Below are 71,813 nucleotides of genomic sequence, written 5' to 3'. Positions count from 1 at the left end.
CCCAGTGAGAGACTTGTCGTGCCCCTCACTTAGGATCACTGAGGCAAAGAACTCGTTGAGGAGTTCAGCCTTGTCCCCCCTATCTGTCACCAATTGTTTCTGCCCATTTAGCAGTGGTCCTATTACTCCCTGGGCCTTCCTTTTACTCCCAATATATCTAAAAAACAATTTCTTGTTGTCTTTTACTTGGGTTGCCATCCTCAGCTTCACATGCCTTGCAGCTCCCCAATCCTGCTCTGAGAGCCGGCCTGTGCCCTGAGCTCCCAGGGACCCTCGTCCAGGCGCTTTGCTGCTCCTCAGGATCCCAGTGCCTTGCCTGCTGCTGTCCCGCTTCCCCAGCGAAGGTGAGGGGTTTCCTCAACTCACCAGCCCTGCTCCCTGCTCCGGATAAGGATGCCGTCTGCACTCCTGGATGCTGCCTCTTCTCCGTGGTGGAGTGGGGACCCGACTGCCACCCATACCCTCTGGGACAACCGGCACATCCAGCACACTGTGATGAGGCCTTGGGGCACCAGCTCTCTGCCCCAAGCCCTGGCCGCAGCTCCCTCTCTGCTGCAGGGCTGGAGGCACGGCCGACTGCCACTGCCACCTTATCCCACGCCCGTCGAGGCTCTTCAGAGGGGTCTCTATGCTCCCTCCGCTGGGTCAGCTCATCCCAGCTCTTCTTGGGCCCCCTGCGTCGTTCCCTGGAGTCACTGTCAGCAGCCCCCATGCCAGTTCGGCTGCTGCTTTTACCCCCTCCAGCAGTCCCTCCCTGGCTTGCAAGCTGGCCAAACAGGGCTCAGGGTGGCGGGCCCCCAACCCCAGCCATCCCCCTTCCCTGCAAATGAGGGGACTGAAAACCACTTCTTTTGACTGGCTTCCCCTTCTCCACAGGGCTGGACTCCCCTGCTCCACCCTTGGGGTTGCTCTGACTTCACCGGCACTGTTTCTAGCCCAGGGTAAGTATCTCGAGCCGATGTGGTGAGCCCGCACTGGCAGTCTGTTACAAGATTTAATAGAATTCTTTGAGCTTTGCTCTGCCCTTCCCTGGCCTGGTTTGTGACTGCAGAGCCAAAACTGCTTATCAAATGCATTCATCTGAGCTTGTTGGCTGCTTTTTATGTCTTATGATGAATAGCGCTAAGCCATCATTGCTTCTGACCACCTTTCCCACCATGGGTCTGTTGTCAGAGCATTTTCTCATGAAGTGGGAAGCCTGACCCCTTGGCACATGTCAGAATAAGCTAGGACTCACACATGTGAGGTATGTGATTCACAAACATACTGAAGCCATCAATACATCCCAGATCATTTTCAAGCAGAAATTGTCCTTGTTTTATGTCACCTCTTGATATGTAATACACCAAGAACGGAATGAAATGAGTGGCCTGGAGGCAGATATTCAAACTAGAGCTTTTTTGAGTATCCTCCAGCACTAGAATATTTTTCAGAGATTCATTTCCATATTTGTTAACATTCAGCAGAAATTAAGTTGAAGAGATTTAACTCCACCACAGGCAACCAGAGGAACTCCACTTCAGGTCCTAGCACTAGGCAGGAAACATCTATTGGAAACACAAATCAAGACCTCCCCATAGCAGATGCTGCACACAGATACGCAGCTCCTATTCCAAAGAGCTCGCTGTCTCAACTGACATGATAAGTCATAGCATGAGCAGGGAAAGAAACGCACCATATCTCATAACATATCATATATGGTGAGAGATGTCCAATCTGTCAACTCCGCATATCACTGGAGTTTGCAGCTCATGGTGGAGTTGTTCCCCTGGCCATAATATGTGAGGAGTGCCATCCACCTGGTTTCCCACAGCCAGCCCTAACAGAAGGGACATAAGGAAGCATCGATCAAAAATGACAACCGTGCTTTCATTCCATCTTTGTTTCTGGATAAGTAGCTAATGATCAGAAAAATGAAAATACTCATCAGCTGAAGGAAAAAAATCACAGGGGAAATAAAAACCAAGGAATCTTTAAGACTGACGTCCAGCTCATATTATTTCTGCACTGATAAAGCTACATCTGAAGAGATCCTCAACAAATGGATTTCTTCTGTTATTCCTCCATAGCCCTGGATTCCTGGACTTCAAGCTTGCTGGTATCAAATGAGCAGAACACTGGAAGTGAATTTCCTCCATGAGATCGTGTCTGAGGTGGGGGTTATTCCATGAGAAAATGAAAATAACCAGTTTATAGTTAAGGAGGAAGCAGAGACATAGGGACCAAATCAGAGTGGCACATATTCAGGCACTTTAAGATAGCTTTCCTTGTGCCATCCTACCACATGGTCCTCAACAAAGTTCCTGGGTAACTTATTGTGCAATGCTTGCTGGTGCACAGGACACACCTGAGGATTAGATGGCTCAAGCTCATCTCAGATACAAGAGAAATCATTTTGGAAAGCTGGGGGAAGCGCTATGAAGTCAACCTTCTGTCTCGACCCAAAATTGATTGTGGTTGGCCATCATTTGAATCAGAGTTTAGGGGCTTGGTTAGATCTAAGTTTGCCGTACATCTCCTCCTGGGATAGTTCCCAGGCTAGTAGCCTTAGTTCTAAGTGTTGCAAAGTGAAGGCATTAAAAAAATGTTTAATTGATCCTACTATGAGAAAAAGCTCAATATTGCCAAAGATGGTCTAGGGCAACAGTATGTTTCAAGGGGGTGGTGATCTCTGTGGCTGGAGTAAGTGGACTCAGCGCATCCTAACTTCTGAACAATTCTGGTGGCTAGGTCATGATATTAAGGGATGTCAAAGAAAAGCCAGGAAGTGAGTACTCACTTGAAATATCCGTATAGCTTATTTTTTACAGAAGAAACAATTCTGAAACTGGAAAAAAAATTTGTAGAGGTTTAGGAGCTTCATGAGAAAGAAGAACGTAAAGAAACCTTACAATGTTTTTTACAGAACAAAACCTTCTCCCTCCTACATGTGTATGCCACAAGATCACGAGGGGAAAGGCTGTGTCATCCCCTTTGCTTTGAACACTGCGGAAGAAATCAAACTTCGCGTTGTGGTTGTATCAGAATTGGCAGAGCCACCTAGGTTTATTTAAAACTATACAAGTGATCACAGGGAGAGCTCTTAAAGGAACTCAACCTCTACAAGTTTACAAGAGTATTTATACTTTAGACAGCGAGAAAAGATTCAGGGTTCAGACAAAGCAACCTTGAGAGAAACAGAAAGATGTTCATCATTAATTTGTCACATGCAAGCAGTTTACTTATTTAGAAATAAACACTATGTTTTGGGAACAGTTATCAGCTTCTGGTTCAGTGGAAAGGAGAAGGTTAACATCTGCACACGGACAAAACAAGGCATGAAGGTTTTTCCTTATCTTAGAACATTTTAAAACACAAAGCATCAGTATCTTTTTCTCTTCTCTTTCTCTCTCTTTTTAGTCAAGTAAGAGGCCTGGTTAAACCTATTTCCACTTTCCCCCCTTTGGGCCTTTTTGGCCCAACATATTAGATATTTATAGCCATGAGCCTTTTAACTTCTAATTTTTCTTTCTTTTTACCTTTTCACTATTTTAACATACATATCACAAAAGTCATCCATTTAAGGGATAAAGCAATCATGGGTACCCCTGTCATTGTACTAGGAGGCAAGTGGGAACATATCCAACACTTGGAAACATTTAAATCCTTTGCATATTGATAAGACAGTTGAAGAAAAGCATTTTGGTGAGCATACCAGTGTGGGAGTGATCTTTTTGACCTGGTTTGAAGTCTAGTCTGATTTACAAAGTTTCTTTTAGCTGCTGAGTCTTCAAGTTCATATAAGATGATCCAAAAGGAAAGACTGAGAAGTACCCAAGTCACGACTAACCAACCCCACCTTGGGAACCAGGAACTAGGTAGAGGCCTTTTTCTTTTTCCAAAGGGCATAGTGGTGTCGTTGGGGTACATTTTCTTCGTTCTGTAGTGGCAAATCCTCTTCACCAGTAGGCACTTGGCTCACTACTGGTCTTGAGCTCTCCTGTTGGCAAGCAGTAGGTTCACTACCAGTCTGTGGAGGCTGATTACAAGGTTGATATGGAGAAGATGCTGGTTTTAATGGGGCTGGTGTTTTTTACTTTGTGAAACGTGGATTCACGGTTGGAGTCCTTGACACTTTATTGCAGTGTTGGTTGTCAAGAGTACCTGGAATGGGCCTTTCCAGAGGGGCTCCAGCGATGACTTCCATTGATGGACTTTTACATGGACCCAGTCACCAGGCAGGATGGACTGGCATGGCTCATCTTGTTCCTTGGGGAGAGTTGCTTGTACTTGTGAATGAAAAGCCTTAACACACTTCATTAGTGCCGTACAGTAGTCTAAAACAGTATCGTCAATTAAATGTATATCACAAAAGTGGGAGGCAACAGGTGGTGAGTCAGGGAGCCTCATGGGTCTTCACATCAGGATTTTATGTGGGCTAAGTGCGGTCTTTCGATTGACAGTAGATCTCATACTCATAATGGCTATAGGAAGTGCATCTGGCCATTCAAATGAGTCTCAGCACAAATTCTGGCCAGTTTATTTTTTAAAATGCCATTTTGGCGTTCCAATTGGCCCGAGGTCTATGGATGGTACGGGCAATGAAAGTTCATAGATTTCATAGATTTCATAGACATTAGGGCTGGAAGGGACCTCAGAAGATCATCGAGTCCATCCCCCTGCTCAAAGGGCAGGAAGTCAGCTGGGGTCATAGGATCGCAGCAAGATAAGTATCCAGTTTGTCTTGAAGGTGTTCAATGTAGGCGCTTGAACCACCTCCGGTGGCAGGCTGTTCCAGACCTTGGGGGCTCGGACAGTAAAGAAATTCTTCATTATGTCCAGCCTGAAACGGTCTTGTCGTAGTTTATGACCATTCGACCTAGTCGTCATCCCTTGGGGCGCTATGGTGAACAAACATTCCCCCAGATACTGGTGGTCACCCCGATAAACTTATAGGTGGCCATCAGATCACCCCTGAGCCTGCGCTTTTCCAGGCTAAAGAGACCCAGGGCTCTCAGCCTGTCATCATAGAGTCTGCTTCCCTGACCTCTGATCATGCGCGTGGCTCTTCTCTGGACTCTCTCAAGCTTCTCCACATCCTTTTTGAATTGTGGAGCCCTAAACTGGACACAGTACTCCAGCTGCGGCCTCACTAAGGCCAAATACAAGGGGAAAATGACGTCCCGGGATTTGCTTGAGAAGCATCTATGAATGCAAGCCAGTGTTTTGGTCACTTTACTAGCCGCAGCATCGCACTGCAGGCTCATGTTCATCCTGTGGTCAATGATGACCCCCAAGTCTCTTTCTTGCATAGTGCTAGCCAACATAGCACTGCCAAGCCTATAAGGATGCTACGGGTTTTTCTTCCCAAGGTGGAGAACCTTGTATTTATCGGTGTTGAACACCATCAGATTCTCGTCCGGTCTTGTCGTTCTGCTGGATTTGCAGGACTTTGCGGATTTCTCTCATAATCTGCCCAGTAAAATGAGTTCCTCTATCGGAGTTTATGGATAAAGGAATACCAAACCTTGGAATAAAGTCTCTGACCAACTTCTTGTTCACATTGATGGTATCAACTTTTGCACATGGGTAGTTTTCTACCCATCCAGAAAACATACATACAATAACAAGAACATATTCATAAGAACAACATTTCTGCATTTGAATAAAATCTATTTGTAAATTTACAAATGGCCCCCAAGGTAGGGGATGTGCTGCCTTTTTTGTTTTTACAGGTTTTCCCACTTTATGGGCTTGACAAATAGGGCAGGTATAACAGTATTGTTGAGCTACAGATGAAAAAGTTGGAGCAAACCAATCAAGCTTAACAGCTTCTATCATCCTCCCTTTGCTCACGTGTGCTATGCCGTGGTGTATGCGAGCAAGATAGGGAAGAACGACCGTTGGGGCAACCAGGCGGCCGTCCAGGAAGCGCCACAAATGGTCAGGGTGTACCAAACACCCAGCCAGTCTCCACGTATATTTTTCTGATTCTGGAGCCTGATCTTGGAGGAGGGGAACATCGTGAAGACTTGCCAATGGAGACTGGTTAGTTGAGATAGACAAAAACACAGGTGTAGCCTGAGGAGTGGAAATAGCCGCAGCTTTGGCAGTGAAGTCTGCCAGAGCATTTTTACATGTAACATTATCATAAGGTTTCTGGTGAGCTTGGCATTCAATAATAGCAACAGCAGCAGGTAACTGTAAAGCATTTAACAAAGCATTTACATATGGACCATTACTAATTTTGGCACTTCTTGACATGAGGAAGACTCTTTGCTTCCAAAGTTGACCATAATCGTGTACAATACCAAAGGCATAGCGAGAATCAGGGTAAATATTAACAGAGGTACCAGAGGCTAGGGTGCAAGCCCTGGTAAGGGCCACAAGCTCAGCAACTTGAGCTGAATACACATTGGGCTAGTGATGGCTTTCTATAACATCATATTGGGAACATACTGCATATACTGCAACAAGAGAACCTTTTGAGTTTCTTTGACATGGCCCATCAACATAAAATACTAGATTTGGGTTTTGCAAGGGAGTGTCCTTTAAATCAGTGCGGGGCATTGTTAGGTGGGCAGTAACAGCAATACAATCGTGAGGTTCACCACCTAAAGGAGTAGGCAACAGGGAGGCAAGGTTTAAAACAGGGCATCTAGTTAACGTAATATTTCCAGCAGAAAGAAGCAAAATTTCATACGTAGTCAATCTAGCATTTAAAAGGTGTTTAGTTTTAGTTTTTAGTAAAAGGGCTGCTACAGCGTGTGGAACAGCAACAGTACGGGGAGAACCTAATACAAGGGTACAGGACAGTTCAACAGTAATAGCAGCTGCAGCTACAGCACAAAGACATGGAGAAACTCTGGCTGCAACTGGGTCAAGAGCAGAGCTATAATAAACAATGGGACAGTGCTTGTCTCCATGTGCACAGCAAGTGCAAATCCATCTTTTTCATGACAAAAAAGAATAAATGGTTTAGTATAATCAGGAAGGCCTAGGGCAGGAGCTTGCGACAGAGCTTATTTAATAGAAGCAAAAGCGGCTTTGGCTTCTGAAGTCCAGGGCAAAGGCTTAGGGGTATTAACAAGAGTCAGGTTTTGCAGTGGTTTGACTATAGAGGCATAGCGGAAATATCATGACCCAAATAGTGGACATGAGGGAGACAAAGTTGTAGCTTTTCTTTAGATGCCTTATGGCCTTTTAGGGCAAGAGAGGTGAGAAGAGTTAAAGAATCAGCTTTACAGGCTTTAAGGGAGGTAGATGCTAAGAGCAGATCATCAATGTACTGCACAAGCACAGAATTGTCTTTAAATATTATGTCATCTAAATCCTTCTTCAGAATTTGAGGAAAAAGAGAAGGGGATTCAGTATAGCCTTGGGGCAATTGAGTTCAGGTATACTGAAGTCTCTGATAGGTAAATGCATAGAGAAACTGGCTATCAGGGTGTATAGGGATAGAGAAAAATGCAGAACACAAGTCAACAACAGTAAAATAAGAGGCATTAGGAAGAATACAGGACAAGATAGTGGCTGGATTTGGTACAACAGGAAAAGTAGGTAAAACTGCAGAATTTACTGCACAGAGGTCTTGTACAAAGCGATAGGTATTCTTTCCAGGTTTCTTTACAGGAAAAATAGGTGTATTACAAGGACTCTTAGTCGGGACAATGATACCTTGCTTCAAAAGAGCTGTATAACAGGACGTATCCCTTCTTCGGCTTTTGGGCATAAAGGGTATTGAGCAACTTTAGGTAATGGCCTAGCTGGGTTTAATCTAATTTTTACAAGCTGGGCAGTATGAATTTGCCCTACTTCATTAGCATGTCGGGACCAAAGAAACGGAGGGACAGCCTTTATGATTTCCTCTTGTAACACAGTAAGATTAGGGGACTCAGGCTCAGGAGGTGAGCTAGCGAGGGTAGCAAGTACAGCCATTTCATTAACACAGGGAACATCCAAATCAACACCATTAGGAGAACAATAAATAGTACGACCAAGTTTACAAAGCAAATCTCTGCCTAACAAATTAACAGGAGAACAAGGACTGAGGAGAAAAGCATGTTGATCAGAAACAGGGGTGAGAAAAACATGTAAGGGTTTGGGAAACAGGATGAGGAACTATCTGACTTGAAATTCCTACAGCGTTTACAACAGCAGAGGAGAGGGGGCTGTAGAAAATTCTTCAGCTCGGAGAGTAGAGCGACTTGCGCCGGTATCTACTAAACATTTTGTAGGAGTACCACTTATTAAACAGGAAACAAAGGGATCCTCTTGATTAAGTGAGAGAAGTGGGGCTGTGATGATGTTATCATTCCTCAGGCTGTTCTAACAGGAGGCTTCTTGGTTCAGGACAGAAAATTGAGTGAGAGGAGGTGGTGGCTGGTTAAATGTCATCCCCGGCTGGCCAGGCCGGTGAGGACATTGAGCCTTCCAGTGTCCTGGTTGGCCACAATAATAACAACTGTCATCATTGTGGGACTGCAACTCTCCTCGTCCCATCCCACGACCACGTCCCCTGCCTCTGAATTGTCCTCGATAGAAACCGTGGCTTTTACCTCTGCTAAAAGTTTGTATTTGTAAAGAAATTAGCTTAGTTTCTGTGGATTCCTTTTTCTTTTCTTGGCTGGCTGTATAGTGATTAGCAATGGTGACTAATTCTGTAAGCGCCTTAGTTTGCCAACCTACAGCAATTACATGCAGCTGTTCCTGGACTTTAGAAAGAAGTCTTTGGACAAAAGCGGCAACTGCTTCTGGGGCAGTTTCAGCTGCATCTTCAATGCTAGAATGTCTTTTAATTATACGTTTCAAGTGATCCACATAGTCTGCTGAGCATTCTCCTTTGTTTTGCTTACAGTTATTTATTTTGGCCCAGTCAGTTTTCCTGGGGCAGATTTTAAGCACGGCCTCAAGAAAGCGTTCTCAGGCACCTACTATGCGACCTCCCATTTCGGGGTCTTGAGCAGGTCAATTAGCCTGTGCAATGAGGTGGTTACGGACTTCGGAGGGCAGAACACTTCTCATTAATTGGTTTAAATCCACCTATGTTGGCTCATAACAATTGATTACAGTTTCCAATTCCTCTCTAAACTTCTGGGGTTCTTTCCTGATCTTGGGGAATTGCTTAACAGGGTTTAGGCGATCTCCTGGGGTTGGTATGAGGGTGGCACACTAAAAAAAATCAATTATGTCTTCTACAGATTCATTCTCAGTCAATTGTGGATAAAGTTGTATTAATGCTGATAATGTTGTTGATGGAGGATCCCCTTTTGGTGCACTTTTCTGTTTTAATTCTTTTATCTGAGATTTTAGTTTTTCTTGGCTCTGAACTTGAGATTCTTGACATCTTTTGGAAACTTCTGCATACCAATCAAAAAATGTGTCCCACTGAGTCTGTGGTGTTTTACTGCCTCTTGACTCAAGGGCTCCGCAGAGATGAAGGATTTTACTTAAATCAAATGTTCCCTCCTGGGGAAACTGCGAGCTAGCATCATCTCTGGCATACCAATTCCATTTGCCTAGAAACTTACACCTCTGATGGCCATAGTGTGTGTACATGTACAATGCTGGAGTCCCTTCTGGTGGAGCCGGTACATCCTTAGACCCTTCACTCCCCATGTCCTTAACCTCAATTCACACAGGTCTTTCACACAGGAGAGGCTTATTGAGGGTGTCCAGTCAGGTCGTGAGATTTGCTAGCGGCACAGAAATGCTGTGGCTAATGTCTAAAGCACCGGCACACATGCAGTTGCTCACTGTTAGACACAGCTCATTCATGAGAGTGGGGGTAGGGAAAATTTGTCACACAACCCTGATCTCCTTCAGTCTAAGAGTTTCCACCTTGCACCCTTGCTTTCGAAGAGCTCACAGTCTGGTGTCCTCAGGGCGGCTGCACAAGGTTTCCACTCCTATCTTCAGAAAGACCTCATAGTTCTTTGCAGAACTTAACTCAATTCACACGGGGAAATACATTCACTGACAACAGCAACACAGTTTCTTTACTCTTTTCTTTAACCTTAATGCACAGTTCCTACTTGCACAGTGGTTCTGACAGTTCTGGCAGCTAAAGGGTCGGATAGGGTACGCCTCAAGCAGCGAACAGAAAGACACACAGGCAGCCTCTCACTGAAAAGCCCCAATAGAGATTTCAAAAGGTCTCTTACTGGCAGAGCCATCTGAGTTTATTTAAAACTATACAAATGATCACAGGGAGAGCTCTTAAAGGAACTCGACCTCTACAACTTTACAAGTGTATTTATACTTTAGACAGCAAGAAAAGATGCAGGGTTCAGACAAAGCAACCTTGAGAGAAACAGAAAGATGTTGATCATACATTTGTCACATGTAAGCAGTTTACTTATTTAGAAAAAAACACTATGTTTTGGGAACAGTTATCAGCTTCTGGTTCGACGGAAAGGAGGAGGTTAACATCTGCACACGGACAAAACAAGGCATGAGGAATTTTCCTTATCTTAGAACATTTTAAAACACATAGCATCAGCATCTTTTTCTTTTCTCTTTCTCTCTCTTCTTAGTCAAGTAAGAGGCCTGGTTAAACTTATTTCCACAACACCCAGAACAACAAGATCTATAAAGCTCAAATCAGACATTGCTGAATTATGCAGATCATCTCTGCTGCAGTGTCACAGAACAGCTGATCCACTTCATTGGCAGAAACACACGTCGCCCCTTGTCATGCCTGCTAATGGTGTGGGACAACGGGGTGACGCATTCTCCAAAGGCTTGAGGGACCCCGTCCTGCAATCTCCAGAAATTCCCAGGCAGGATTAGGCCCCTCCAGCCTGGAGAGTGCCTGCCCACTTACTTACCCAGACCCATCCCAGGGATTTCCAGGGGCAGATCTGGGTAAATGAGTCCTGGCATAGAGGCATGGTGTGCCAGGCACTCCCCAGGTCCCATGGCTCCAAGGCCAGACCTGAATGGGACTTCTAGTCTGGACACATGCCTCTGGAGATCAAACGGTGGAGCTCTGTTAGCAGGGATCCCCAACTTTCCCACTTTAACTGAGTCACCTCTTCAGGGTGGCTGGAGAGTGCACCCACCACAGAGCTAACAGACATCTCCTGCAATAAAACGACAGAATTTATTACTAACTTTTGTCATGCCACTGATTTCCCCCTGGTCTGGTGCACGGGGCATCTATTTGGTGACCAATGGTGCCATCATTAACATTTTCCTGCAGCAAATGTGATATCAGGCAATGCCTGTTTCTCCCTCAAGTGTTACAGTGACGCAGATACTACACAGGAGTTGGGCTTATGCCTTTCACAAAGAGCTCTTTTCCGAAGGGGAAAACCAAGCAACAGAATCCTAGTTCACTATATGCACCAAAATGACAGCTAATCAGCCTCCTAACTTCCATTTTGGGGTCTTAGGCACTGTCTGCAATCCTACGCCATGTCCAGCGGGCACATGCAAGCACCCACATGGCTACTGAGTACAGCCATTGTGCTGCATGCTGGCCGGGCAGGTACGCAGCTCCTTGCATGAGGACCCTGGGCAAGCACAAGACCAACACTGTAGCAGGCTACAAAGATCCCTGGCTGACTGGTGCTAGGTGCCAGTGGGCAACCTCCCGTGTTTCAGTGGCTGGGCACTCAGCCAGCAACTAAGTGGCCCAGGTATCATGTCTCTCAGTGCAGAGCTGCTGTGTTAGTCTCAGCAAGGCCAGAGAGCCCTAGGAAAGCGGCTTCCCCGGCATCTCCCTGATCTCGCTGCCGCTGCCACCACAGTAGGCCTGCTTGCTGCCCGGCAGGACCAGCGAGCCAGTCGTGCTGCACCTGCTGGCCCTGCTCACCAAACCTCTCATGGCAAATTACAGCTGTGCGGCTGAAGGGCAGGCAGGGCAGGTTTTTTGCTGCACTGAGCCAAAAAACACTAAGATGATTAACATGAGTTCGGCTCACAACATAAGGTCTAACAAGGACTTAGTGTCACAAGGAGGGCTGAAAGAAAGTAACTGATAGCTGTATCAACCCCTATTCACCCTCTTGCCACCAATCGTTATGCCCACCAAAGGCCGAGGGCCCCGGATTCTGCAGCGCGCCACTCCCCTTGGGCCAGGCCCCCACCACAACTCCTGCCATGCACCAGTACCTGGGCAGGCCAGATGGAGTGGTGTTGAAGGCCAGATCCAGTTCAACAGCTCTATGTTTGATAGCCCTCATTAAAGTGTCATCCACTGAAATGCTCATCCCTCCCTATACCAGTTTTTCACAGACACATCATTTGGAGAAGGCATATGAAAAATTAACAAAGACCAAAGCACTGAATATGCAATGCAACCAACACTGGAATTAAATATGTAAGAAACCAATTTTCTGTGATTTCCCTTTTTTATGTTGTGAAAAGAAAAGGAGTTAATCTCCTGGTCTTTCTATTGCAGCAGCTTTATGGGAGCATATGGGAGCATATGTGCCACAGCCTTATGGGAGCATATGTGCACAACTTGGAATTTACATTTCCTGATCTATTAAACATTTTGGTATTTCTTGTATTTTCCTTTACTTTGAGCTTGCTAGATTGCAAATATTATCCATGCACAAGCACCAATGATGAAGTTCAGACTACATTCCAAACTTGTGCGATGTTACTTAATAGATTCCTTTATGAGATTAAGAAACTTTTATTTCCATCTAAGGTTTTGGATATGCATTTATTTTCCCATCATTACTGCTTTTAAATGTCTGCAAAAAGGAGGAAAAGTAAGACGTGAAAGAAAGCAGTTACAAAATATTACCGTACCTTTCACAATACCTAGTACATTCTGAAAAAAAATCACCTGGCAAGCATAGATTCATGAAATTCTCCTTCCTGTTTTTAATAGCCCAAGGAAATGCATAATCCTCATCTGCATTAAATCTGCAGTGAATAAAAATATCAATGTTGCCTTTCACATAATTCATGAGTATTCATAGCTGCAACATCACTGTAAAACGACCAAGTATTTGCGGGATTTTTAGCAACTGTCTCAGAAACCAATCAGAATAAACTGAACTGAAATATATGAATGGACACTTCTCTTTTCATGTCTTTCAACTCCATGAGTGAAATTTACTTCTCAAGAATATGAAAAAGTGTACACACCACACTTCTCCTGTTCTGAGAAGTCATGCCTGAACAAATACGGAACCAAGAAATGCAGACAGTTGCACCACTCAGGTTACACATTTAGTAAAAGTGGTTGACTCTGTGCATGGGCACCACTGTATTAGCCTTAAACTGCCTTGTGTCCATGCAGCAATTTGCTCCTATTATAAAACAAGATGAGTTCTGGGTAGACAAAACCCTGTCAATGGATTACATGTCTTGTTGGGTTCTTAGCAGTGCAGTGAACATCAGCCTTTGGGAAACAAAGAAGGTCCTGTGCTGCGTCCAACACCAACTCAGGCTCTCTCAGGGTTTTCCTACAATACAGTAGCTGTATATGCCCAGTCATATGGTGCTATGATGGGTGCGTGTACAGCTCAATCTCGGCACTGCCAGGGGCGCTCACCTTGATCATGTCGTCCCACCCATCAACTCCCAGTCCCATGAGACAAACCCAGCAATGAAGAGATGAAGCTACTGTGACAGCGCCCTACTGGTTTCCCCACAAACACATCAGAGAGAGACACCTTGAAAGTGGCTGAGGTAGGCTTGTGAGGACAGAGCATAAGCTGACAGAAATGGCTTTATTCCCAGAGTACCTACACAAGGTCCTGAGCATTTTTCTGAAAATCTTCTACCACTTGACTAACAATTCAGGTCATTTCAGCTGAATGGGTGACGATTGAGGACTAATGTGCTTCAGCAGGGTAAGGAATCAGGACTCCTGGGTTTTGAATCTAGCCTTTTTTCTTTCTGAATGTCTTATTATGAATGTCACAAAGTTAGTCTGGCTCAGATCCAGGAGCTCTGATCCCCAGTCTCCACGACTCTAGCCTGAAAGACACCATTTCTCTCCCATTTGAAAGAAAACAATCCAGACATACAGACTCCCAGCCCCAGCCTGCCCGCATTCACAGACCTTTCCACGTTCTAGGAATGGGAAAAGGGCCAGACATCCTGACTTTCATTCTCCACTGGCTATCAGTCACTAAACCCCACTCCCCTCCCAGACTAGTATCCAGAACCGAGGAGCTGTGAGCCACCGGACCACTCCTCCTCCACCGTAACTCAGTGGTCCGTCTTGCCCATCATTTTGAGTACGGCGGCTTTGACCTCCTTGTTCCTCAGGCTGTAGATAAGAGGATTCAGGAGGGCAGACACCACATTGTACAAGAGGGAAAACATTTTGTCCCACTCGAGTGAGTAGCTGGAGGCTGGGCGCATGTACATGAACATGGCGGCACCATAAAAGAGAGTCACAACAGTGATATGTGAGGTGCAGGTGGAGAAGGTTTTGAACCTCCCCTCACCTGAGCTGATCCTCAGAATGGCTTCCAGGATGAATACATAGGAGATTAGGATCAAAGCCAGCAGGGTCAGGAGGACTATAACTGCCGACACAAAGACAACCAGCTCAGTGAGGCGTGTGTCTGCACAGGATAGCTTCAAGATGGCTGGCACTTCAGAAAAGAAGTGATTGATTTCATTTAAGTTGCAGTAGGGCAGCCTCATGGTGAAGCTTAGAATCAATGTGGTGAAGAAGAAGCCACATACCCAGATGCCAATGGCCATCTTGATGCAGACTGACCTGTTCATGATGACTGTGTAGTGCAGGGGATGACAAATGGCCACATACCGGTCATAGGCCATTACAGCATACAGGATGCACTCACTTATCCCCAGAGAAAGGAAGATGTACATCTGGGCAACACAGGCAACATAGGAAATGCTTCTCTTTGTGGAGAGGAGGTGGACCAGCATCTGGGGTACAGTGGTGGTGGTGTAGCTGATGTCTACAAAGGAAAGGTTGGCCAGGAAGAAGTACATGGGTGTTTGGAGACGGGAGTCAGTCTTGACAAGGGCAATGAGGAGGCTGTTCCCAAAGAGGGTCGCCAGGTAGATAGCTAGGAAGAGCACAAACAGCAGCAGCTGCATCTTGGGGTGGCTGGAGAACCCCAGCAGGATGAACTCCGACACTGAGGTGGTGTTTACCCAGTGAGACTCCTCATCTTTCTCCATCTAAGAAGAAAGCAAGTGGTGAGAGAAGCAATCGCTCCAAAGGATAAAATGCAAAAGGCTAAATTCTGTTGTGTTTTGGCAATTTCTCTAAATGGCAAATTCACAGCTGCATAACTGCATATTTTGGCACTTATGCACAGTTTAAAATTCACCTCTGGGCATACAAGTGTGTACATATCCTTTGATCACACTGACTATATACACGGACAGCAACATAAGCTTACCCAGGCATACACATAGCCTAGGAGGTCCATAAATAGTAGGCAGGAAAAAAGCTACGATCAGTGAATAATAGATTATGCCAAGTTCCTGAAAATATCAAGCTATTTATTGCTCAAGGAAAAAAAAAAGACTAACTGCTACTGGAAAATTTCTGACCTACTGTCAGCTTGCAGTCTTTCTACTCTCTTAAAAAGATTATTCCCTAAGGACATGTCTGCTTTGACAGTCTTAACTCCATTGCTGAGATGGTCAACAACAAGCCAAAGTGGAGCCACTTCCCTGTTCTCCTCAGGGGTCCAGGTCTGCATTGCTCCACTGACACAAACCAGTTGCAAACCTGCCTCGGACACAGCCAGCTCATGGCTCCCTTGGCACAGCAAAGTGCATCAATGTACTCATCACTTCTCAGTGATTCTCACTCCCCATATACTATTGCAATTGGGCAGAACAACATCAAAACACAAGAAATTGTTAAAGGGATGTTGAGTACAGCACCGCAATGGTCACGTGGAACCTCAGCGTTAACCAGACCAGCTGGGTGTTGAGTGAGAGGTGCCCTGATGCAGGACATCCACTCCCCAGGATTCAGGATGGAAACTCACTCCAGTGCCCCTTCACTCCTGCACTATCCATCTCCTCTAGTCCTTTCCTGCTGGACTACACCAGTGATCCATCTATTCCAGCTCCTCACTACTTATTTGCAAGGGCACAGGAATTCCCAAACTGTGTCCAGATACTGGTCTAGCATGCACGACTGCCTGCCTCCAGCTGTGGCCGGTATCAGCTGCATTAGGGAAGGTACAAAGGGACACTTATGGAGCAACAGCACCACAAAGAAAGCTAATACTTAATGCCAGTAGTTGCAGACAGGCTTCTATTCTGTCCCTCACCTTCACTAATACCAATTCTTTGTTTCTCCTTTTACCTTAATGTTCAGTGAATACACCCCTCATTCTGGTATTTTCATCCCAGCAAAGCACACAAGAAATTCAACTTACCTTCCTTCTCCTCTTCCACCCAAGAGAGCAGGATACTTCCTTTAGCTGCCAAAATCCACGGTCAAGATGTACCAAACAATGGATCACCATAAATTAATCCTTCAGGCCAAGGACACGGTGGTCCTCACACATTGCTAAAGCTTTACTTTTTTGTGGAAGTCTTTGTCTGGATGCCAATGGTATAAGGCAAATAAAGAAAAAAATAGATAAATTAAGCAGCTTGTTAGTAGACACCCCAGTACATAAAAGTTCAATGGCACGGCATTACTAAGTATACTGCTAATTTCTTTTTCAGGAGAATATGAAGTTAATTTATAACAGTGTTAAAGATTTTACTTTGATCAGACTGAAGCATAATGCAGAGCTAGTTCAATCACAGTTTTAATCCTCTGTATGTGAAGCTCGGATTCCTATGCTTCACTTGTTTTTCCTCAACTAAGTTCTGGTTATTTAATATAACTTCTCTTTTCCCAGTGCCTTGAATCTAATTCCAAGTACCACTAAAATTGAAGGGGCTGTTCACAGACAGCTGCTGAAATGACAAAAATATTCATATAATAAAATATTATAGGAAAAAAGTGAAACTACTCAAAGAGTGCAAGTGCAGAGAGATTCAGTCTCTTCTCCGTTGCACTGCTCTTCACATGAACTGAAAAGCTTATGAATTAATTCAAGAGCATTTTCAATTATTTCAAAGCTGGTTTTGAATCCCTAAGTCATTTCCTTCCAAAAAGTCAGTCACCAAAGGCAAAAGCTACTTACAACTTTCTAAATAAAACTCTCCAGGGCTTTATTCTCCAATTCAAGAGAAGTTCAATTCAAACAAAGTCAAAAGCACCTTCCAACTATCTTCTCTTCTCCAGGGTTTTCCTCTCCAATTGCTCAATTACAACAAACTCACTGGGTGAGGATATATGCAACGGAACAAAACATTTTCTTGCTTGCTGAGTTTATTGTCCTTCAGGAGAAAAAGAGTCAGAAAAGAGTGGGAAAAATAGCTAAAAGTAATGAGCCCTCAAAATATTTCGTTTGGTTGATTTCAACATTAAACATGGTCTTCCACACTTTTGGTTGGTTTTGCAAGACCAGCAAATTAAGGGACAATAAGGGGGAAGGGCCTGAAACCATTTCTGGCCACCATGTCTGGCCCAATATTACTCAGAAGACTGACCTCTGCTCCCTTCCTTCCAAAGCACATAGCCCCCGACCTGCAGCAGTGGGCTCTGGGCTGTAAAAGCCAAGAGGAGTGAGGGGCTCTCTCCACATTGAGAGATGTGAAGCGTACTCCACAACGGCCAGCACAATGACTTGGGAGCTGATGGGAGCTATCAGGAGGGCAGACTCAATGTATCGCTGCCTCTCAACCGCTCTTGTCAGTGCTGCCTGTTGTAGATTGTATTCAATGTCTCCTACCCCTCATTGGGTTTTGTACAAGGAGCCTCTGTTGCTAACCCACGATGTGGAACCTACTGCTGCTGCCAACTGACCAAAAGACGCCTGCCAGATGTTTGGGTTAAGGCACAATGGCATCTGATGCAAAGACACACAATCATGCTTCTTGCCTTGCCACACATGCGTGGCAGAAGGTATGACTGTGCGATGCAGCATCAGATCCCATCATGCCTAATTGCTGCTGCAGGGGGAGCCTGGTGTGTCCACTTGAAAACTCCTGCCACTAGGAGCCCTGTCAGCTGATCCAGTGCCTGTCTGCGCCAAGGTGATCTGCAGCATGGCATCTCCCTGCGACTGGGAGCCCAGACCAGCTGACTGGGCTCCCAGCTTTCGGGGTGCACCTGGCCACACGTTCAATAAACGGCAGGATAAGAAGCAGCCATTAAGTTTTTTACCCATTACACAGATGTGCAGTGGACTTAATCCAGTTGGAAAATGCCTGATACCAGTTTGAGATAAACCTGGTTGAATGCAGAATCACACTTAATGATTTGGGTCAAACAGTTTTATGCAATGTCCCTCCCAGACCCCTTTCTGGTTTGAGATAAACCAGACTTCCCCATCATCCCAGCATGCTCTCTGGGATGGGCAGGGCTCTCTGCTCCACAGCAGGGCTGACCCCTTCCCTCAGCTCCCTGGCTACAGCTCTGGCAGAGAAATGCAGGTACAGAGCGTCTCTCCGGCTTCTCCCTGCTAAGCAGGGATTATTCCCCACTACCTTCTGCCTTACATACACACCTCAGCATTAGCTAGCAGGCCACATGCTGCCTACAGTCCGTGCCGTGGGAGACAACAGGCAGACAGGCTTTTTGGAGCTAATCAACGGGTAGCTTAATGTATTTCCTTGGAAAACTGTTTTAAAGAGCTGTTTAAAAAGAGATCCATTACTTAATGGAGAGAGGCTTTTTTTTCTTAATTGGTTGATAAGCACTAATCTGGGGTGAAAACCTTTTCCTGCTGGTCTGTTTTGGTGGGGGGAAGGTGGAATAATCAGAGTGTCCTTCCAGGCCTGTCCATGCCCCCTTCAGCTCAGCCCTGTGTAAGCAAAGGGAGGGCTGCTCCAGCACCCCATGGCTTTTAGCCTGAGCCACTGCAAGCATGTGCCTGCATGTCTGGAATGAAAAGGGAATTTCTATAGTAGTATATAGGCTCACCACCCTTCAATGCAAATGTGACTAGTGGATGGGACCAGAAGTCTAGCACCCTTAGTCCCGCCCCCTTTCCCTTTGTATGGTGCATGGTGTCACCAGCCTCACCCCCTGACCCCGATCAAGTGAGCGTGACATCAGCAACTCTGCCCCCACCCCCAGTCACGTGGTGTGTGACATCAGCAACTCCACCCCCACATCCAGTCACGTTGTGTGTGATATCAGCAACTCCACCCCCACACCCAGTCACGTGGTGTGTGACACCAATATCACATAGTCCATGACATCAGAAGGACAGCCCATGAAGACCCCCAAAGCTGAACCACTCATGCTGCAAGAGCCGCCCCAGATCTCGTGGTGCAGTTATGACCTATCGCCCAGGCCCCCAAAGCAGATGTTCAGAATTTGGAAGATGGTTTCTTTGTGCCAGGGTTTAAATTTATCCTCAAGCATTTGAATGCACCACACGGGTGCTAGCATGGGGTGGGTGTGGGGGGGGAAGCGCTTACCAGACATGTCTATACAGGAGGCTATGTTAAAGGAAGTTTATTACTCTCCTGGTGAAGCTGGCAGTTTTGGCAGGGTGAACACATGTTTTGAAGCCACCAAAAGACACAATAAGGTTCTGAACAGAAGCAGGGTGGCTGCATGGCTTTCAGATCAGGATGCTTATACCCTACACAGACCAGCAAGAAAACATTTTAAAAGACACAAGACTGTTGTTTCAGATTCTGATGTGCAATGGCAGGCAGATTTGGTGGATATGCAGCAGTTTTCCAAGCACAACGGCGGGGTTAAGTTCATCTTAACAGCAATAGACATATTATCAAAGTATGCCTGGGCCATGGGTCTACAAGACAAGTCAGACGGTGAAATAGCTCGGGCCTTTAAAACCATTTTTACAGAGGGCCGTGCACCTCAAAAATTACAGACTGATCTGGGAAAATAATTTTTAAATAAGTCTTTAAGCAAGCTGTTAAAACCGGCTGACACAAACTCTGATGTGTTCATCTGGTGGATTTCACTGGTGAGCTCACCTAAATAATCACTTAGTGTGGGGTTCCAATCTCCCTCGCGGCTCACAGATATCACTAATCTGTCGTGGTACTGAAACCGGTCTTGCAAGCTGTCTAACAGCTCGTACAGCTCTAAGCATGCATAACCAGTAGTGAAACAAGCTATAAAGAGGTTTGTGTTACCAGAGACCGTGTAACACTCTTTGGCATGTTTTGAAGACACACAGGTTGACTCATCGTCAGTAAAGTCACAAGAGGAACTTTCATAGGTGGGAAAAAAGAGGTAGCCAAAGAGTTCTTCGCGGTCCCTAACGATGCTGGTGTTGGGCATGTTGGTTCTCTGACCGAATTTACCCCACAAAGAATTTAGAAACAATTTTGCTATTTGGCGCTTTGCAGGGTTGGGTTTGATATGCTCTGGGCGTAAGGTCACACCTTCTTTTTGCAAGAAATTGGCCATGTATCTATTTGTTTTTCTTGGTTGGTACACCAGGCGGGGTAGCCCCAGGCTTCCTGCTCCAGTCGGAGGTGCATTTTTATGTACCGTGAAAAAAGGGGACTTCTCAGCAAAATGCCAAACTTCATAGATTTGACCTACTCTGTACCCCTTTGTGATAGCTTTCTTCACTTCTGGTGTGCACCATGTGCCTAGGATGGCCCTCTCTTCATCAGTGTGGTAGCACTTTTGCTGTCTTGCTTGCGTGCAGAGACAGCACAGTGTGAACATAAGTTTCCTGTCCACCCTAGTGGGTAGCACGGGAAAAAAAGTCGCACGCTGGCTATTCCAAAACAGCTTGACAGAAGTTGGAAATTGTCATGAATGATTTCAGGGTGTCCTGTTGGGTATTCCTTCGTTTTGCTTATAAAGGGGTAAAGACTGGTAAAATCGTAATAGTGTATTTGTTCGCCGGGTTTAGTTTGGTAATATAGACAGATGGCATTAGTTCTCCCCCCAAAAAAGAGCTTCCTTAGGCAGCACAGGAGAAGGCAGCGGGGTTCTGCTTAAAAAATCTGCCAGCTCCGAATCCGTTTCTAACAGAGCCCTCCACTCGTGCTCCCAAATGGTCCTAACGGTAAACCCCTCTCTCTTCAGGTAATCAGTCTTGTGCAATGCCTGATAATTCAGAAACCCAAAGGTGGTCCCTGTCAACAGGTTCGGGTCTTTCTCATTGCAGGAAGTGACACAACTGTGGAAAAAGCATCCATTAAATTTGAATGCCATAGCTTCCCCATCAATGTTGCCATAGCCGTCTAAAAAATAGGGGCCTACCTGAAATTCCCCACCCTGTAAGGCATGTCAAATTTGAATATTTTCTTTCTCTGAAATGTACATTAGCCACTGAATAGATGGGGTTGAAAACCTCATTTTCTGTCTGTGATAGTTGTCTGGGGGGAGAAGCACTACGGTCTGCGGTTCCACAAACATAAACCTGTACATGGCCATGCAGACGGAGGCCAGCGTGATATATTGGAAAGGATCTATGCAGCATACTCCATCTTGGAGTTCACCATCTACTTTCACTCGGTCTACCCGTCGTGTCATATTCATAATCTCATCCCTGTAGAGGCAGCAGGACTCTTTCAAAAATTTTACGCCCTGCTGGCAATAATAGGCCAGCTCCTTTTGCATGTCAAAGGTCTTATGGCGGATATTCTGATACCATTGTAAATACTGTCCTTTCTTACCAGACATCATATTTTCAACGCCGTAGTACTCCATCTTTGGGAGAGGCCCCACATAATTTTGGTTTTCTGCCATGTTAAAAAAGTGTTGCAAATAACCTTTGCATCCTTCAAATCCCATCACCTGTGGAAGTCTGCTAAGTTTCTTTGGCAAAATTTTAAAGACTCTATGAAACGGATGCCTAGCCTGGTCACTTCAATGCACATGAGTTTACCGCCCCGAGTGATTAGTTTCACGCCCATTTTTTCCTTCAACTATTGGCTGACAATAAAGTAACCGTTGTAGCGTTTGGCGTTGTGAGCTATGAAGGTGTAGTCCTTGAACTTTTTATCCATAAAGACCTTAATAAAATCAGACAGACACTCTTCGCCCTTAACTCCCAAATGCTTTCCTGCTTTTTGGCCTTAGCTTTACAAGTCTTTTGGGGGTTTTGCCTGCGTCTTTCTGAGGGGTTTTCTCCCCTGTCTTTAGTTCCATTGCAAAAATGTAGTTGGGCACACGCATCCCCGTCTCCTGCACACATTCAAAATCATAAAAAATGTACCCCTCGCCTTCTTCAGGCTCTTTAATCTGACGCATAAAGCACCAGTGTTTGTTTACATCCATGATTTTCCCTTAACACTGTTTGCACTGCCGCCCTTTGCACTCGTGCTTTATGTCCACGTAAGATTTACACTCATCGCACAGAGTTTTAGTCAGACATTCAATCCGATTTTCAGAGGCCAGGGCCACGTGCCTTTCTAAGCACTCTTTGGGATAACAGAACAGCTTACAATTAGGGCACTGCTGCGTCCTGCCCACGTTTCAGCGCAGTTTGGGCTCAGGCAAACATGACATCAGGACCTGCACGTGTGACTATGGCTGTACAAGGTCTGACAAAAATAAGAATAATTTATCATGCCAATCACCTTTTTCACATCCAAAATACCATAATAATGTTCACCACGTAGCAGAAGAAAATAGGTGTCAGGATATCTGGCTTCATCCTGTGTTTTAAATAAACTTCACCCAATTTTTTCCTTATGCATCATGATGTGAATGTTAACCTGCTCAACATCTTCAAACAAAGGTACTTGATGGAGCATAACCTTTTGATATATAGACATTCCTAATTGCCGATGCAATTCCTTGGCACCATCTAGCAGTTCGACATCTCTGGCCCCACTACGTTTTGTAACAGCCAATAGACTGCCTGCAAAGCACAGGCTAGTATCACAGGTATTCAAGTCAATTAAATACTTCCTCTTTTTAGTAACGCTCTGGGTCTAGGGGATAGAGCTTATAACTCTATGGCTTCCAGCTCCCCGGCCTCTCGCAATGACCAAAACCAGCCAATATGTCGAATTGAGCAATATTTCTCTCTGACTTTGTAACAGATGACTGAACCACTCTAAAAACAGCTCTGGGGTTGTCTTGCTTAAATTAATAGCTCGAGAGTATAAACAGCTTGCCATGCTATCTGCCTGAATGTGTAACTGGGCATAGTCATTGCCTGTGAATCTCTGGCGGACTTCTGCTACAATTTCTTCCACCCCTCGGGTTATGGCTTCATATGCCACGTGTAACAGCACATGCTCCAGCTTCACAAAACAGAACTCCTCGTGTACCTCGTGCCTCCAAACCTGGCTACAAACCACTCGTACCTTCTCACCCGCACCATATCTACATCCGCTAAAACATCCTCTGCTGACTCAGGAGACCAGGGGGCAATTGAGGGCTCCTCTAAAATGTCTTCCACACCAGTTTCGTTATCCCAACCCTCTGACCCTTCAGGTCTTCGTGGTGGGGTAGGCCTGGGTGGTCTGGGAACATTTGAGGTACCCTTTAAGGGCTTCCTCAACCATAGTCACCATCTCCCCTCTCTGGCTCTGTGGGTCCTGGTGAAAGGTCGAGTATAGGTGGCTGGGGTACATTTGAGGGACCCTCTATGAGACTTCCTAAATCATATTCATCATTCCCTCTGTGACGGCGACGGGCCACCGTCATGGGTGCAGGCGGAGGATAGGCAGGATAGGGGGGCAACAACACCCCCTCAGGAAAGCCACGGGCCGGGCTACTCACCCCTGGGAGGGACAGCGACGTCAGAGCTGGGACCGCAGCAGCAGACGCGGCCGCCATTACAGCCGCGTGAGCCGGCGCTACGCCAGCTGTTTAAACAGCTGTTCCCGACAAGGGAAGCAGCTGAGCCAATCGCAGCAGCTGCTGCGGCTGCCGCGGGAAGTTTAAAAGCCCCGACAGACCCCACGGTAGGGGGGAAGCCAGGGAAGGAGGGAGGAGACGTGCAGCACATCGCTGGTGCTGCGGCTTCCCCGGTGCAGGAGCCTCAAACAGGCAGCTCTGTACTAGCTCTGCAGCTTGAACAAGAATTAGAAGCCCCGGCGGGGGCAAGAGGAGTGATACCTGGGGATTGCCAGGGTCAAGGCATTGATCCGGGAAACCTCCATAACCCAGAGGAATATTATTTCTGAACAAATCAGGGGAGGAAGGAAAGGAAACAATCCGAGCTAGCAGCCAGGTTAGCCGGGTTCCAAGACAGACGGACTGGAGTCGACCATTGGCTTAGATCCCTCTGGTCGGGAACTCCGGTCAGCAAGGAGGCCGGCGAATAGCAAGCAAGTGGCCATCTCACGCACAAGTGACCGGTTGGCAAGTGGATGGGGTGTAGGGGTAGCAGAGCCCCGTGGAACACCTGAGGACCCAATCGTGAGTACCCCCATGTCGGGTAAGCCCCTCGGGTAGAAGATCTCCACTGGACCCCTCCTTTGAATTATCAATAACATCAAAGTTGTGTCAGGCGGGACAAGGGGAGAGCAACTGGACGAAGGGTGGCACCGGACGTGAGACCCACGAACGTCACTGCCTCTCTCTGGCTCCGGGGGCCCTGGTGAAGGGTCAGGACTGGAAGGAGGAGAAGTGTTTGAGGGATCCCAAAGGGATCTCTTTTTCTTTTTCTTTTCTCAACCGGTGTTTAGCCTTCCCCACGTTTCTCTTTAACCAGGCCCTTACTTTTCACCCGGCAAGCCACTTGCTGGTTTGCCACCCATTCTTACCCCCTCATTTACCATGACACTCTCTCTTATGATACAGGCCACGACTGGGGTCCAAATTAACCAGAAAACCTCCTGAGTAAAATTTACCCTTTTGCTCTAGTAGTAATCATGGTCTTTCAAAGTGCTCTGCACACTCTTTCTGAGATGTATACGTCTGAAAGTATCACCCAAACCCCTATCTTTTTTTCACAGTAATCATGATCTTCAGAATACACAATGTTTAGAAGCTCTCTAACCTGAATTAAATGTTTCTTAGTAATTCTGAGACTGTTCCTGGCAAACGCAATGCTCATAACAGCATTGAAAATGTTATCAAGACATATTTCCTGACAAAGTTCCTGAATTATTTGATTTACGTTTTCATCTAACCAAGTAAGACAAGGTTCCTTGGGTGAATTTGATATCTTTTATTAGACCAACCCAAATGGTTGGAGAATAGTTATTAAGCAAGCTTTCGGGTTCAAAAACCCTTCGTCAGGCTAAGGAAGCTTCAGCAGTTGGTACGTGCTCTTCCTGGATAGGATGAAAAGTAAACAAGCCAGGGGCTGGGCTGAGCTGTGTCCTTAGACCAACACGGCTACAACCAAAACCCTCTAACCAAGTAATACATTCATGGGCTTCTTGACCCCCTAGGTCAAATGTGCACCCCCAGCATAGGTCAAAAAGTCTCTTCCTCAAGCAGTATTTCATTATGCCATAAAAGGAAAGGTGAACAAGAAACTTCATGAAAACTTTACGTTCATGACTTGTAACCGGATCTGTTGATTCAATGCCTAGCTGTCTTTTGCACTCTTCAGCCACATCCGGTCTTTGTTCTCTGCAGAAGCATACACTTCCTTCTTGTGTACTGGTGAGTAGGTTTTCTGGTGTCATTAAAAAGGCTTCATCTAGCTGCAAAGGAATTCAAATAAAGGACTAAATTAGTTAGCTGCTGTTTAATCAGTCCTTAGCTACTTTCAAACACGAACATGCCATGAAGTGAACCCACACCCCTTCCCTCAAAACCCAAGTGCCCCCACAACCATGCTCCAAGTCTCTTACCAGTCTCTCCGCTGTGATGACCTCTACTTCGCATGCCAGCTCTGGCACAAAGATACCATCTTCCAAATTCTCAACGTCTGCTTCGAGGGCTTGGGCCTCCTCCATTTGCCTGTTCATAGGGTCTTCCCAAACAAGGTCAGGTGTCTCAAAGAGTCTTTGGGCAAGGAGCCGGTCTCCTCCTCAGTACTATTTCTACAGTAACACTTCCTATAAGGTCGTCTTGGGGTTGTAGTGAGCAGGTCTACAGGCATTGTGAAAGAATCCTTACCTGCCCCTCTTGCCTTAGCACAGTCTCTGATAATCAGAGGGGTCATTTGGGAAAGCAGATAGACCTGGTGGGTTTTGCTGCCTAAATCCCACCTCCTGTACTCATTCCAATTGGTTCATCATTGTTCTTGGGAAGTCTGAGGCCTCTGAAACCCCCACCAATTGGTTGGGGGTGCTGGGGAGGGTTGTTAGAGGGGTCACACCACCAACCTGCCGCCCCATAGGACATGCCTGTGCTCTGGCAAAGGCTAGAGTGGTCTGGGACCTGATAGGCCATAAATGTACCATGTGATCTGAGGCAGTTCTTGAGCCATGAGGAGTTGGGCTTTGGGGTCTGCATGGGCAGACCATCCTTCTGATGACATGGACCATGTAGTATTGGTGTCACACACTACATGAGGTCGGGTGGGGGTGGAGTTGCTGATGTCACACGCCACATGACTGGGTGTGGGGGTGGAGTTACTGATATCATACTCCACATGACTGGGGTTGGGGGGTGGAGTTGCTGATGTCACACACTACGTGACTGGAGGTGGGGGTGGAGTTGCTGATATCACACACCACGTGCCTGGGAGGTGGGGGCAGAGTTGCTGATGTCACATACCACATAACTGGGTGTGGGGGTGGAGTTGCAGATGTCATGCACCACGTGACTGGGTGTGGGGGTAGGAGTTGCTGATGTCACGCACCATGTGACTGGGGTCAGGGGGCAGAGTTGCTGATTTCACGCACCACATGACAGGGGGTGGGGTCAGAGTTGCTGATGCCACACACCACGTGACTGGGTGTCAGGGTGGAGTTGCTGATGTCATGAACCACATGACTAGGAGGGTGGAGTTGCTGATGTCACACACCATGTGACTTGGGGTGCGGGCGGAGTTGGTGATGTCACGCACCACATGACTGGGGGTGGGGCGGAGTTGCTGATGTCACACACCACGTGACTGGGGTCAAGCCACAGAATTGCTGATTCCATGCAGCACATGACTGGTGTCATGGGGCGGGGCTGGTGATGTAATGCAGCATAGAAGGGAAAGGGGTGGGGCTAGGGGACAGGACTTCCGGTCCTGCCCCCTGTTACATTTGCGTTGAAGGGCGGTGAGCCTATGTACTACAGTCTATCCACCTCCAAATCAGTTCAAGCGTTGCATGATAGACTGGCCTGCAAAGATTGAATCAATTCAGGCTCCGGCTTTTACATGTGGCAAAGGCCAAAGTCAGGCACTTTACACCTCAGCATCAGGACACATGTCATCTATGAAAGCCCTTTCCAGACTCGGGCTTTCATTCTAAATTTCCCGTCTAAGTAAGTAACTTCCCTCTCTGGGCCCTAGAGACACCTGGCTGCCTCCATGATCTTCATCCACTCCCATCTGCTGGAGGCCTTCACACCCCAGTCACCCATGATTTATCTCTGTGTGTCTGATATATCTTAATAGATTGTAACCCGGGTGGCAGCCCAATAGTTGCCACCCCTGCCCAATACCAGGGATGGTGTGGTGAGAGTGGGGCAGGGCTTCCTGCCAGCACCAACTCACCTTCAGCTGGCCCCTGCTCGCCACAGAGCAGCCCGTGGTCCCAAGGTCTAACACTTAACTGATTGAACTATTTACACTTTATGTACAAAACAAGAATAACAGAAAAGGTTATTTACAAGTGAACTTAAATGGCATCACCAGAGCCACAAAACAAACTAGAATGCATTAGTCAAGCCTGGAACAGTACCAGCACTAGTGACTGTGTGGCAGCGTTTCTGCCTACCATGTGGGAGATCTTAGTTTAAGTTCCAGCTTTGCTGACTTGGGTTGAATCACCTAACAAGGAGAAATTCCTCTTGCCGTGGAAACTGGTCATTGTGTTTACTTGCAGTCATCATTGACTCCAAGATGAACATGGGCTGACAATGCGAGGTCACGGTTGGCAGGGCTACCTGGACCTTATCCAGCATCCACCGATGCATGACAAGTAGGGCCAAGAAGGTGATCCTCTCCCTCTACACGGCATTGGTTAGGCTGCAGGGCTGGAGTACTGTGTCCAGTTCTGGGCACCCCACTTCAAGAGGGATGTGGACAACATAGAGAGGGTCCAGAGGACGGCCACCAGCATGCTCTGGGGACAGCAGGGCAGACCCTACAATGAGAGGCTACGGGACCTGAACCTTCAGCCTTCATGAGAGAAGACTGAGGGGGGACCTGGTGACTGTTTATAAACTCACTAGGGGGGACCAGAAGGGTTTGGGGGAGACCTTGTTTCCCCTAGCACCCCCCGGGATAACAAGGAATAACGGCCACAAGTTGTTGGAGAGTAGGTTTAGATTAGACATCCGTAAGAACTACTTCACAGTCAGGGCGGCTAGGATCTGGAACTAACTTCCAAGGGAAGTGGTGCTGGCTCCTACCCTGGGGGTCTTTAAAAAGCGGCTCAATGCCCACCTGGCTGGGGTCATTTGAGCCCAGTTTCCCGCCTGCCCAGGCAGGGGGTCGGACTTGAAGATCTGCAAGGTCCCTTCTGACCCGACTTCTATGATTCTGTGATTCTGTGACTCAAGACCCACAGGTAGGGTAACTGGCAGCTGGCAGCCACTGCTGAGACACTACCATGAGGAAACAAGGTGCTCACTCCCTGCAGCTCCCACAGGCTTCCCAATAAGCGACAGACTGCAACAGGTTAAGCTCTTCTGGTCTGCAGCAATCAAATTGTATCAAACCTGAACCTCACAAAAATGCTGAAGGGTAACCCTACATGGCGACCAAAAAGGCAAGCAGCAGAGTAGGCTCCTGCAGCAATCAACATGACCCAAGCACAAAACTCAGGGACTCCATCCCATGACAATCAGCAGCAGAATAACGGACAGGACTGAGTCCCCTCTGCGGCAGTCAATGGCAAAGGGTCACATGCACAGGCAGCTCCCAGAGGTCGTTGCTCTAAACCCCTGCTCCAGATGACCTGCCGGGCACCCCACATGCCTCATGGCTCACCAATCCCACTCTGAGAGCCGGCCTGTGCCCCGATCTCCCAGGGACCCTCGTCCAGGTGCTCTGCTGCTCCTCAGGATCCCAGTGCCTTGCCTGCTGCTGTCCCACTTCCCCAGGGAAGGTGAGGGGTTTCCTCAACTCACCGGCCCAGCTCCCTGCTCCAGATAAGGATGCCGCCTGCACTCCTGTCTGCTGCCTCTTCTCTGCAGTGGAGTAGGGGCTGACTGCCACTCCCAGCCTCCAGGACACCCGGCAGGTCCAGCACACTGTGATGGGACCTTGTAGCACCAGCTCTCTGCCCCAAGTCCTTGCTGCGGCTCCCTCTCTGCTGCAGGGCTGCAGGCACGGCCAACTGCCGGTGCCTTCTTTGACCAGGGCCATCGAGCCTCTTCAGAGGGGTCTCTCGGCTCCCTCCGCTGGGTCAGCTCACCCAGCTCTTCTTGGGCCTCCTGCGTCATTCCCTGGAGTCACTGTCAGCATCCCCCCATGCAAGGTCAGCTTCTGCTTTTATCCCCACTGGCCATCACTCCCTGGCTTGCAAACCGGCCAGCAAGGGCTCAGGGTGGTGGGGCCCCACTTCCAGCCATCCCCCTTCCCTGCGAAAGAGGGGATTGAAAACCCCTCCTTTTGACTGGCTTCTCCTTCTCCACAGGGCCAGGCTCCCCTGCTCCACCCTTGGGGTCGCTCGGGCTTCACCGGCACTGTTTCTAGCCCAGGGTAAGTATCTCAAGCCGATGTGGTGAGCCCGCGCTGGCAGTCTGTTACAAGATTTAATAGAATTCTTTGAGCTTTGCTCTGCCCTTCCCTGGCCTGGTTTGTGACTGCAGAGCCAAAACTGCTTATCAAATGCATTCATCTGAGCTTGTTGGCTGCTTTTTATGCCTTATGATGAATAGCGCTAAGCCATCATTGCTTCTGACCACCCTTCCCACCATGGGTCTGTTGTCAGAGCTTTTTCTCATGAAGTGGGAAGCCTGACCCCTCGGCACATGTCAGAATAAGCTGGGACTCACACATGTGAGGTATGTGATTCACAAACATACTGAAGCCATCAATACATCCCAGATCATTTTCAAGCAGAAATTGTCCTTGTTTTATGTCACCTCTTGATATGTAATACACCAAGAACGGAATGAAGCGAGTGGCCTGGAGGCAGATATTCAAACTAGGGCTTTTTTAAATATCCTCCAGCACTAGAATATTTTTCAGGGATTCACTTCCATACTTGGTAACATCCAGCAGAAATTAAGTTGAAGAGATTTAACTCCACCACAGGCAACCAGAGGAACTCCACTCCAGGTCCTAGCACCAGGCAGGAAACATCTATTGGCAACACAGATCAAGACCTCCGCAGAGCAGATGCTGCACACAGATATGCAGCTCCTATTCCAAAGAGCTCGCTGTCTCAACTGACATGATAAGTCATAGCACGAGCACCATATCTCATAACATATCATATATGGTGAGATATGTCCAATCTATCAACTCCACATATCACTGCAGTTTGCAGCTCATGGTGGATTCGTTCCCCTAGACCATAATATGTGAGCAGTGCCATGGACCTGGTTTCCCGCAGCTAGTCCTAACAGAAGGGACATAAGGAAGTATCAATCAAAAATGACAACCGTGCTTTCATTCCATCTTTGTTTCTGGATAAGTAGCTAATGATCAGAAAAATGAAAATATTCGTTGGCTGAAGGAAAAAAAAATCACAAGGGAAATAAAAACCAAGGAATCATTAAGACTGACGTCCAGCTCATATTATTTCTGCACTGATAAAGCTATATGTGAAGAGATCCTCAACAAATGGATTTCTTCTGTTATTCCTCCATAGCCCTGGATTCCTAAACTTCAAGCATGCTGGTATCAAATAAGCAGAACATTTCACTGGAAGTGAATTTCCTCCTTGAGATCGTGCCTGAGGTGGGGGTTATTCCATGAGAAAATAAAAAAAAACAGTTGATAGTTAAGGAGGAAGCAGAGACATAGGGACCAAATAAGAGTGGCATATATTCAGACACTTTAAGATAGCTTTCCTTGTGCCATCCTACAACATGGTCCTCAACAAAGTTCCTGGGTAACTTATTGTGCAATGCTTGCTGGTGCACAGGACACAACTGAAAATTAGATGGCTCAAGCTCATTTCAGATACAAGAGAAATCATTTTGGAAAGCTGGGGGAAGGACTACAAAGTCTACCTTTTGTCTCAGCCCAAAATTGATTGGGCTTGGCCATCATTTGAAACAGTTAGAGGCTTGGTTAGATGTAAGGTTGCCGTACATCTGCTGCTCCTGGGATAGTTCCCAGGCTAGTAGCTTTAGTTCTAAGTGTTGCAAAGCGAAGACATTAAAAAAATGTTTCATTGATCCTACTTTGAGAAAATGCTCAATATTGCCATAGATGGGATGGGGCAACAGTGTGTTTCAAGGGGGTGGTGATCTCTGTGGCTGGAATAAGTGGACCCAGCACTGCCTAACTTCTGAGCGATTCTGGTGGCTAGGCCATGATAATAAGGGGTGTCAAAGAAAAGCCAGGATATGAGTACTCACTTCAAATATCTGTATAGCTTATTTTTTACAGAAGAAACGATTCTGAAATTGCAAAAAAAAAATTATTTGAGGTTTAGGAGCTTCATGAGAAAGAAGAAGGTAAAGAAAAATTACAATGTTTTAAAAAAAAAAAAAACCTTCTCCCTCTTACCTGTGTACACCACAAGATCACGAGAGGAAAGGCTGTCATACCCTTTGCTTTTAACACTCAGACCAACGTGATCTATTAAGCTAAAAACAGACATTGCTGAATTATGCAAATCATCTCTGCTGCAGTGTCACAGAACATCTAATCCGCTTCATTGGCAGAAATACAAATCGCCCCTTGTCATGCCTGCTAATGGTGCGGGACAACGGGGTGATCCATTCTCCCACGGTTTAAGGGACCCCGTCCTGCAATCTCCAGAAATTCCCAGGCAGGATTAGGCCCCTCCAGCCTGGAGAGTGCCTGCCCACTTACTTACCCAGACCCATCCCAGGGATTTCCAGGGGCAGATTTGGGTAAATGAGTCCTGGCATAGAGGCATGGTGTACCAGGCACTCCACAGGTCCCATGGCTCCAAGGCCAGACCTGAATGGGACTTCTAGTCTGGACACATGCCTCTGGAGATCAAAGGGTGGAGCTCTGTTAGCAGGGATCCCCAACTTTCCCACTTTAACTGAGTCACCTCTTCAGGGTGGCTGGAGAGTGCACCCACCACAGAGCTAACAGACATCTCCTGCAATAAAACGACAGAATTTATTACTAACTTTTGTCATGCCACTGATTTCCCCCTGGTCTGGTGCACGGGGCATCTATTTGGTGACCAATGGTGCCATCATTAACATTTTCCTGCAGCAAGTGTGATATCAGGCAATGCCTGTTTCTCGCTGAAGTGTTACAGTGACGCAGATACTACACAGGAGTTGGGCTTATGCCTTTCACAAAGAGCTCTTAGCCGAAGGGGAAACCAAACAACAGAATCCTAGTTCACTATATGCACCAAAATGACAGCTAATCAGCCTCCTAACTTCCATTTTGGGGTCTTTGCCACACTCTGCAATCCTACTCCATGTCCAGCGGGCACACGCAAGCACCCACAAGGCTACTGAGTACAGCCATTGTGCTGCAAGCTGGCTAGGCAGGTATGCAGCTCCTTGCATGAGGACCCTGAGCAAGCACAAGACCAACACTGTAGCAGGCTACAATGATCCCTGGCTGACTGGTGCTAGGTGCCAGTGGGCAACCTCCCGTGTTTCAGTGGCTGGGCACTCACCCAAAGCTAAGTGGCCCAGGTATCATGTCTCTCAGTGCAGAGCTGCTGTGTTAGTCTCAGCAAGGCCAGAGAGCCCTAGGAAACCGGCTTCCCCGGCATCTCCTTGGTCTTGCTGCTGCTACCATAGCACTGGGCCTGCTTTCTGCCCAGCAGAACCAGCGAGCCAGTCGTGCTGCACCTGCTGGCCCTGCTCACCAAACCTCTCATGGCAAATTACAGCTGTGCAGCTGAAGGGAAGTCAGGGCAGGTTTTTCCTGCATTGAGCCAAAAAACACTAAGATGATTAACATGAGTTCGGCTCACAACATAAGGTCTAACAACAACTTAATGTCACAGGAGGGCTGAAAGGAAGCAACTAATGGCTGTATCAACCCCTGTTCACCCTCCTGCCACCAATCGTTATGCCCACCAAAGGCCGAGGGCCCTGGATTCAGCAGCACGCCACTCCCCTTCAGCCAGGCCCCCGCCACACGTCCCGCCACGCACCAGTACCTGGGCAGGCCAGATGGAGTGGTGTTGAAGGTCAGATCCAGTTCAACAGCTCTATGTTTGATAGCCCTCATTAAAGTGTCATCCACTGAAATGCTCATCCCTCCCTATACCAGTTTTTCACAGACACATCATTTGGAGAAGGCATATGAAAAATTAACAAAGACCAATGCCCTGAATATGCAATGCAACCAACACTGGAATTAAATATGTAAGAAACCAATTTTCTGTGATTTCCCTTTTTTATATTGTGAAAAGAGAAGGAGTTTGTCACAACCAAATTAATCAGTGCCCATGCCACTAGCAAGAGATGCACACAGCAGTCAATTAAGGGTTAAAGAAATCTCTGTCCAGAAGTTCCTGAAAAAAAAAATCCAAGCAAGAAACTTAAATTTATGCCCACGTCACTAGCAAGAAACGAAACTTAAGTGTGATTTATGAATGGTCAGAGTAAAAGGGGATAGCCCTGTCATAAATCCCTGCAATTGGTTAAGAAGCAAGCTCAGACCCCTCACACGTATCGGACAGGAAACCTGACCCACTACCTTGTAAACTGATAGCAACCTGAGAGCACAAAGAACTGCTCCTTGCCAAATAATTAAAGATTCCACATAGCAGTTCATCATTGGACACTTCCGTTAGTTACCTCTGTCTATAAATAGTTTAGCAACTTCCGCTCAATGCGGAGACCTCTGCGGGAATCTCTGAGGAGAAACCTAAGATCATCATCAGAGTAACTTGACAGCTTGATCACCTGTCAAGAGCTCCCCGTCATCGTAAATTTTGATGTATCAAAGCCCTGCAGGCACGATAGCGCGTTCCCAGCGCCACGTCTGTCATCGGTCATCATTAGCTGTAACCCGAAACCGTACGACTGTAACCACTATAATCGATGTAACTGGAACAAAGGCTCAGCCTGCGTCGCAGGTCACTATCTGGGCGACTTAAGTAAACAATCTCCTGTAACCAACACGCGTCTGTGCCTGGTTAATTTCACCCCATCCATCACTATCCGCCTGTTGAGGCGAAAGGTTTACTGCCCTGGCTCCGGGAGTCAGCAAGCAGCTGACAGGCCGCTGCTCTGATTCCCGACAGAATTAATCTCCTGGTGTTTCTATTGCAGCAGTCTTATGGGAACATATGTGCCCTGTTTGAGAAAACACAACTTGGAATTTACATTTCCTGATTTATTAAACATTTCCATTTTTCTTGTATTTTCCTTTACTTTGAGCTGTCTAGATTGCAAACATCATCCGTGCACAAGCACCAGTGATGAAGTTCAGAGTCGTTCCAAAGTTGTTCGATGTTACTTAATAGAGTCCATTTTGAAATTAAGAAACTTTTATTTCCAAGTAAGGTTTTGAATATGCATTTCTTTTCCCATCACTAAAGCTTTTAAATGCCTGCAAAATGGAGGAAAAGTAAGACGTGAAAGAAAGCAGTTACAAAATATTACCGTACCTTTCACAATACCTAGTACAGTCTGAAAAAAAATCACCTGGCAAGCATAGATTCATGAAATTCTCCTTCCTGTTTTTAATAGCCCAAGGATATGCATAATGCTCATCTGCATTAACTCTGCAGTTAATAAAAATATCAATGTCTAAAATCCTTGCCTTCCACATAATTTCTGAGTACTCCTAGCTGCAACATCGCTGTGAAATGACCAAGTATTTGCGGGATTTTTAGCAAATGTCTCAGAAACCAGTCAGAATAAACTGAACTGAAATATATGAATGAACACTTCTCTTTTCATGACATCCAAATCCATGAATGAAATTCACTTTTCAAGAATATGAAAAAGTGTACATACCACACTTCTCCTGTTCTGAGAAGTCATGCCAGAACAAATACAAAACAGAGAAATGCAGACAGTTGCACCATTCTGGTTACACATTTAGTAAAAGTGGTTGACTCTGTCCATGGGCACCACTCTATTAATTATAACCTGCCTTGTGTCCCTGCAACAGTTTGCTCCTTTAGCAAACAAGATGAGTTCTGGGTAGACAAAACCCTGTCAATGGATTACATGTCTTGTTGGGTTCTTAGCAGTGGAGTGAACATCAGCCTTTGGGAAACAAAGAAGGTCCTGTGCTGCATCCAACACCAACTCAGGCTCTCTCAGGGATTTCCCACAGTACACTAGCTGTATATGCCCAGTCATATGGTGCTATAATGGGTACATGTACAGCTCAACTTTGGAACTGCCAGGGGTGCTCACCTTGATCATGTCATCCCACCCATCAACTCCCAGTCCCATGCAACAAACCCAGCAATGAAGAGATGAAGCTACTGTGAGAGCGTCCTACTGGTTTCCCCACAAACACATCAGAGAGAGACACCTTGAAAGTGGCTGAGGTTGGTTTGTGAGGACAGAGCATAAGCTGACAGAAATGGCTTCATTCCCAGAGTGCCTTCGTGAGGTCCTGGGCGTTTTCCTGAAAATCTTATACCACTTGAATAAGTATTCAGGTCATTTCAGCTGAATGAGTCACGATTGAGGATCAGTGTGGTTCAGCAGGATAAGAAATCAGGACTCATGGGTTTTAAATCTAGCCTTTTTTCTTTCTGAATGTCTTATGATGAATGTCACAAAGTTAGTCTGGCTCAGATCCAGGAACTCTGATTCCCAGCCTCCATTACTCTAGTCTGTAAGACACCATTTCTGTCCCATTTGAAAGAAAACAATCCAGACATACAGACTCCCAGCCCCAGCCTGCCCTCATTCACAGACCTTTCCACATTCTAGGAATGGGAAAAGAGCCAGACATCCTGACTTTTTTCTCCACTGGCTATAAGTCACTAAACCCCACTCCCCTCCCAGACTAGGATCCAGAACCGAGGAGCTGGCAGCCACCAGGCCATACCTCCTCCACCGGAACTCAGTGGTCCGTCTTGCCCATCATTTTGAGTACGGCTGCTTTGACCTCCTTGTTCCTCAGGCTGTAGATAAGAGGATTCAGGAGGGCAGACACAACATTGTACAAGAGGGAAAACATTTTGTCCCGCTCAGGTGAGTAGCTGGAGGCTGGGCGCATATACATGAATATGGCGGCACCATAAAAGAGAGTCACGACAGTGATGTGTGAGGTGCAGGTGGAGAAGGTTTTGAACCTCCCCTCACCTGAGCTGATCCTCAGGATGGCTTCCAGGATGAATACATAGGAGATTAGGATCAAAGCCAGCGGGGTCAGGAGGACTATAACTGCCACCACAAAGACAACAAGTTCAGTGAGGTGTGTGTCTGCACAGGCCAGCTTCAAGATGGCTGGCACCTCGCAAAAGAAGTGATTGATTTCATTTAAGTTGCAGTAGGGCAGCCTCATGGTGAAGCTTGCAATCAATGTGGTAAAGAAGAAGCCGCATACCCAGATGCCAATGACCATCTTGATGCAGACTGACCTGTTCATGATGACTGTGTAGCGCAGGGGATGACAAATGGCCACGTACCGATCATAGGCCATTACAGCATAGAGTATACATTCAATTATCCCCAGACAAAGGAAGATGTACATCTGCGCAACACAGGCAACATAGGAAATGCTTCTCTTTGTGGAGAGGAGGTGGACCAGCATCTGGGGTACAGTGGTGGTGGTGTAGCTGATGTCTAAAAAGGAAAGGTTGGCCAGGAAGAAGTACATGGGTGTGTGAAGACGGGAGTCAGTCTTGACAAGGGCAATGAGGAGGCTGTTCCCAAAGAGGGTCGCCAGGTAGATAGCTAGGAAGAGCACAAACAGCAGCAGCTGCGTCTTGGGGTGGCTGGAGAACCCCAGCAGGATGAACTCCGACACTGAGGTGGTGTTTGCCCAGTGAGACTCCTCATCTTTCTCCATCTAAGAAGAAAGCAAGTGGTGAGAGAAGCAATCGCTCCGAAGGATGAAATGCAAAAGGGTAAATTCGGTTGTGTTTTGGACCTCCAAATGGCAATTTCACAGCTGCGTAACTGCATATTTTGGCACTTATGCACAATTTTAAATTCACCTCTGGACATGCAAGTGTGTACATATCAGTTGATCCTACTGGCTATACACATGTACAACAACATATGCTTACCCAGTCATACACATAGCCTAAGATGTCCAAATATATTAGGCAGGCAAAAAGCTATGATCAGTGAATAATAGATTATGCCAAGTTCCTGAAAATATCAAGCTATTTATTGCTCAAGGAAAAAAACAGACTAACTGATACTGGAAAATTTCTGACCTACTCTAATCTCGCAGTCTCTCTACTGTCTTAAAAAGATCATTCCAAAATGATATCTCTGCTTTGACAGTCTTAACTCCAATGCCGGGATGGTCAACAATAAGCCAAAGTGGAGCCACTTCCCTGTTCTCCTCAGGGGTCCAGGTCTGCATTGCTCCACCGACACAAACCAGTTGCAAACCTGCCTCGGACACAGCCAGCTCATGGCTCTCTTGGCAAAGCAAAGTGCATCAATGTACTCATCACTTCTCAGTGATTCTCACTCCTCATATACTATTGCAATTGGGCAGAACAACACCAAAACACAGGAACTTGTTAGAAGGATGTTGATTACAGCACCGCAATGGTCACGTGGAACCTCAACATAAACCAGACCAGCTGGGTGTTGAGTGAGAGGTGCCCTGATGCAGGACATCCACTCCCCCGGATTCAGAATGGAAACTCACTCCAGTGCCCCTTCACTCCTGCACTATCCATCTCCCCTAGTCCTTTCCTGCTGGACTACACCAGTGATCCATCAATTCCAGCTCCTCACTGCTTATTTGCAAGGGCACAGGAATTCCCAAACTGTGTCCAGATACTGGTCTAGCATGCACGACTGCCTGCCTCCAGCTGTGGCCGGTATCAGCTGCATTAGAGGAAGGTACAAGGGGACACTTATGAGGCAACAGTGCCACAAAGAAAATGCCAGTAGTTGGAGACAGGCTTGTACTCTGTCCCTCACCTTCACTAATACCAATACTTTGTTTCTCCTTTTACCTTAATGTTCAGTGTCTACACCCCTCACTCTGATACTTTCATCCCAGCAAAGCTCACAAGAAATTGCACTTACTTTCATTCTCCTTTTCCATCCAAGAGAGCAGGATACATCCTTTCACTGACAAAATCCACGATCAAGACGTACCAAACAATGGATCACCATAAATTAATCCTTCAGGCCAAGGACGAGATGGTCCTCACACATTGCTAAAGCTTTCCTTATTTGTTGAAAACTTTTTCTGGATGCCAACAGTATAAGGGAAATAAAGAAAACAATAGATAAATTAAGCAGCTTGCTAGTAGACACCCCAGTAAATTAAAATTCAATGGCACGGCATTACTAAGTATACTGCTACTTTCTGTTTCAGGAGAATATGAAGTTAATTTGTAACGTTAAAGATTTTAGTTTGATCAGACTGAAGCATAATGCAGAGCTAGTTAATCACGGTTTTAGTCCTCTGTATGAGAAGCTCAGATCCCTATCCTTCTCTTGTTTTTCCTGAGCAAAGTTCTACTTATTTAATATAACTTCTCCTTTCCCAGTGCCATTAATCTATTTCGAAGTACCACTAACAAGTGAAGGGGCTGTTCACACACAGCTGCTGAAATGACAAAAACATTCATATAATAAAATATTCTAGGAAAAAAGTGAGACTACTCAAAGAGTGCAAGTGTAAAGAGATTAATTCTCTTCTCCGTTGCACTGCTCTTCACATGAACTGAAAAGCTTATGAATTAATTCAAGAGCATTTTCAATTATTTCAAAGCTGGTTTTGAATCCCTAAGTCATTTCCTTCCAAAAAGTCAGTCACCAAAGGCAAAAGCTACTTACAACTTTCTAAATAAAACTCTCCAGGGTTTTATTGTCCAATTGCTTAATTCTAACAAAGTCAAAAGCAACTTGCAACTATCTTCTCTTCTCCACGGTTTTCCTCTCCAATTGTTCAATTACAACAAACTCACTAGATGAGGATATACGCAACGAAACAAAACATTTTCTTCCTTGCTGAGTTTATTGTCCTTCAGGAGAAAAAGAGACAGAAAAGAGTGGGGAAAAATAGCTAAAAGTAATGAACCCTCATAATATTTAGGTTGGTTGATTCCAACATTAAACATGGTCTCCCACACTTTTGGTTGGTTTTGCAAGACCAGCAAACTATGGGACAAAAAGGGGCAAGGGCCTGAAACCATGTCTGGCCATCATGTCTGGCCCAATATTGCTCAGAAGACTGGCCTCTGCTCCCTTCCTTCCAAAGCACATAGCCCCCGACCTGCAGCAGTGGGCTCTGGGTGTAAAAGCCAAGAGGAGTGAGGGGCTCTCTCCACATTGAGACACGTGAAACGTACTCCAGAACGCCCAGCACAAAGACTTGGGAGCTTATGGGAGCTATCAGGAGGGCAGACTCAATGCGTCGCTGCCTCTCAACAGTTCTGGGCAGTGCTGCCTGTTGTAGATTGTATTCAATGTACCCTACCCCTCATTGGGTTTTGTACAAGGCACCTCTGTTGCTAACCCACGATGTGAAATCCACTGCTGCTGCCAACCAAAAAACCCCCTGACCAAAAGCCCCCTGCCAGATGTTCATGTTAAGGCACAATGGCATCTGATGCAAAGAAGGTATGACTGTGGGATGCAGCATCAGATCCCATCATGCCTTATTGCTGCTGCAGGGGGAGCCTGGTGTGTCCACTTGAAAACTCCTGCCACTGGGAGCCCTGCCAGCTGATCCAGTGCTGATCTGCACCATGGTGATCTGCAGCATGGCATCTCCCTGCGACTGGGAGCCCAGACCAGCTGACTGGGCTCCCAGCTTTGGGGGTGCACCTGGCCACACATTCAATACATGGCAGGATAAGAAGCAGCCATTAAGTTTTTACCCATTACACAGATGTTCAGTGTACTTAAACCAGTTGGAAAATGCCTGAAACCATTTGAATGCAGAATCAGACTTAATTGATTAAGGTCAAACCTTTTTATGCAATGTCCCTCCCAGACCCCTTGCTGGTTTGAGATAAACCAGCTTCCCCAGCATCCCTCTGTGATGGGTGGGGCTCTCTGCTCCACAGCAGGGATGACTCTCAGCTCCCTGGCTTCAGCTCTGGCAGAGATTTGCAGGCACAGAGCATGTGTCTGGCTTCTCCCTGCTAAGCAGCGATTATTCCCCACTACCCTCTGCCTTACATACACACCTCAACATTAGCTAGCAGACCACATGCTGGCTACAGTCCGTGCCATGGGAGATGACAGGCAGACAATCTTTTTGGAGCTAATCAACAGGTAGCTTAATGTACTTCCTTTGAAAAGCTGTTTTAAAAAAGCTGTTTAAAAAGAGCTCCATTAGTTAATGGAGGCAGTCTTTTTTTTCTTAATTGGATGATAAACACTGATCTGGGGAGATAAACATTTCCTGCTGGGCTGCTTTGGTGTGGGGAAGGTGAAATAGTCAGAGAGTCCTTAAAGGCCTGTCTTTAAAGGCCCTGTGGAAGCAAAGGGAGGGCTGTTCCAGCGCCCCATGGCTTCTAGCCTGAGCCACTGCAAGCATGTGCCTGCATGTCCGGAATGAAAAGGCAATGTCTATAGTAGTAAATAGGCTCACTGCCCTTCAATGCAAATGTGACAGGTGGGCGGGACCGGGAGTCCTGCACCTTAACCCTGTCCCCTTTCCCTTTGTATAGTGCATGGTGTCACCAGCCCTGCCCCCTCACCCCAGTCATGTGGTGCATGACATCATCAATTCTGCCACCACACCCAGTCATGTGGTGTGTGAAATCAACAACTCCACCCCCACACCCAGTCACGGGGTGTGTAACACCTATACCACATGGTCCATGACATCAGAAGGACAGCCCATGAAGACCCCCAAAGCCCAACCCCTCATGCTGCAATAACCGCCCCAGACCTCGTGGTGCAGTTATGACCTATCGCCCAGGCCCCCAAAGCAGATGTTGAGAATTTGGAAGATGGTTTCTTTGTGCCAGGATTTAAATTTGTCCTCAAGCATTTGAATGCACCACATGGGTGCTAGCATGGGGTGGGTGTGGGGGGAAGCGGTTACCAGACATGTCTACACAGGAGGCTATGTTAAAGGAAGTTTATTACTCTCCTGGTGAAGCTGGCAGTTTTGGCAGGGTGAACACATTTTTTGAAGCCACCAAAAGGCAGAATAAGGTTCTGAACAGAAGCGGGGTGGCCGCATGGCTTTCAGATCAGGATGCTTACACCCTACACAGACCAGCAAGAAGACGTTTTAAAAGAAACAAGACTGTTGTTTCGGATCTTGATGTGCAATGGCAGGCAGATTTGGTGGATATGCAGCAGTTTTCCAAGCACAATGGCGGGGTTAAGTTCATCTTAACAGCAATAGACATATTATCAAAGTATGCCGGGGCCGTGCGTCTAAAAGACAAGTCAGGTGGTGAAATAGCTCGGGCCTTTAAAACCATTTTTACAGAGGGCCGTGCACCTCAAAAATTGCAGACTAATTGGGGAAAAGAATTTTTAAATAAGTCTTTAAGCAAACTGTTATAACAGTATAAGATTCACCATTTTGAGACAAATAGTGAAGTGAAAGCAGCGGTGGTAGAGAGGTTTAACAAAACATTAAAATCAAAGATGTGAAGGTATTTTACAGCCCGCAACATCTTTTGCTACACTGATGTGTTACCAGAGTTTATAAAGAGCTACAATCACAGTTTTCACAGAACTAGCCGCACCAGGCCTGCTGACATGAACTTCTCAAACTCTCCACGTGTGTGGAAAGTCGTGTACGGGGACTATTTCAAAATAAAACCAGCAGCACCCATGTTTAGAAAAGGAGACCACGTGAGGGTGTCTAGGACCAAAGGGAGGTTTAAAAAAGGTTATGAACAAACATTCACTGATGAGATTTTCATAGTGGATGAAGTCTTTAGACGCGTGCAGATGCCTGTGTACCGCCTAAAAGATTACGAAGACAAGCCTATCGAGGGTTCTTTCTACCCTGAAGAACTACAAAAGTGAACCCCAAACAGGACAGAGTTTACAAGGTTGAAAAAGTTCTAGCAACAAAAGGAAAGGGAAGAAAGAAGCAGTTGTTGGTGAAATGGTTGGGGTGGCCGGCTAAATTTAACAGCTGGGTGGAAGCCTCTCAAGTTTGTAACATATAGGGGTACCTCAGTTAGATGGCCGAGATGTGTGATGGCGACTTTTACATCACTTTGCCTAGCAACGCTTGAGACAGCATTTTTCTGCAGAACACCAGCTCGAGCTTTACCATACAGTTGGTTAAACCTCTGGATCTGCTGGGGACTGGGAGACAGGGTTAGCAGAAATACAATACCCGCACAGCTGGAACAACATCAACGAAGACACCCCTTTCAAAATCATTTCTGGGACTAAAAAATGGGGGTACATCCTGCCTCAGGGGTATTATACAACCATCACAGAGTTACTGGATCTTATGAACAATACAATTACCACCAATCCTGCTCCGCCTGAATTAGCTATGCGCTATGACCAAGCGTTCGGGAAAGTGAGACTTAAATCCAAAGATAACTCTAATGGTTTTTATATGCATGTGAGCTAAGCTGTATTTTGGGAATGCTACCCAGAGTCTCTGTTAAAAAACCTCCCTTCCCAGCTGATATTACCAGTGGGTTCAATTCACTGTATGTCTACATGGACATTGTGGAACATCAGCTTGTCGGGGAGTTTCTGGTACCTTTGCTACACTGCGTCCCTGTCCGTGGGAGCTACAACAAGTTTGTCACCATCATATATGACAACCCGCATTATGTCTCCATCAGTCAGCACCACATCGACACAATCAGCATTGAAATAAAGACGGATCAGAACAAACACGGCTCATTTCGTTTTGGTAAGGTGATCGTTAAGCTTCACCTACACCCCAGGAAGACTCTGAGTTTTTAAAATAAGTAAAAGTTCAATGGTGATGGTAAAAAACTATGGGGACCCTAATTTGTACAGAAATTATTATAAAGCCCAGGCTGGGTATGGTCTTCCCGGATATCATTGGGTGCCCGTGATGTACGGGGCTGGTGTGCGAGACATATTTCGCAGCCTCTTTAGAAAATCCGTTCTGCTTTGGAGAAGGGGTCTGGAGATTATTAAGGCCCATGCTAAAAATGCGGCACAAAACATAACCAAAGATGTGATCTGTCACATCTCCCGAGCTGTCCTAGATAGGGTGGTCAAGCCGGCAAAGCATGAGGGGTCCGGCCTCATGTATATTCAAAGAAAGAGCCTTAAAAGAAATAGAGATGCACCAGACTCCGGATGTGCTGGACCTCCTCATCCCCTTAAAAAGAAGAGGGTAAGTCGACGGGGCCACCAGACACGAAAAACCAAGAAGTAGCCTGGGAGAAAGAAGGGGTGCTCTCCTGGAGGAAACAGAAATATATTTTAACCACCATGGCCTTTGTCCACTGCGGGACTGAAGAATGTGCCAAATGCAAACTGGATGTGTTTCAAATAGCCCCTACACAGACTTGCATTGTAAAAAGCCGGTATGTTGAGATCCCTCCACTATTGGCTATTACTGAGTCCAGCCCCCTTGACTTTTTCATAGCTGGGAATAGTGAAGATTACATGAATTTGAACAACACGCTGCTGTACCTTTGCTGCAAGATTGTAAAAGGCAATGGAGCTGATCTTGATGCCGGGGCAGTGGCGGGTCTGGTGAATTACCCACTAGCTTCTGTCTTCAGTCAGCTGGATGTCACTCTGAGAGACCGTCTCATCAGCCAGAGCAACAACTGGTACCCTTACCGAACTTTCATCAAATCGGTTCTCAACTAAGTGACGAGACCCTTGCCACCTAATTTTCTGCCAGCCTGTTTTACAAAGTTACCCCCGGGCATCATGAAACAGTCTGCTAAATACCCCATAGACCGCAAGGGTATGAAAGTGTTTAGCATTCCTGCCAGCATGCATGTCAGCAGCCAGGAGAATCTGTTTCTGGGGCAGTTGCCCAAACTGATCATCATTGGGTTCATAGATAACGATACCTTTAGCAGGAATTATGCTAAGACCCCCTTTAACTTTAAACATTACAATATTAATTTTGTGGCCCTCTAGGTCAATGGAGAACAAACCCCAGCAAAGCCCCTATGACCAGATTTTGAGAACGGTAACTGTGTGAGAGAATACATGCAGCTGGTACGGACAGCCAGTAAACATACGAAAGACCGGGCCCTGATAATCACCAGTGAGGAGTTTGCTCTGGGGTACACCTTATTTGCCTTTCACCTGTCTCCTGATCAGGAGTGTGCTGATCATTATTCGCTGATTAAAACCAGGAACCTGAGAGCAGAAATACGCTTTGCTGAGGCTTTGCCCACCACGGTTAACATGATCATGTACGGGGTCTTTGACAATGTCATAAAAATAAATCAGAGGAGAAAAGCCCTGTTTGACTACATGTGAAGATGGACACTGAACAGATTGTCAGGGTTTTATCCTCAGACCCTTATGCCAAAGAAACTTTCTTAGACATTTTCCCCTGCGATTGGCTCCCTAAGACTCAACTGTCTAAAAGGCCCCTGAGCTTGGTGGTCAGCACGCACCCTCATAATTGACCCGGAGAACACTGGCTGGCCATTTACCTGGAGGACCGGAACCGCCGGGAATTTTTCGACTCATACGGTCACCCCCCAAACAGCGCTCTCTTTCCTCAAAGTATTGTTCTTAAACAAGAACACCACCGACACTGTTTTTCAGACTAAACTGTTACAAGACCCCCAGTGTGTCACCTGCGGATACCATTGTGTGTTTTTCCTACAACAACGTAGCAAGGGGCTACAGTTTGAACAGATTTTAAAATTGTATTATTCTGACGATTTAGCACAAAATGATAGGGCGGTGATGCATTTTGTAAAAAGTAAATATAAAAATTTCCATGTGGTCGGACCTGCTAAAAACATGTTTCAGCATGCCCAGACATGTATTTCTTGCTCTGACTTCCACGAACGCTTTGTCTAAATAAAACACTCAGCTGATGTTGCGTAAATAAAGCGGTTGTTATTTAAATGTATGTGTGTGTTTTCATTCAAAAAATCCTCTGTAGACAAAAACTTTATAGCAGTATAGAATAGTTTATTTCAAAGCATAAAACTTTACATGGAGAGCCAATGGCTTTTAGAGACAGTTTTTTCTCTTCTTAGGCGTCGTTGTTGGTGTTTCTTGGTCTGAGGCAGATACTTTCAGGCCTTCCAGATGATCACGATTCACGACGTTACCCATAGCAGAAGATGGTACATTCAGCTTGGCCATGGCTTTCATAAAGATGTCCCAGCCTTTAGGCGGACGTTTAGTAGTCCCAGCATGAGTCTGAAGGGCTCTCCGGACCAAGTCGAGCATGTTAGGACCCTTGATGAGCATCCCTTTGTAGACAAAACCCACTTGATCCTCCCAATGATCGCAAAGATCCCAAGGAAGAAATAGCCTTGTGCTGGCTCAGCTTAGTGAGCAGTACTTTAGCATTTTTCCTGTATCGGGCATCCGTGGATCCAATACTTCCTGAATGACTGTGTCAAGGTTTGTGGGGGTTTCTAGTGGGGTTCTGGCTTCTAGTGGGGTCTGGTCCAGCAGAAACAGTGTTAATTTCCCTCTGTCCAGATCACCCTGCTCTACGTAGGCCAGGTATTTCTGAAGCACGGAGGCATACAGTTTAGCCTTATCATATTCTGCTAACCCTGGTCTTTGGAGAATATCCCTAATTTCAGCATCCAATAAGCAGGTTGCCTCAGTTCTGATATTTTCCTGATGTGGTGGGGGAGCCCTTAATTGTTCGTTTTTGTTTGGGCACCAGGTACATTTTTTCTGCATGCTCCATCACTGGCTAGCCAAAAGCCCTGTAACCAAAGGAAGAGCAAAACTTAACAGAGGTCCAATAAATTCCCCAGACTGTTTCACCAGCTGTTTCTTTTTTTTAAGAGGCAATCTTTTGTTACTTAGGTTTGTTATGATCCCACATCTCTTTTTCAGCACACGAATTTGATGCAGTGTCAAAGGAATGCTTCCTGTTAAGGTGTTCAGAGCAATTTCTGAAATGACCACTACTAAATCATCAGAGGCCGAGCAGAGTATAGCTTTTCTCTGCTGTGGGGAGGATTGAAGAAGCAATTTTAAGAGAGCCAAATTACTTTTACTCAGTTAGCTATGCTCCCCTTCCACCGTCTCAAAATCTAAGAAGAGGCTGCCACTACATCATCCCACCTGCTGTTTTTTTTAAAGTGTAAGCAGCCGGTTAGTCGGGAGGAAAAAGCCCAGTTCTTAATCTAAAAGCATCCAGGTAGAAGCGTTTAAGTCAACCACCAGGTACCCAGAAGGTGTTTTCGTGGCATTCTCAAAAACTTCTAGAAAGAATAGGGCCTTAACCGGCTACATCTGCTGCACCAGGGACACTATCTGTAAGTTATCCCTGGGGTTTTTAAACAAAACCATGTGTTTTGTGTTAAGGGCAATGGTGCGGCTCCTTTTCCTGTGACAGAAAATGTTTTGAACTATATACATAATGCTACGATTCTGATGGTGCACGTACTTGGTAAAGGCTTTCTCAGTTTCGCCGCTGTCACAGGCAGAGTCCATCAAATCATCTACAATAACCATATTTATTTTAATAGGAGGAAACAAACAGTCGACATTGAGACTGTCCTGTAGACCCTCCCCAAACTTGATAAAAGGGTATTAACAAAGCAGTTCTTTATACAAAGGCTCCCAACAGCTATAGGACCACACGATACTCTCAGGCATACCGGACAACATTCGATCAGCGTGATCCAAAAGGTTTTTTATAAAGTAACTTTTACCATTGTTGCTAGGGCCTGCCGAAATCACAGAAAAGGGGTGTTTCCATCGCATATCAGTCTTTAAAAACCATAGGGGAGACTGTTAAAGTTTTCTGTGAGGACCCTTTTGTCATAAATGACTTTCTGCATTTTTCTCAAGGTTTTGGTTTCTATCGTCCGCTTGCTTTTGTTCCTGACAATAGGGCACTGTTGTATCACGATTGTTTTAGGGGTGTCCCCAGCTGGGTTAGCCCTATAATCTACAACAAGATCTCTCAAGGTTTCAGAGTTGACTTTTTCACTGTTGGCCACATTCAGGGTAATCCCTTCCAACTTCTAGCAAACCTTTCTCCCGGACATCTTATACCCACAGGTTTTTGGACCGCCTGACACAGACTCTGTGATGTGTTCATCTGGTGGGATTTCACTGGTGAGCTCACCTAAATAATCACCTAGTGAGGGGTTCCAATCTCCCTCGTGGCTCACAGGTATCACTAATCTGTGTCGTGGTACAGACACCGGTCTTGCAAGCTGTCTAACACCTCATACAACTCTAAGCGTGCATAAGCAGCAGTGAAACAGGTTATAAAGATGTTCGTGGTACCAGAGACCGTGTAACGCCCTTTGGCATGTTTCCAAGACACGCAGGCTGCCTCATCATCAATAAAATCACAAGACGAACTTTCATAGGTAGGAAAAAAGAGGTAGCCAAAGAGTTCTTCGGGGTCCCTAACGATGCTGGTGTTGGGCAAGTTGGTTCTCTGACCGAATTTACCCCACAAAAAATTTAGAAACAATTTTGCTATTTGCCGCTTTGCAGGGTTGGGTTTGATCCGCTCTGTGCATAAGGTCACACCTTCTTTTTGCAAGAAATTGGCCATGTATCTATTTGTTTTTCTTGGTCAGAACACCAGGCGGGGTAGCCCCAGGCTTCCTGCTTCTGTCGGAGGTGCATTTTTATGTACCGTGAAAAAAGGGTGCTAGACTTCTCAGCAAAATGCCAAACTTCATAGATTTGAGCTACACCGTACCCATTGGTGATAGCTTTATTCAATTCTGGTGTGCACCATGTGCCCAGGATGGCCCTCTCTTCATCAGTGTGGTCGCACTTGTTTGCGTGCAGGGGCGGCACAGCATGGACATAAGTTTCCTGTTCACCCTAGTGCGTAGCATGGGAAAAAAAGGCTTTGGGGTTGGTACAGTTGCACGCTGGCTATTCCAAAATAGCTTGAGAGAGGTTGGAAATTGTCATGAATGATTTCAGGGTGTCCTGTTGGGTATTCCTTCGTTTTGTTTATAAAGGGGTGAAGACTGGTAAAATCGTAATAGTGTATTTGTTTGCCGGGTTTAGTTTGGTAATATAGACAGATGGCATTAGTTCTCCCCCCAAAAAGAGCATCCCTAGGCAGCAGGGGAGAAGGCAGCGGGGTTCTGCTTAAAAAATCTGCCAGCTCCCCATCCGTTTCTAACAGAGCCCTCCGCTCGTGCTCCCAAATGGTCCTAATGGTAAACCCCTCTCTCTTGAGATAATCGGTCTTGTACAATACCTGATAATTCAGAAACCCAAAGGTGGTCCCCATCAATGGGTTCTGGTCTTTCTCATTGCAGCAAGTAACACAACTGTGGAAAAAGCATCCATTAAATTCAAATGCCATAGCATCCCCATCGATACTGGCATAGCCGTCTAAAAAATAGGGGCCTACCTGAAATTCCCCACCCTGTAAGGCATGTCAAATTTGAATATTTTCTTTCTCTGAAATGTACATTAGCCACTGAATAGATGGGGTTGAAAACATCTTTGTCTGTCTGTGATAGTTGTCCGGGGCGGAGAAGTGCTATGGTCTGCGGTTCCACAAACATAAACCTGTACATGGCCATGCAGACAAGGCCAGCGTGATGTATTGGAAAGGATCCATGCAGCGTACTCCATCTTGGAGTTCACCATCTACTTTCACTTGGTCTACCCGTCGTGTCATATTCATGATCTCATCCCTGTAGAGGCAGCAGGCCTCTTTCAAAAATTTTACGCCCTGCTGGCAATAATAGGCCAGCTCCTTTTGCATGTCAAACATCTTATGGCGGTTATTCTGATACCATTGTAAATACTGTCCTTTCTCACCGGACATCATATTTTCAACGCCGTAGTACTCCATCTTTGGGAGAGGCCCCACATAATTTTGGTTTTCTGCCATGTTAAAAAAATGTGGGAAATTTCCTTTGCATCCTTCAAGCCCCATCGCCTGTGGAAGCCAGCTAAGTTTCATTGGCAAAAAGTTTAAAGACTCTATGAAACAGATGCCTAGCCTGGTCACTTCACTTAGTTTACCGCCCCAAGTGATTAGTTTCACACCATTTTTTCCTTCAACTATTGGCTGACAACGAAGTAACCGTCATAGCCTTTGGCATTGTGGGCTATGAAGGTGTAGTCCTTGAACTTTTTATCCATAAAGACCTTAATAAAATCAGACAGACACTCTTTGCCCTTAAACTCCCAAGTGATTTCCTGCTTTTTGGCCTTAGCTTTACAAGCCTTTTGGGGGTTTTGCCTGAGGCTTTCTGAGGGTTTTCTTCCCCTGTCTTTACCTCCATTGCAAAAATGCAGTTGGGCACACGCATCCCCGTCTCCTGCACACATTCAAAATCATAAAAAATGTACCCCTCGCCTTCTTCAGGCTCTTTAATCTGACACATAAAGCACCAGTGTTTGTTTACATCCATGATTTTCCCTTAACACTGTTTGCACTGCCGCCCTTTGCACTCGTGCTTTATGTCCACGTAAGATTTACACTCATCGCACAGAGTTTTAGTCAGACATTCAGTCCGATTTTCAGAGGCCAGGGCCACGTGCCTTTCTAAGCACTCTTTGGGATAACAGAACAGCTTACAATTAGGGCACTGCTGCGTCCTGCCCACGTTTCAGCGCAGTTTGGCCTCAGGCAAACACGACATCGGGACCTGCACGTGTGACTATGGCTGTATGACATCTGACAAAGATAGGAATAATTTCTCATGCCAAACACCTTTTTCACATCCAAAATACCATAATAATGTTCACCACGTAGCAGAAGAAAACAGGTGTCGGGATATCTGGGTGCGTCTTGTGTTTTAAATAAACTTCACCCAATTTTTTCCTTATGCATCACTTTGTGAATGTTAATCTGTGTGAAAACAAACAGTTACAAACAGTTGTTAGCACTTAGTGTGATTATAGTAACGCAGCCACAAATAACCCACCATTTTAAAATAAAGTTTACCTTGCTGTGGTAAAATTGCATGGGGCTTCCCCAACTGATAAGCTCTCTGTAATATAAATGAAATGATACAATAAGTCAGTCCTCTGTATTAAAAAATTAAATAATAGATTAAGGAAAATAGTGTATGTATAAAGTAAAATATAACTGTACTAAAATAGTCACCACTAAAAGACAACTCCACCCCTTTAGTCGTAAAATATGTGGAGATCTGGATGCACCGGTCAGCTTTTTTTTAATTTTTTTTGATCTGGTTTAGCTTCATGTTACGCACCCGCCACCCCATACCAATCACAATCTGTGAGAATATGTATTTTTCAATTCAGTCTTTATGTCCATCAAAAACTTTTATAGTATTTACTGATTTCTTTTGCTAAACCTTCTTCTAAGTAGTGTTTTTTTTTCATTATCTGTGACCATTAAGCCTTGTTGGCCTTATCTTTACCACATGCCTTTTGGTAAGAGATAACTCCTTTAGTCTTAAAACAGGAAGAGCTCTAAACACAATGGGCATCTTTTTTGTCTGTGTGGTCTGGTTTATCTTTATAATGCACACCCTCATCCCCACCCCCTACCATACAGAAGACAAGAGAATGTATATTTTTAAATTCAGTCTTTATTTCCATCAAAACTTTTACAATATTTACTAGTTTATGTTGTTACCCCTTCTCCTAAGAAGGGTTTTTTATCATTTCTAGTGAGCATTAAGTCTCATTGATTTTATCTTTACAAAAAAACCTATACGTATGTGATTAGAGATACAAGACACTAAAGCAAATGCTAAAATACATTAGATGTAGGAAACTGATGATGTGCTTTACAACCTCACATTCCCCAGCCTCCCACCAAGATCAGCAAAAGATATCAGCCCCACCCATTTTCAACTGTTTTTGCTAATCCCGTCCCTTAAGCAGGGTTCTAGTACCAATTAAGCGTTCAGTCTGGAGTATGAGTGTTTCATCTTCCTCAGTGATCAAATCATGAAGGGCAGCATTAGGATCTTCTGCAGAATACACAGCGTTTAGAAGCTCTCTAACCTGAATTAAATGTTTCTCAGTAATTCTGAGACTGTTCCTGGCAAACGCAATGCTCATAACAGCATTGCAAATGTTATCACGACATATTTCCTGACAAAGTTCCTGAATTATTTGATTTATGTCTTCATCTAATCAAGTAATACATTCGTGGGCTTCTTGACCCCCTAGGTCAAATGTGCACCCCCAGCATAGGTCAAAAAGTCTCTTCCTCAAGCAATATTTCATTATGCCATAAAAGGAAAGTCGAACAAGAAACTTCATGAAAACTTTACGTTCATGACTTGTAACCAGATCTGTTGATTCAATGCCTAGCTGTCTTTCAAACTCTTCAGCCTCATCCGGTCTTTGTTCTCTGCAGAAGCATACACTTCCTTCTTGTGTACTGGTGAGTAGGTTTTCTGGTGTCATTAAAAAGGCTTCATCTAGCTGCAAAGGAATTCAAATAGAGGACTAAATTAGTTAGCTGCTGTTTAATTGGTCCTTAGCTACTTCCAAACATGCACGTGTCATGAAGTGAGCCCACACCCCTTCCCTCAAAACCCAAGTGCCCCCACAACCATGCTCCAAGTCTCTTACCAGCCTCTCCTCTGCGATGACCTCTACTTCGCATGCCGGCTCTGGCACAAAGATACCATCTTCCAAATTCTCAACATCTGTTTCAAGGGCTTGGGCCTCCTCCATTTGCCTGTTCATCGGGTCTTCCCAAACAAGGTCAGGTGTCTCAAAGAGTCTTTGGGCAAGGAGCTGGGTCTCCTCCTCGGTACTATTTCTACAGTAACACTTTCTATAAAGTCGTCTTGGGGTTGTAGTGAGTGGGTCTACAGGCATTGTGAAAGAGTCCATACCCGCCCCTCTTGCCTTAGCACAGTCTCTGATAAACAGAGGGGTCGTTTGGGAAAGCAGATAGACCTGGTGGGTTTTGCTGCCTAAATCCCACCTCCTGTACTCATTCCAGTTGGTTCAGCATTGTTCTTGGGAGGTCTGAGGCCTCTGAAACCCCACCAATTGGTTGGGGGTGCTGGGGAGGGTTGTTAGAGGGGTCACAGCTCCACCCTGCCACCCCATCGGCCATTCCTGTGCTCCAGAGGGGGCTAGAGCCGTCTGGGACCTGATAGGCCATAACTGTACCATGTGATCTGTGGCGGTTCTTGCAGCAAGAGGGGTTGGGCTTTGGGGCCTGCATTGGCTGTCCTTCTGATGACATGGACCATGTAGTATTGGTGTCACACACTACATGACTGGGTGTGGGGGTGGAGTTGCTGATGTCACACACCAGGTGACTGGGGGTGGGGGTGGAGTTGCTGATGTCATAGACCACGTGACTGGGGGTGGGGGGAGGAGTTGCTGATGTCATGCACCATGTGACTGGGGGTGGGGGGCAGAGTTGCTGATGTCACGCACCACGTGACTGGGAGGTGGGGGCGGAGTTGGTGATGCCACAGACCATGTCACTGGGTGTCAGGGTGGAGTTGCTGACGTCATGAACCACATGACTAGGGTCAGGCGGCAGAATTGCTGATGCCTCACACCACATGACCGGGGCCAGGGGGCGGGGCTGGTGATGTCATGCACCATACCAGGGAAGGGGGTGGGCCTAAGGGGGCAGGACTTCCGGTCCCGCCCCCTGTTACATTTGCATTGAAGGGCGGTGAGCCTATGTACTACAGTCTATCCACCTCCAAATCAGTTCAAGCGTTGCATGATAGACTGACCTGCAAAGATTGAATCAATTCAGGCTCCGGCTTTTACATGTGGCAAAGGCCAAAGTCAGGCACTTTACACCTCAGCATCAGGACACATGTCATCATCTATGAAAGCCCTTTCCAGACTTAGACTTTAATTCTAAATTTCCCTTAGTAAGTAACTTAGCTCTCTGGGCCCTAGAGACACCTGGCTGCCTCCATGATCTTCATTCACTCCCATCTGCTGGAGGCCTTCACACCCCAGTCACCCATGATTCATCTCTGTGTGTCTGATATATCTTAATAGATTGTAACCCGGGTGGCAGCCCAATAGTTGCCACCCCTGCCCAATATCAGGGATGGTGTGGTGAGAGTGGGGCAGGGCTTCCTGCCAGCACCAACTTACCTTCAGCCGGCCCCTGCTCCACACAGAGCAGCCCGTGGTCCCAAGAAGGTCTAACACTTAACTGATTCAACTATTTACACTTTATGTACAAAACAAGAATAACAGGAAAGGTTATTACAGGTGAACTTAAATGGCATAACCAGAACCACAAAACAAACCAGAATGCATTAGTCTACTATAGCCTAGTACCAGCACTGGTGACTGTGTGGCAGCATTTCTGTCTACCATTTGGGAGATCTGAGTTCACATCCCAGCTTTGCTGACTTGGATTGAATAACCGAAAAAGATTGATTCCTCCTGCTGTGGAAAGGGGCCATTGTGTTTATCTCCAGATGACTGTTTTGGTATCATTGACTCCAAGATGAACATGGGCTGACAATGCGAGGTCACAGTCAGCAGATGCATCTCAAGTAAGTCCAAGGAGGTGATCCTCACCTCTATGCGACACTGGTCAGGCCACAGCTGGAGTACTGTGTCCAGTTCTGGGCACCCCACTTCAAGAGGGATTTGTACAGCATTGAGAGCGTCCAGAGGAGGGCCACCAGCATGCTCTGGGGACAGCAGGGCAGACCCTACAATGACCTGAACCTATGGGACCTGAACCTTCAAGAGAAGGCTGAGGGGGGAACTGGTGACCGTCTATAAACTCACTAGGGGGGACCAGAAGGGTTTGAGGGAGACCTTGTTTCCCCTAGCACCCCCCGGGATAACAAGGAATAACGGCCACAAGTTGTTGTAGAGTAGGTTTAGATTAGACATCCATAGGAACTACTTCACAGTTAGGGCGGCTAGGATCTGGAACCAACTTCCAAGGGAAGTGGTGCTGGCTCCTACTCTGGGGGTCTTTAAGAAGTGGCTCGATGCCTACCTGGCTGGGGTCACTTGAGCCCAGTTTCCCTCCTGCCCAGGCAGGGGGTCAGACTTGAAGATCTGCAAGGTCCCTTCCGACCCGACTTCTATGATTCTATGATTCTGTGACTCAAGACCCACAGGTAGGGTAACTGGAAGCTGGCAGCCACAGCTCAGGTGCTACCACTAGGAAGCAAGGTGCTCACTCCCAACAGCTCCCAATAAGCGATAGACTGCTACAGGTTAATCTCTTCTTATGTGCAGCAATCAAATTGTATCAAACCCGAACCCCACAAAGAGGCTGAAGGGTGACTCTCTGTTGAAACCAAAAAGGCAAGCAGCAGAGTAGGCTCCTGCAGCAATCAGCATGACCCAAGCACAAAGCTCAGGGACTCCATCTCATGACAATCAACAGCAGAAGAAGGGACAGGACTGAGTCCCCTCTGCGGCAGTCAGTGGCAGAGGGTCAGCAGCACAGGCAGCTCCCAGGGGTCGTTGCGTTAAACCCCTGCTCCAGATGACTGGCCGGGCACCCCACACGCCTCGCGGCTCCCCAATCCCGCTCCAAGTGCCGGCCTGTGCCCCCAGCTCCCAGGGACCCTCGTCCAGGTGCTCTGCTGCTGCTCAGGATCCCAGTGCCTTGCCTGCTGCTGTCCCGTTTCCTCAGGGAAGGTGAGGGGTTTCCTCAACTCACCGGCCCAGCTCCCTGCTCCATATAAGGATACCGTCCGCACTCCTGGCTGCTGCCTCTTATCCGCAGTAGAGTGGGGGCTGACTGCCGCCCCCAGCCTCCAGGACGCCCGGCACGTCCAGCACACTGTGATGGGGCCTTGGAGCACCAGCTCTCTGCCCCACGTCCTGGCCGTGGCTCCCTCTCTGCTGCAGGGCTGGAGGCACGGCCGACTGCCGCTGCCTTCTTCTCCCAGGGCCGTCAAGGCTTTTCAGAGGGGTCTCTCTGCTCCCTCCGCTGGGTCAGCTCACCCCAACTTTTCTTGGGCCTCCCACATCGTTCCCTGGAGTCACAGTCAGCAGCCCCCATGCCAGTTCGGCTGCTGCTTTTATCCCCACTGGCAGTCCCTCCCTGGCTTGCAAACCGGCCAGCAAGGGCTCAGGGGGGCGGGCCCCCAACCCTGGCCATCCCCCTTCCCTGCGAATGAGGAGATTGAAAACCCATTATTGTGACTGGCTTCCCCTTCTCCACAGGGCCAGGCTCCCCTGCTCCACCCTTGGGGTCGCTCGGGCTTCACCGGCACTGTTTCTAGCCCAGGGTAAGTATCTCGAGCCGATCTGGTGAGCCCGCACTGGCAGTCTGTTACAAGATTTAATAGAATTCTTTGAGCTTTGCTCTGCCCTTCCCTGGCCTGGTTTGTGACTGCAGAGCCAAAACTGCTTATCAAATGCATTCATCTGAGCTTGTTGGCTGCTTTTTATGTCTTCTGATGAATAGCCCTAAGCCATCATTGCTTACAACCACCACGGGTCAGTTGAAAAAGCATTTTCTCAGGAAGTGGGAAGCCTGACCCCTCGGCACGTGACAGAATAAGCTGGGACTCACACACGTGAGGTATGTGATTCTCAAACATACTGATGCCATCAATAATTCCCATATCATTTTCAAGCAGCAATTCTCCTTGTTTTATGACACCTCTTGATATGTAACACACCAAGAACAGAATGAAATGAGTGGCCTGGAGGCAGATATTCAAACTAGGGCTTTTTTGAATATCCTCCAGCACTAGAACATTTTTCAGGGATTCACTTCCATATTTGTTAACACCCAGCAGAAATTAAGTTGAAGAGATTTAACTCCACCACAGGCAACCAGAGGAATTCCACTTCAGGTCCTAGCACTAGGCAGGAGGTTGCCCATCATTTGAAACAGAGTTTAGGGGCTTGGTTAGATCAAAGGTTGCCATACATCTGCTGTTCCTGGGATAGTTCCCAGGCTAGTAGCCTTAGATTTAATCATGGCAAAGTAAAGGCATTAAAAAAATATTTCATTGACAATACTATGAGAAAATGCTCAATATTGCCAAAGATGGTCTAGGGCAACTGTGTGTTTCAAGGGGGTGGTGATCTCTGTGGCTGGAGTAAGTGGACTCAGCGCTGCCTAACTTCTGAACGATTCTGGTGGCTAGGTCATGATATTAAGGGGTGTCAAAGAAAAGCCAGAAAGTGAATACTCACTTGAAATATCCATATACCTTATTTTTTACAGAAGAAACGATTCTGAAAGTGGAAAAAAAATCTATTTGAGTTTTAGGAACTTCATGAGAAAGAAGAAGGTAAAGAAACCTTACAATGTTCTTTACAGAACAAAAGCTTCTCCCTCTTTCCTGTGTATGGCACAAGATCATGAGGGGAAAGGCTGTGTCATACCCTTTGTTTTTAACGCCCAGAATAACGTGATCTATAAAGCTAAAAACAGACATTGCTGAATTATGCAGATCATCTCTGCCGCAGCTTCACAGAACAGCTGATCCGCTTCATTGGCAGAAACACACGTCGCCCCTTGTCATGCCTGCTAATGGTGTGGGACAACAGGGTGATGCATTCTCCCAAGGCTTGAGGGACCCCGTCCTGCAAACTCCAGAAATTCCCAGGCAGGATTAGGCCCCTCCAGCCTGGAGAGTGCCTGCCCACTTACTTACCCAGACCCATCCCAGGGATTTCCAGGGACAGATCTGGGTAAATGGGTCCTGGCATAGAGGCATGGTGTACCAGGCACTCCACAGGTCCCATGGATCAAAGGCTCGACCTGAATGGGACTTCTAGTCTGGACACATGCCTCTGGAGATCAAAGGGTGGCGCTCTGTTAGCAGGGATCCCCAACTTTCCCACTTTAACTGAGTCACCTCTTCAGGGTGGCTGGAGAGTGCACCCACCACAGAGCTAACAGACATCTCCTGCAATAAAACGACAGAATTTATTACTAACTTTTGTCATGCCACTGATTTCCCCCTGGTCTGGTGCACGGGGCATCTATTTGGTGACCAATGGTGCCACCATTAGCATTTTCCTGCAGCAAATGTGATATCAGGCAATGCCTGTTTCTCGCTGAAGTGTTTCAGTGACGGAGATACTACACAGGAGTTGAGCTTATGCCTTTCACAAAGAGCTCTTTGCCGAAGAGAAACCAAACAACAGAATCCTAGTTCACTATATGCACCAAAATGACAGCTAATCAGCCTCCTAACTTCCATTTTTGGGTCTTAGGCACACTCTGCAATCCTACTAACGCCATGTGTAGTGGGCACACGCAAGCACCCACATGGCTACTGAGTACAGCCATTGTGCTGCATGCTGACTAGGCAGGTACACAGCTCCTTGCATGAGGACCCTGGGCAAGCACAAGACCAACACTGTAGCAGGCTACAAAGATCCCTGGCTGACTGGTGCTAGGTGCCAGTGGGCAACCTCCCGTGTTTCAGTGGCTGGGCACTCACCCAGCAACTAAGTGGCCCAGGTATCATGTCTCTCAGTGCAGAGCTGCTGTGTTAGTCTCAGCAAGGCCAGAGAGCCCTAGGAAACCGGCTTCCCCGGCATCTCCCTGGTCTCGCTGCCGCTCCCATAGCACTGGGCCTGCTTTCTGCCCGGCAGAACCAGCGAGCCAGTCATGCTGCATCTGCTGGCCCTGCTCACCAAACCTCTGTGGCAAATTACAGCTGTGCAGCTAAAGGGCAGTCAGGGCAGGTTTTTTCCTGCAGTGAGCCAAAAAACACTAAGAGGATTAACATGAGTTCGGCTCACAGCATAAGGTGGACTTAGTGCACTTAGTGTCACAAGGAAGGCTGAAAGAAAGCAAGTAATAGCTGTATCAACCCCTGTTCACCCTCTTGCCACCAATTGTTATGCCCACCAAAGGCCGAGGGCCCCGGATTCTGCAGCACGCCACTCCCCTTGGGACAGGCACCCGCCACAACTCCCACCACGCACCAGTACCTGGGCAGGCCAGATGGAGTGGTGTTGAAGGCCAGATCCAGTTCAACAGCTCTATGTTTGATAGCCCTCATTAAAGTGTCATCCACTAAAATGCTAATCCCTCCCTATACCAGATTTTTACAGACACATCATTTGGAGAAGGCATATGAAAAATTAACAAAGACCAATGCCCTGAATATGCAATGCAACCAACACTGGAATTAAATATGTAAGAAACCAATTTTCTGTGATTTCCCTTATTTATATTGTGAAAAGAGAAGGAGTTAATCTCCTGGTGTTTCTATTGCAGCAGCCTTATGGGATCATAGGAGCCCTGTTTCAGAAAACACAACTTGGAATTTACATTTTCTGATTTATTAAACATTTCCATTTTTCTTGTATTTTCCTTTACTTTGAGCTCTCTACATTGCAAATATCATCCGTGCACAAGCAGCAGTGATGAAGTTCAGACTACGTTCCAAACTTGTTCAATGTTACTTTAAAGAGTCCATTTTGAGATTAAGAAACTTTTATTTCCATGTAAGCTTTTGCATTTGCATTTCTTTTCCCATCATTACGGCTTTTAAATGCCTGCAAAATTAAGGAAAAGTAAGACGTGAAAGAAAGCAGATACATAATATTACCATACCATTCACAATACCTAGTACATTCTGAAAAAAAATCACCTGGCAAGCATAGATTCATGAAATTCTCCTTCCTGCTTTTAATAGCCCAAGCATATGTATAATGCTCATCTGAGTTAATTCTGAAGAGAATAAAAATATCAATCACTAAAATCCTAGCCTTTCACATAATTTTGGAGTACCCATAGCTGCACCATCACTGTAAAATGACCAAGTATTTGCAGTATTTTTAGCAACTGTCTCAGAAACCAATCAGAATAAACTGAACTGAAATATATGAATGGACACTTCTCTTTTCATGTCTTTCAACTCCATGAGTGAAATTTACTTCTCAAGAATATGAAAAAGTGTACATACCACACTTCTCCTGTTCTGAGAAGTCATGCCTGAACAAATACGGAACCAAGAAATGCAGACAGTTGCACCACTCAGGTTACACATTTAGTAAAAGTGGTTGACTATTTGCATGGGCACCACTGTATTAGCCTTAAACTGCCTTGTGTCCATGCAGCAATTTGCTCTTATTATAAAACAAGATGAGTTCTGGGTAGACAAAACCCTGTCAATGGATTACATGTCTTGTTGGGTTCTTAGCAGTGCAGTGAACATCAGCCTTTGGGAAACAAAGAAGGTCCTGTGCTGCGTCCAACACCAACTCAGGCTCTCCCAGGTTTTTCCTACAGTACAGTAGATGTATATACCCAGTCATATGGTGCCATAATGGGTGCATGTACAGCTCTACCTTAGCACTGCCAGGGGCGCTCACCTTGATCATGTCGTCCCACCCATCAACTCCCAGTCCCATGCGACAAACCCAGCAATGAAGAGATGAAGCTACTTTGAGAGCGTCCTACTGGTTTCCCCACAAGCACATCAGAGGGAGACACCTTGAAAGTGGCTGAGGTTGGTTTGTGAGGACAGAGCATAAGCTGACAGAAATGGCTTTATTACCAGAGTGCCTACACGAGGTCCTGAGCATTTTTCTGAAAATCTTCTACCACTTGACTAACAATTCAGGTTCTTTCTGCTGAATGGATCATGATTGAGGACCAGTGTGGTTCATCAGGATAAGGAAACAGGACTCCTGGGTTTTGAATCTAGCCTTTTTTCTTACTGAATATCTTATCATGAATGTCACAAAGTTAGTCTGGCTCAGATCCAAGAGCTCTGATCCCCAGTCTCCACGACTCTAGCCTGAACGACACCATTTCTCTCCCATTTCAAAGAAAAGAATCCAGACATACAGACTCCCAGCCCCAGCCTGCCCGCATTCACAGACCTTTCCACGTTCCAGGAATGGGAAAAGAGCCAGACATCCTGACTTTTATTCTCCACTGTCTATAAGTCACTAAACCCTCCTCCCCTCCCAACTAGTATCCAGAACATAGGAGCTGTGAGCCACCGGATCATTCCTCCTCCACCGTAACTCAGTGGTCCGTCTTGCCCATCATTTTGAGTACGGCTGCTTTGACCTCCTTGTTCCTCAGGCTGTAGATAAGAGGATTCAGGAGGGCAGACACCACATTGTACAAGAGGGAAAACTTTTTGTCCCGCTCGGGTGAGTAGCTGGAGGCTGGGCGCATGTACGTGAATATACCTGCACCATAGAAGATAGTCACGACGGTGATGTGTGAGCTGCAGGTGGAGAATGTTTTAAATCTCCCCTCAGCTGAGCTGATCCTCAGGATGGCTTCCAGGATGAATACATAGGAGATTAGGATCAAAGACACTGGGATCAGGAGCATTATAACTGATGTCACAAAAACGACCAGTTCAGTGAGGTGTGTGTCTGCACAGGCCAGCTTCAAGATGGCTGGCACCTCGCAAAAGAAGTGATTGATTTCATTTAAGTTGCAGTAGGGCAGCCTCATGGTGAAGCTTGCAATCAATGTGGCAAAGAAGAAGCCACATACCCAGAAGCCAATGGCCATCTTGATGCAGACTGATCTGTTCATGATGACTGTGTAGCGCAGGGGATGACAAATGGCCACGTATCGATCATAAGCCATTACAGCATACAGCATGCACTCACTTATCCCCAGAGAAAGGAAGATGTACATCTGGGCAACACAGGCAACATAGGAAATGCTTCTCTTTGTGGAGAGGAGGTGGACCAGCATCTGGGGTACAGTGGTGGTGGTGTAGCTGATGTCTAAAAAGGAAAGGTTGGCCAGGAAGAAGTACATGGGTGTGTGAAGACGGGAGTCAGTCTTGACAAGGGCAATGAGGAGGCTGTTCCCAAAGAGGGTCGCCAGGTAGATAGCTAGGAAGAGCACAAACAGCAGCAGCTGCGTCTTGGGGTGGCTGGAGAACCCCAGCAGGATGAACTCCGACACTGAGGTGGTGTTTGCCCAGTGAGACTCCTCATCTTTCTCCATCTAAGAACAAAGCAAGTGGTGAGAGAAGCAATCGCTCCAAAGGGTAAAAAGCAAAAGGGCTAAATTTGGTTGTGTTTTGGACCTCCAAATGGCAATTTCACAGCTGCATAACTGCATATTTTGGTACTTACGCACAGTTTAAATTTCACCTCTGGGCATGCAAGTGTTTGCATGTCAATTAATCATACTGACTATACACATTTACAGCAACATGTGCTTACCCAGGCATACACATAGCCTAGGAGGTCCAAAAATAGTAGGCAGGCAGAAAGCCATGATCAGTGAATAATAGAGTATACCAAGTTCCTGAAAATATCAAGGTATTTACTGCTCAAGGAAAAATATAGATTAACTGCCACTACTGTAATCTTGCAGTCTTTCTACTCTCTTAAAAAGATCACTCCCTTAGGACATTGCTGCATTGACAGTCTTAACTCCATTGCTGAGATGGTCAACAACAAGCCAAAGTGGAGTCACTTCCCTGTTCTCCTCAGGGGTCCAGGTCTGCATTGCTCCACTGACACAAACCAGTTGCAAGCCTGCCTCGGACACAGCCAGCTCATGGCTCCCTTGGCACAGCAAAGTGCATCAATGTACTCATCACTTCTCAGTGATTCTCACTCCTCATATACTATTGCAATTGGGCAGAACAACACCAAAACACAAGAACTTATTACAAGGATGTTGATTACAGAACCTCAACATAAACCAGACTAGCTGAGTGTTGGGAGAGAGGTGCCCTGATGCAGGACATCCACTCCCCAGGTTTCAGGAAATTCACTCCAGTGCACCTTCACTCCTGCACTATCCATCTTCCCTAGTCCTTTCCTGCTGGATTACACCTGTGATCCATCTATTCCAGCTCCTCACTACTTATTTGCAAGGGCACAGGAATTCCCAAACTGTGTCAAGCTACTGGTCTAGCATGCACGACTGCCTGCCTCCAGCTGTGGCCGGTATCAGCTGCATTAGAGGAAGGTACAAGGGGACACTTATGAAGCAATAGTGCCACAAAGAAAATGCCATTATTTGGAGATAGGCTTGTACTCTGTCCCTCACCTTCACTAATACCCATTCTTTGTTTCTCCTTTTACCTTAATGTTCAGTGTCTACACCCCTCACTCTTAATACTTTCATCCCACCAAAGCTCACAAGAAATTCCACTTACCTTCATTCTCCTCTTCCACCCGAGAGAGCAGGATACTTCCTTTAGCTGCCAAAATCCATGGTCAAGATGTACCAAACAATGGATCACCATAAATCAATCCTTCAGGGCAAGGACAGGATGGTCCTCACACATTGCTAAAGCTTTACTTTTTTGTGGAAGTCTTTGTCTGGATGCCAACGGTATAAGGCAAATAAAGAAAAAAATAGATAAATTAAGCAGCTTGCTAGTAGACACCCCAGTACATAAAAGTTCAATGGCACGGCATTACTAAGTATACTGCTAATTTCTTTTTCAGGAGAATATGAAGTTAATTTATAACATTGTAAAAAATTTCAGTTTGATCAGATAGAAGCATAATGCACAGCTAGTTAATCGCGGTCTTAATCCTCTGTATGTGAAGCTCGGATTCCTATGCTTCACTTGTTTTTCCTCATAACTTCTCTTTTCCCAGTGCCTTGAATCTAATTCAAAGTACCACTAAAATTGAAGGGGCTGTTCACAGACTGCTGCTGAAATGACAAAAATATTCATATAATAAAATATTATAGGAAAAAAGTGAAACTACTCAAAGAGTGCAAGTGCAGAGAGATTCATGCTCTTCTCCATTGCACTGCTCTTCACATGAACTGAAAAGCTTATGAATTAATTCAAGAGAATTTTCAATTTTTTCAAAGCTGGTTTTGAATCCCTAAGTCATTTCCTTCCAAAAAGTCAGTCACCAAAGGCAACTTTCTAAATAAAGCTCTCCAGGGTTTTATTCTCCAATTGCTTAATTCAAACAAAGTCAAAAGCAACTTGCAACTATCATCCCTTCTCCTGGGTTTTCCTCTCCAATTGTTCAATTAAAACAAACTCACTGGGTGAGGATATATGCAATGGAACATAACATTTTCTTGCTTGCTGAGTTTATTGTCCTTCAGGAGAAAAATAGTCAGAAAAGAGTGGGAAAAATAGCTAAAAGTAATAAGCCCTCAAAATATTTATTTTGGTTGATTTCAACATTAAACATGGTCTCCCACACTTTTGGTTGGTTTTGCAAGACCAGCAAACTATGGGACAAAAAGGGGCAAGAGCCTGAAACCATGTCTGGCTACCATGTCTGGCCCGATAATACTCAGAAGACTGCCTGCCCTCTGCTCCTTACTTCCAAAGCACATAGCACCCGACCTGCAGCAGTGGGCTCTGGGCTGTAAAAGCCAAGAGGAGTGAGGGGCTCTCTCCACATTGAGACACGTGAAATGTACTCCACAACGGCCAGCACAAAGACTTGGGAGCTGATGGGAGCTATCAGGAGGGCAGACTCAATGCGTCGCTGCTTCTCAACAGTTCTGGTCAGTGCTGCCTGTTGTAGATTGTATTCAATGTCTCCTACCCCTCATTGGGTTTTGTACAAGGAGCTTCTGTTGCTAACCCACGGTGTGGAATCCACTGCTGCTGCCAACTGACCAAAAGACGCCTGCCAGATGTTCAGGTTAAGGCACAATGGCATCTGATGCAAAGCCACACACTCATGCTTCTTGCCTTGCCACACATGCGTGGCAGAAGGTATGACTGTGGGATGCAGCATCAGATCCCATCATGCCTAATTGCTGCTGCAGGGGGAGCCTGGTGTGTCCACTTGAAAACTCCTGCCACTGGGAGCCCTGTCAGCTGATCCAGTGCTGATCTGCACCATGGTGATCTGCAGCATGGCATCTCCCTGCGACTGGGAGCCCAGACCAGCTGACTGGGCTCCCAGCTTTCGGGGTGCACCTGGCCACACGTTCAATAAACGGCAGGATAAGAAGCAGCCATTAAGTTTTTTACCCATTACACAGATGTGCAGTGGACTTAATCCAGTTGGAAAATGCCTGAAACCGGTTTGAGATAAACCTGGTTGAATGCAGAATCATACTTAATGATTTGGGTCAAACCGTTTTATGCAATGTCCCTCCCAGACCCCTTGCTGGTTTGAGATAAACCAGACTTCCCCAGCATCCCAACATGCTCTCTGGGATGGGCAGGGCTCTCTGCTCCACAGCAGGGCTGACCCCTTCCCTCAGCTCCCTGGCTGCAGCTCTGGCAGAGAAATGCAGGCACAGAGCGTCTGTCTGGCTTCTCCCTGCTAAGCAGGGATTATTCCCCACTACCCTCTGCCTTACATGCACACCTCATCATTAGCTAGCAGGCCACATGCTGGCTACAGTCCGTGCCGTGGGAGACAACAGGCAGACAGGCTTTTTGGAGCTAATCAATGGGTAGCTTAATGTATTTCCTTGGAAAAGCTGTTTTAAAGAGCTGTTTAAAAAGAGCTCCATTACTTAATGGAGAGAGGCTTTTTTTTCTTAATTGGTTGATAAGCACTAATCTGGGGTGATAAACTTTTCCTGCTGGCCTGTTTTGGTGGGGGGAAGGTGGAATAATCAGAGTGTCCTTCCAGGCCTGTCCATGCCCCCTTCAACTCAGCCCTGTGGAAGCAAAGGGAGGGCTGCTCCAGCACCCCATGGCTTTTAGCCTGAGCCACTGCAAGCATGTGTCTGCATGTCTGGAATGAAAAGGGAATTTCTATAGTAGTAAATAGGCTCACCGCCCTTCAATGCAAATGTGACTAGTGGGTGGGACAGGAAGTCTAGCACCCTTAATCCCGCCCCCTTTCCCTTTGTATGGTGCATGGTGTCACCTGCCCCACCCCCCACCCCCAGTCACGTGGTGTGTGACATCAGCAACTCCACCCCCACAAATCAGTCACGTGGTATGTGACACCAGTATCACATAGTCCATGACATCAGAAGGACAGCCCATGCAGACTCCCAAAGCTGAACCCCTCATGCTGCAAGAGCCGCCCCATATCTCATGGTGCAGTTATGACCTATCGCCCAGGCCCCCGAAGCAGACGTTCAGAATTTGGAAGATGGTTTCTTTGTGCCAGGATTTAAATTTGTCCTCAAGCATTTGAATGCACCACACGGGTGCTAGCATGGGGTGGGTGTAGGGGGGAAGCGGTTACCAGACATGTCTACACAAGAGGCTATGTTAAAGGAAGTTTATTACTCTCCTGGTGAAGCTGGCAGTTTTGGCGGGGTGAACACATGTTTTGAAGCCACCAAAAGACACAATAAGGTTCTGAACAGAAGCGGGGTGGCTGCATGGCTTTCAGATCAGGATGCTTACACCCAACACAGACAGGCAAGAAGACATTTTAAAAGCAGCAAGACTGTTGTTTCAGATATTGATGTGCAATGGCAGGCAGATTTGGTGGATATGCAGCAGTTTTCCAAGCACAACGGCGGGGTTAAGTTCATCTTAACAGCAATAGACATATTATCAAAGTATGCCGGGGCCGTGCGTCTAAAAGACAAGTCAGGCGGTGAAATAGCTCGGGCCTTTAAAACCATTTTTACAGAGGACCGTGCACCTCAAAAATTAGAGACTGACCTGGGAAAATAATTTTTAAATAAGTCTTTAAGCAAGCTGTTAAAACAGTATAAGATTCACCATTTTGTGCCAAATAGTGAAGTGAAAGCAGCGGTGGTAGAGAGGTTTAACAGAACATTAAAATCAAGGATGTGAAGGTATTTTACAGCCCGCAATAACTTTTGCTACATTGATGTGTTACCAGAGTTTGTAAAAAGCTACAACTACAGTTTTCACAGAACTAGCCGCACCAGGCCTGTTGACGTGAACTTCTCAAACTCTCCACGTGTGTGGAAAGTCGTGTACGGGGACTATTTCAAAATAAAACCAGCAGCACCCGTGTTTAGAAAAGGAGACCACGTGAGGGTGTCTAGGACCAAAGGGAGGTTTGAAAAAGGTTATGAACAAACATTCACTGATGAGATTTTCATAGTGGATGAAGTCCTTAGACACGTGCAGACGCCTGTATACCACCTAAAAGATTACAAAGACAAACCTATTGAGGGTTGTTTCTACCCTGAAGAACTACAAAAGTGAACCCCCAATAGGACACAGTTTACAGGGTTGAAAAAGTTCTAGCAATGAAAGGAAAGGGAAGAAAGAAGTGGTTGTTGGTGATATGGGTGGTCTGGCCGTCTAAATTTAACATCTGGGTGGAAGCCTCTCAGGTTTGTAACTCATAGCCTCAGGCAAACACGACATCGGGACCTGCACGTGTGACTATGGCTGTACAACGTTTGACAAAGATAGGAATAATTTCTCATGCCAAACACCTTTTTCACATCCAAAATACCATAATAATGTTCACCACGTAGCAGAAGAAAATAGGTGTCAGGATATCTGGGTGCGTCCTGTGTTTTAAATAAACTCCACCCACGTTTTTCCTTATGCATCATGATGTGAATGTTAACCTGCTCAAGGTCTTCAAACAAAGGTACTTGATGGAGCATAACCTTTTGATATATAGAAATGCCTAATTTCCGTTGCAATTCCTTGGCACCATCTAGCAGTTTGACATCTCTGGCACCTCTACGTTTTGTAACAGCCAATAGACTGCCTGCAAAGCACAGGCTAGTATCACACGTATTCAAGTCAATTAAATACTTCCTCTTTTTAGTAACGCTCTGGGTCTAGGGGATAGAGCTTATAACTCTATGGCTTCCACCTCCCTGGCCTCTCACAATGACAACCAGCCGAAATGTCAAATCGAGCAATATTTCTCTCTGACTTTGTAACAGATGACTGAACCACTCTAAAAACAGCTCTGGGGTCATCTTGCTTAAATTAATAGCTCGAGAGTATAAACAGTTTGCCATGATATCTGCCTGAATGCGTAACTGGGCATAGTCATTGCCTGTGAATCTGTGGCAGACTTCTGCTACAATTTCTTCCACCCCTCGGGTTATGGCTTTGTATGCCACGTGTAACAGCACACGCTCCAGCTTCACAAAACAGAACTCCTCGTGCACCTCGTGCCTCCAAACCTGGCTACAAACCACTCGTGCCTTCTCACCCGCACCATATCTACGTCCGCTAAAACATCCTCTGCTGACTCAGGAGACCAGGGGGCAATTGAGGGCTCCTCTAAACTGTCTTCCACACCAGTTTCGTTATCCCAACCCTCTGACCCTTCAGGTCTTGGTGGTGGGGTAGGCCTGGTCTGGGAACATTTGAGGTACCCTCTAAGGGCTTCCTAAACCATAGTCACCATCTCCCCTCTCTCGCTCTGTGGGTCCTGGTGAAAGGTCAGGTCTGGGTGGCTGGGGTACATTTGAGGGACCCTATGAGACTTCTTAAATCATATTCTTCACTCCCTCTCTCTGGCTCCGGGGGCCCTGGTGAAGGGTCAGGACTGGAAGGAGGAGAAGTGTTTGAGGGATCCCAAAGGGATCTCTTTTTCTTTTTCTTTTCTCAACTGGTGTTTAGCCTTCCCCACATTTCTCTTTAACCAGGCCCTTACTTTTCACCCAGCAAGCCACTTGCTGGTTCGCCACCCATTCTTACCCCCTCATTTACCATGACACTCCCTCTTATGATACAGGCCACGACTGGGGTGCAAATTAACCAGACTACCTCCTCTCTAAGTAAAATTTACCCTTTTGCTCTGGTAGTAATCATGGTCTTTCGAAGTGCTCTGCACACTCTTTCTGAGATGTATACGCCTGACAGTATCACCCAAACCCCTATCTTTTTTTCACAGTAATCATGATCTTCAGAATACACAATGTTTAGAAGCTCTCTAACCTGAATTAAACGTTTCTTAGTAATTCTGAGACTGTTCCTGGCAAACGCAATGCTCATAACAGCATTGAAAATGTTATCAAGACATATTTCCTGACAAAGTTCCTGAATTATTTGATTTATGTTTTCATCTAACCAAGTAAGACAAGGTTCCTTGGGTGAATTTGATATCTTTTATTAGACCAACCCAAATGGTTGGAGAATAGTTATTAAGCAAGCTTTCGGGTTCCAAAACCCTTCGTCAGGCTAAGGAAGCTTCAGCAGTTGGTACGTGCTCTTCCTGGATAGGATGAAAAGTAAACAAGCCAGGGGCTGGGCTGAGCTGTGTCCTTAGACCAACACGGCTACAACCAAAGCCCTCTAACCAAGTAATACATTCATGGGCTTCTTGACCCCCTAGGTCAAATGTGCACCCTCAGCATAGGTCAAAAAGTCTCTTCCTCAAGCAGTATTTCATTATGCCATAAAAGGAAAGGCGAACAAGAAACTTCATGAAAACTTCACATTCATGATTTGTAACTGGATCTGTTGATTCAATGCCTAGCTGTCTTTCGAACTCTTCAGCCTCATCCGGTCTTTGTTCTCTGCAGAAGCATACACTTCCTTCTTGTGTACTGGTGAGTAGGTTTTCTGGTGTCATTAAAAAGGCTTCATCTAGCTGCAAAGGAATTCAAATAGAGGACTAAATTAGTTAGCTGCTGTTTAATTGGTCCTTAGCTACTTCCAAACATGCACGTGTCATGAAGTGAACCCACACCCCTTCCCTCAAAACCCAAGTGCCCCCACAACCATGCTCCAAGTCTCTTACCAGTCTCTCCTCTGCGATGACCTCTACTTCGCATGCCGGCTCTGGCACAAAGATACCATCTTCCAAATTCTCAACGTCTGCTTCGAGGGCTTGGGCCTCCTCCGTTTGCCTGTTCATCGGGTCTTCCCAAACAAGGTCAGGTGTCTCAAAGAGTCTTTGGGCAAGGAGCCGGTCTCCTCCTCAGTACTATTTCTACAGTAACACTTCCTATAAGGTCGTCTTGGGGTTGTAGTGAGTGGGTCTACAGGCGTTGTGAAAGAATCTATACCCGCCTCTCTTGCCTTAGCACAGTCTCTGATAAACAGAGGGGTCGTTTGGGAAAGCAGATAGACCTGGTGGGTTTTGCTGCCTAAATCCCACCTCCTGTACTCATTCCAGTTGGTTCAGCATTGTTCTTGGGAGGTCTGAGGCCTCTGAAACCCCACCAATTGGTTGGGGTTGCTGGGGCGGGTTGTTAGAGGGGTCACACCACCAACCTTCCGCCCCATAGGCCATGCCTGTGCGCTGGCGAAGGCTAGAGTGGTCTGGGACCTGATAGGCCATAAATGTACCATGTGATCTGGGGCAGTTCTTGAGGCATGAGGGGTTGGGCTTTGGGATCTGCATGGGCTGTCCTTCTGATGACATGGACCATGTAGTATTGGTGTCACACACTACATGAGGTCGGGTGGGGGTGGAGTTGCTGATGTCACACACCATATGCCAGGGAGGTGGAGGCAGAGTTGCTGATGTCACATCCCACATGACTGGGGGTGGGGGGTGGAGTTGCTGATGTCACACACTAAGTGACTGGAGGTGGGGGTGGAGTTGCTGATGTCACATACCACATGACTGGGTGTGGGGGTGGAGTTGCCGATGTCATGCACCACGTGACTGGTGTGGGGGGAGGAGTTGCTGATGTCACGCACCATGTGACTGGGGTCAGGGGGCAGAGTTCCTGATTTCACGCACCACATGACAGGGGGTGGGGGCAGAGTTGCTGATGCCACACACCACGTGACTGGGTGTCAGGGTGGAGTTGCTAATGTCATGCACCACATGACTAGGGGGTGGAGTTGCTGATGTCACGCACCACGTGACTGGGGTCAGGTGGCAGAATTGCTGATTCCACACAGCACATGACCGGGGTCAGGGGGCGGGGCTGGTGATGCCATGCACCATACAAGGGAAAGGGGTGGGGCTAAGTGGGCGGGACTTCCGGTCCCGCCCCCTGTTACATTTGCATTGAAGCTCGGTGATTTGGAGGTGGATAGACTATATGTACTACAGTCTATCAACCTCCAAATCAGTTCAAGCGTTGCATGATAGACTGACCTGCAAAGATTGAATCAATTCAGGCTCCGGCTTTTACATGTGGCAAAGGCCAAAGTCAGGCACTTTACACCTCAGCATCAGGACACGTCATCTATGAAAGCCCTTTCCAGACTCAGGCTCTCATTCTAAATATCCCTTCTAAGTAAGTAATTTAGCTCTCTGGGCCCTAGAGACACCTGGCTGCCTCCATGATCTTCATCCATTCCCATCTGCTGGAGGCCTTCACACCCCAGTCACCCATGATTCATCTCTGTGTGTCTGATATATCTTAATAGATTGTAACCCGGGTGGCAGCCCAATAGTTGCCACCCCTGCCCAATATCAGGGATGGTGTGGTGAGAGTGGGGCAGGGCTTCCTGCCAGCACCAACTTACCTTCAACCGGCCCCTGCTCCCCACAGAGCAGCCCGTGGTCCCAAGAAGGTCTAACACTTAACTGATTTAACTATTTACACTTTATTTATAAAACAAGAATAACAGGAAAGGTTATTTACAAGTGAACTTAAATGGCATAATCAGAACCACAAAACAAACCAGAATGCATTAGTCAACCCAGCACTGGTGGCTGTGTGGCAGCGTTTCTGCCTCCCACATGGGTGATCTGAGTTTAAGTCCCAGCTTTGCTGACTTGGGTTGAATCACCTAACAAGGAACAATTCCTTTTGCCGTGAAATTTTGCGTAAAAATTGTGTTTACCTTGTAGTCATCATTGACTCCAAGATGAACATGGGCTGTCAATGCGAGGTCATGGTTGGCAGGGCTACCTGGACCTTATCCTGCATCCACAGGTGCATCACAAGTAGGGCCAAGGAGGTGATCCTCCCCCTCTACAAGGCACTGGTTAGGCCACAGCTTGAGTACTATGTCCAGTTCTGGGCATCCCACTTCAAGAGGGATGTGGACAAAATTGAGAGGGTCCAGAGGAGGGCCACCAGCATGATCAGGGGACTCTAGGGCAGACCCTACAATGAGAGGCTACGGGACCTGAACCTGTTCAGGCTTCATGAGGGAAGGCTGAGGGGGAACCTGGTGACTGTCTATAAACTCACTAGGGGGAACCAGAAGGGTTTGGGGGAGACTGTGTTTCCCCTAGTGCCCCCCGGGATAACAAGGAATAACGGCCACAAGTTGTTGTAGAGTAGGTTTAGATTAGACATCCGTAAGAACTACTTCACAGTCAGGGCGGCTAGGATCTGGAACCAACTTCCAAGGGAAGTGGTGCTGGCTCCTACCCTGGGGGTCTTTAAGAAGCGGCTCGATGCCTACCTGGCTGGGGTCATTTGAGCCCAGTTTCCCTCCTGCCCAGGCAGGGGGTCAGACTTGAAGATCTGCAAGGTCCCTTCTGACCCGACTTCTATGATTCTGTGATTCTGTGACTCAAGACCCACAGGTAGGGTAACTGGCAGCTGGCAGCCACTGCTGAGACACTACCATGAGGAAACAAGGTGCTCACTCCCTGCAGCTCCCACAGGCTTCCCAATAAGCGACAGACTGCAACAGGTTAATCTCTTCTGGTTTGCAGCAATCAAATTGTATCAAACCCAAGCCCCACAAAGAGGCTGAAGGGTGACCCTCCGTGGCAACCAAAAAGGCAAGCAGCAGAGTAGGCTCCTGCAGCAATCAGCATGACCCAAGCACAAAGTTCAGGGACTCCATCCCATGACAACCAGCAGCAGAATAAGGGACAGGACTGAGTCCCCTCTGCGGCAGTCAAT

The 71,813-nt window shown here is 46.5% G+C and overlaps 3 protein-coding genes across 3 annotated transcripts; all 3 read right to left on the bottom strand.

The window, feature by feature from the left end:
• Positions 1-14,064: 14,064 nt before the first annotated feature.
• LOC132244030 (putative olfactory receptor 2B3) lies at positions 14,065-15,108 on the bottom strand. The gene has a single exon (XM_059714949.1). The coding sequence runs from the start codon at positions 15,106-15,108 to the stop codon at positions 14,158-14,160; it is 951 nt and encodes a 316-aa protein (XP_059570932.1). The 3' UTR covers positions 14,065-14,157.
• Positions 15,109-35,097: 19,989 nt separating this feature from the next.
• On the bottom strand, positions 35,098-37,088 carry LOC132244029 (olfactory receptor 2B2-like). Its single transcript, XM_059714948.1, has one exon. It carries the CDS (start codon positions 37,086-37,088, stop codon positions 36,138-36,140), a length of 951 nt encoding a protein of 316 aa, XP_059570931.1. The 3' UTR covers positions 35,098-36,137.
• Positions 37,089-60,154: 23,066 nt separating this feature from the next.
• On the bottom strand, positions 60,155-62,982 carry LOC106739679 (olfactory receptor 2D2-like). Its single transcript, XM_014604269.3, has 2 exons — positions 62,344-62,982; positions 60,155-61,175 (listed from the first exon to the last, which is right to left on the bottom strand). Exons 1-2 carry the CDS (start codon positions 62,431-62,433, stop codon positions 60,225-60,227), a joined length of 1,041 nt encoding a protein of 346 aa, XP_014459755.2. The 5' UTR covers positions 62,434-62,982; the 3' UTR covers positions 60,155-60,224.
• Positions 62,983-71,813: the final 8,831 nt, after the last annotated feature.

The sequence above is a fragment of the Alligator mississippiensis genome, chromosome 11 (genome assembly GCF_030867095.1).
Source record: "Alligator mississippiensis isolate rAllMis1 chromosome 11, rAllMis1, whole genome shotgun sequence".
Lineage (NCBI taxonomy): Eukaryota > Metazoa > Chordata > Crocodylia > Alligatoridae > Alligator > Alligator mississippiensis.
This window is presented reverse-complemented; position numbering and strand designations above follow the sequence as displayed.

What these genes read in the sequence shown, in the direction of transcription:
- LOC132244030 (XM_059714949.1), bottom strand. Translation starts at nt 15,108, where the DNA reads ATGGAGAAAGATGAGGAGTCTCACTGGGTAAACACCACCTCAGTGTCG.
- LOC132244029 (XM_059714948.1), bottom strand. Translation starts at nt 37,088, where the DNA reads ATGGAGAAAGATGAGGAGTCTCACTGGGCAAACACCACCTCAGTGTCG.
- LOC106739679 (XM_014604269.3), bottom strand. Translation starts at nt 62,433, where the DNA reads ATGGTGATCCATTGTTTGGTACATCTTGACCATGGATTTTGGCAGCTA. An exon ending in GGTGGAAGAGGAGAATGAAG is followed by an intron (nt 61,176 to 62,343) that starts GTAAGTGGAATT and finishes CTTTGTTCTTAG; the next exon opens with ATGGAGAAAGATGAGGAGTC.